This window comes from Poromitra crassiceps (genome assembly GCF_964638095.1).
Source record: "Poromitra crassiceps genome assembly, chromosome: 6".
Classification (NCBI taxonomy): Eukaryota; Metazoa; Chordata; class Actinopteri; order Beryciformes; family Melamphaidae; genus Poromitra; species Poromitra crassiceps.
Genome location: NC_139627.1, coordinates 17,289,334 through 17,360,958, shown reverse-complemented (window position 1 = coordinate 17,360,958; position 71,625 = coordinate 17,289,334). Strand labels below are relative to the sequence as shown.

At 43.8% G+C, this 71,625-nt stretch overlaps 5 protein-coding genes across 5 annotated transcripts in view; 3 read left to right on the top strand and 2 right to left on the bottom strand.

Annotated features, from left to right (window-relative positions):
- The first annotated feature begins 280 nt into the window (after positions 1–280).
- Positions 281–17,871, top strand: LOC310778499 (BRCA1-associated protein-like). Its single transcript, XM_083638943.1, has 13 exons — positions 281–588; positions 999–1,160; positions 1,304–1,535; positions 3,163–3,352; positions 3,518–3,631; positions 4,317–4,465; positions 5,210–5,285; positions 5,491–5,629; positions 6,079–6,194; positions 6,288–6,377; positions 6,503–6,606; positions 8,500–8,639; positions 15,133–17,871. Exons 1-13 carry the CDS (start codon positions 510–512, stop codon positions 15,342–15,344), a joined length of 1,803 nt encoding a protein of 600 aa, XP_083495069.1. The 5' UTR covers positions 281–509; the 3' UTR covers positions 15,345–17,871.
- Positions 17,872–20,882: 3,011 nt separating this feature from the next.
- tor4aa (torsin family 4, member Aa) lies at positions 20,883–31,450 on the top strand. Its single transcript, XM_083638944.1, has 4 exons — positions 20,883–21,011; positions 26,756–27,079; positions 28,264–28,398; positions 29,642–31,450. The coding sequence occupies exons 2-4, from the start codon at positions 26,756–26,758 to the stop codon at positions 30,497–30,499; spliced, it is 1,317 nt and encodes a 438-aa protein (XP_083495070.1). The 5' UTR covers positions 20,883–21,011; the 3' UTR covers positions 30,500–31,450.
- Positions 31,451–31,581: 131 nt separating this feature from the next.
- Positions 31,582–43,525, bottom strand: LOC310778952 (non-selective voltage-gated ion channel VDAC2). Its single transcript, XM_083639424.1, has 9 exons — positions 43,445–43,525; positions 42,114–42,184; positions 41,119–41,168; positions 38,572–38,724; positions 38,377–38,429; positions 36,962–37,183; positions 35,924–36,074; positions 34,869–34,926; positions 31,582–33,381 (listed from the first exon to the last, which is right to left on the bottom strand). The coding sequence occupies exons 2-9, from the start codon at positions 42,178–42,180 to the stop codon at positions 33,290–33,292; spliced, it is 846 nt and encodes a 281-aa protein (XP_083495550.1). The 5' UTR covers positions 42,181–42,184; positions 43,445–43,525; the 3' UTR covers positions 31,582–33,289.
- A 7,485-nt stretch (positions 43,526–51,010) lies between these two features.
- Positions 51,011–53,333, bottom strand: LOC310778450 (uncharacterized protein). Its single transcript, XM_083638884.1, has 3 exons — positions 52,607–53,333; positions 52,203–52,317; positions 51,011–51,571 (listed from the first exon to the last, which is right to left on the bottom strand). Exons 1-3 carry the CDS (start codon positions 53,329–53,331, stop codon positions 51,050–51,052), a joined length of 1,362 nt encoding a protein of 453 aa, XP_083495010.1. The 5' UTR covers positions 53,332–53,333; the 3' UTR covers positions 51,011–51,049.
- Positions 53,334–55,257: 1,924 nt separating this feature from the next.
- The window catches only part of slc25a1b (slc25a1 solute carrier family 25 member 1b), a 21,688-nt gene continuing 5,320 nt past the window's right edge, over positions 55,258–71,625 (top strand). Inside the window, exons 1-6 of the mRNA XM_083638001.1 lie at positions 55,258–55,594; positions 64,429–64,536; positions 66,074–66,173; positions 67,779–67,917; positions 68,790–68,874; positions 68,981–69,085. Coding sequence (XP_083494127.1) covers positions 55,480–55,594; positions 64,429–64,536; positions 66,074–66,173; positions 67,779–67,917; positions 68,790–68,874; positions 68,981–69,085 — 652 coding nt within the window. The 5' untranslated portion in view covers positions 55,258–55,479. The remainder of the gene's footprint in view (positions 55,595–64,428; positions 64,537–66,073; positions 66,174–67,778; positions 67,918–68,789; positions 68,875–68,980; positions 69,086–71,625) is intronic.

The following is a 71,625-nucleotide window of genomic DNA, read 5'->3' as shown; positions in this document are numbered from 1 at the left end:
CAGAAGAAAAAGACTGATGACAGAGGAGACCAGAGGGACAGAATGTAGGGAAACAGTGGCTGGATGAGTCCAGAAGGAGGCGGTAATGCAACATAAAGGATGCCAACTGCCATAAACCATCACAGAAGAAGAATATTATTTTCCTGTAGGGGGCAGCAACATGCTTGAGATGGATTTTTTTGGTCTAAAATTGTATATGAAGAAGAGAGCACATCCTATAAACAGCTGGGAATAATAACGTTACAGACGGGAACCAAATCATAGCTGATCAAACCACAGATAATATCAACATAGAAATGTAGATAATTGTTACGGACGGCGACGTAACTTCAAGGCATCGCCTGCCTTCTTTGGCTATCTTGCTAGGTAGAGTTAGGATCTGAATGTGGATGCTAACTAACGTTAGCTTGCCAGGCTTCTGACTAGCTAACGGTATAGCTACGTGCTGGTGGCTGGCTGTCATCGTTTGTTTTGTTTTCTCCAAAAAATTGTCGTTTGCTTCATAACACATGAGTGTGTCTCTGGTCGTTATCCGTTTGGAATTAGCCGACCAGTCTCCTTCTCCACAAGCTTTCCAGTACTCAGCTGGTGAGTTTATATCGCAGCACTAGTAACGTTGCATTCACTGGTGTTTAGGTGAAGACCATGCTATAGCCTACCGTTGTTGTGACAGAAACTTGCTCCAGTGACTCAGCAGTGTCGCAGTAGTAACACCGTTTTGTGGATAGCTTGTGCTTTGTGCAAATGCTCTCAAACAATTGACCCTGTCAGTCAGTTCATCGCTTCAGTGGATGTTGTTTTTGAACAACTAGAACAACATTATATTGTGGTGATTGTGTATGAATGCCCATCGTGTGTGTGTGTGTGTGTGTGTGTGTGTGAGAGAGAGAGAGATGGTGGGGGGGGGGGGGGGGGGGGGGTGAGGTGTGTGTAGCCCAGTTTGTCCAATGAAGCCCATAGAAACTGAGGCCTGTCGCTGCATCTCTTCTCCCCTGCAGTTGAAGGCATGTCAGAGGAGGAACTGCAGGAGAAGGCTCTGGGCTTGGCCAAGCTCTCCCTGGCCGGAAAGACGGAGCTGGAGCGAACAGCTGTCCTGCACCAGCACATTGGTAGCAGAGCCATGGGAGACATGGTCATTGAGACCTTTGAACCTAATCCAGGTAAGCACGTCCCTTGCATTCACATTCACACACATGACAAAAATGCTCTTAAACCTAGACGTTTGAAATGAACAGAACCGTGTCGGGCCTCTACTGAGTCTTTCTTTTTTACGATTGAGTTTCCTCCATTTTGACTGCTCTAGATAAAGGAGGGGGTGAAGACACTGGAGACACAGGAGATGGGGACAGTGAGTCTCAGGCTGCAAAGAGCGACTCGGACAGTAAGGAGGGCAGCGAGAGTTCACAGGACGTGACTGCAGACGCAGGCACGTCTCCGGACTCGCCCTCCAAGCAGCTGCCAGACGAGATCTCTTTCTTCAGCGGGAACCCCTCCGTGGAGATCGTCCACGGTATCATGCACCTCTACAAGACCAAGTGAGTCACGCCTCGTATGTATTCATTGGCTGCTTTAAAACAGCTATGATGGACTTTCATTTTGTGTTGATTGTAGCGGCCCCTGTGTACAAAAGCGGTACTGTTCGCCCCGGAAGGAAAACTGCATTTCCTGAACGCCGAGGCTCCTCCCGCTGTCTCCAGCGGGCTGTCTGAGCCGTGACAGGCTGTGCAGGGCTTCTCCCTGTCAGCAAGCCTCCCCTGCTGTTTGATTTACTGCATAAGGTTAACGTCACTGCTTCATCCTGCTGTTTGATTTACTGCATAAGGTTAACACATCACTGCTTCATCCGACGGCAGGGACAACAATTATAACCAGTTTCACACAAACGTGACATGTGACATGTCATGTGACATGTCATGTGACGGACACTATGTCCGGTCATGTGACGGACACTATGTCCGGTCAGCGCACAGGATTTAGAAAAATGATATAGGACTCGCTGATGGTCTCATTTGCTGTTGTAGGTATAGGTAAGATGTGAGGCGTCACTATTACATTTAGACTGTTATATAACCAGTTAAAAGTTTCTCGTAACCGCTTTAATCGAGTATCTATGCTATTTCAACCAGTGGTGTAGTCTACCTTTTTTCAGAAGGTATACTGACTCTGACACCGTCTTCGGCCGGAAGTGGGCGGACATTCGACCAATTTTTTGTTGTTGTTGTTCCTCCCCAAATTTACAGAATAGCTTCAGCTAGTGTCCTCTAGAGAGAGAGTGCCGTCCGTCAGCGGAGGTCGGAGGACCAAAATGCGAGACTCATTAGCCAATGAACAGCCAGGAATGGGTCTCGCGCTACTTTTGCATGCTAAAATCAAGCTGATAATGTACAATTTGATTCAAGGGATGAAAAACCCTTTCAAAGTACAACACAAACCGTCTTATTTTGCTGCAACTCGACAGTGCTGCTTTTTTTACTCAAGAGTTCCAGGACCTTACTTCCTGGAAAAAAACTGATCCATTGGAGGGAATGGAGTTGTCGGAACTCTTCTATTATACGGCTCTGGCTTCAGCTATCAGCTTCATCTTGCTTCTTCGGTCGCTATTCTCTCTCCTGAAGATGTGTTTACCGACGGGGAGAAAGCCCCACGTGATAGGCACCCGTCAATCTCTCTCTCTCTGCTCAACGCTGTAACACCATTTTATTTTGAAATTCAGTTGACTTTGCCATTTCCCACGGATATTGTCGCGTTTTTCTTTCATGGCTTGACAGAAAAAGTCTGCCTTCACGCGCCTAGTCGGCTTGAAAATAGAACTCACGTAAAAATCGGCGCAGCTCAGGCGAGGCGTGGGTACACGGAAGGTTCACGTTGAGGCGCCCTGTGTACACAGCCTCATTGACTAAAAAGGACGCCTATTTAAAAGCGTGGGTAAAGGCAAGGCTTGGGTGCTGTGTGTGAACGTAGGGTAACACACAGAGCGCACAGGGTGAATTTTATGAATGGAAATTGAAAACGATACGTATCATAGCGCATTTCCCAGTGCGCATACGCAAATCTGAGTCATTTCGCAGTGTGTATACTGTATACTGCGTATACCTGCGTATCACGTAGACAACACCACTGATTTCAACATGATATGATGATTTATTATACTTTCTTTCGCAGCAAAATGACATCACTGACTGAAGATGTGAGACGTAGCGCCATGCTGTGCATTCTGACTGTCCCTGCTACCATGACCAGCCACGACCTCATGAAGCTCGTGGCGCCCTTTAATGATGTCATGGAGCATATGAAGATCATACGGGACTCCACCCCCAACCAATACATGGTTCTGATTAAATTCAGTACACAGGTAAGGTCGCAGCGTCAATGCTCCTGGAGTGGTACCTCCGCCGATGAAGACCCACGTCTGCCTGTTTGTCTGTTGAAGGATCAGTTGATTAGATTTTGGTAATGATCTGGATCTGGGATGTCTGCCATTCAACCCTGATCGTTTCTTCTCCGTGTCTCTGGACAGGCAGACGCAGACAGTTTCTACACAGCGTGTAACGGCAACCAGTTCAACTCCATAGAGGAAGCAGTGTGCCAGCTGGTCTATGTGGAGCGGGCCGAGGTCATCAAGTCTGAGCAGGTGTTTATTTACCCAAGATGAGATTTCTTACTCATCACTCTATATTATTCTATATTTTAGAAATGGATTCTCCAGATTATTCTCATTTTTCTCATTTGTTTTATTGCATACAGTACATCTTGATACTCAGTTATTGTTTTTATTTTAATACTGTCCTTATTTTCTTTCTTCTTTCCATTTTTACTTTGTCTCAAGATGTTCTACTAGAGTTTTGCTCACCCTACAGTCTGTGATTGATATTTTAATACTAGTAGTTCATACTGTATATTCCTGCCTAATACTGTATGTTCTTGTGTTGTTATTGTCAGTTGCACTATGGTTAAATACCCCCATTTGCCCTATTGTTGTTTTATTCTATTGTCTTTGCTGTGTCCTCATGTTTTTCAATGCCATCTGATCTTGTAGACACAATATGAATGGCAGATTCAGACCCCCCGTCATCCAAATTGTGCTCTAAACTTCTTTTGCGATTGTTCTTTTTCTATTTGTCCATTGCACAGTTGGCCATGGCTGTCCATCCCTGATCTATTGTACTGCACGTTCTCTCTCGCTCTCCCTCTCTCCCTGTCTCTCTCTCTGTGTGTCTCTCTCTCTCTCTGTCTCTCTCTCTGTGTGTCTCTCTCTCCCTTTCTGTATTCCCGTCCGCCCCCTCTCACCCACTCGTTCGTTGCTCCGCCCTCCTCAGGGAGCCAGTCTGCCGGTGATGGAGTTGACCGAGCTGCCTAAGTGCACCGTGTGCCTGGAGAGAATGGACGAGTCGGTTAACGGCGTTCTCACCACTTTGTGCAACCACAGCTTCCATAGCCAGTGTCTCCAGCGCTGGGAAGACGCCTCGTGAGTAACACACGCACACGCACACGCACACACACACACACACACACACACACACACACACACACACACACACACACGCACACGCACACGCACACACACACACACACACACAGCACAACAATACCCCTAGGAATGACCATATTATCATGTCAGTTCCTCACATAATGTTAATTTGCGATCAACGCTGACATCGCATGTAGATACAAAACTAATAAAGCAATGAAATGAAGGGAGCCTTTCCACCACTGACAGAATCACATGCTTTGAGCTTTTCAGCAGACTCTCCTGGTGTCCAGTGGTTATTTCTCCATGCTTCATGTCACTCATGCCTTTTGTGTTCGGCCTCCGCTTTGCTCCATTCTTCTCTGGGACAAAAGGAAAGACCGTTGACCACGGTTGTGACAATAGAGGCGTTTTGCAGCGGCCGGTGGTCCTGGTGTGTGTATCTGCTCTGTTCTTCTTCAGGTGTACTGGTGTGTGTATCCATGAATATCTGCTCTGTTCTTCTTCAGGTGTCCTGGTGTGTGTATCTGCTCTGTTCTTCTTCAGGTGTCCTGGTGTGTGTATCTGCTCTGTTCTTCTTCAGGTGTCCTGGTGTGTGTATCTGCTCTGTTCTTCTTCAGGTGTCCTGGTGTGTGTATCTGCTCTGTTCTTCTTCAGGTGTCCTGGTGTGTGTATCTGCTCTGTTCTTCTTCAGGTGTCCTGGTGTGTGTATCCATGAATATCTGCTCTGTTCTTCTTCAGGTGTCCTGTATGTCGGTACTGTCAGACACCAGAACCCGTCGAGGAGAACAAGTGCTTTGAGTGTGGCGTGCAGGAGGTAACTACTAGCACTTACATCTATTCCCGTCTCGACCGGGTGTTGATTTTAAGCCACTTCACCGTTTTGTATTTAATTGAATCCTTTCTTGTCACGCGCTGCTGTTTGGTCTCCCCCCCGTAGAACCTGTGGATTTTTCTGATCTGTTTGGTCTCCCCCCGTAGAACCTGTGGATTTTTCTGATCTGTTTGGTCTCCCCCCGTAGAACCTGTGGATTTGTCTGATCTGCGGACACATCGGTTGTGGTCGCTATGTCAGTCGCCACGCCTACAAGCACTTTGAGGAAACGCAGCATACTTACGCCATGCAGCTCACCAACCACCGTGTCTGGGACTACGCAGGAGGTACACAGTGTGTGTGTGTGTGTGTGTGTGTGTGTGTGTGTGTGTGTTGGTATGGCCCACAAATGTATAGCTATTAAGTCTACTGTACTTTAGACTAATAAAACTACTTTTGAGGGGAGAGGTTTAAAAAGATCTTTCTCCCTATCCCCTAGGGCTAATTTTATTATTAAGTCTGTATGTGGAATATACAGCTACACCACTTCCCCCGGCAACCTGGATATAATGAGTTCACACAGGTCCTTGACATCCTTGAAAAAAATCAAGCCCTTAAAAAGTTTTTGAAAATAGACATACCCTAAATAGACATGGGTCATTGAAAGTGCCTGAATTTATATATTTTGCGCAAGGATAGAAATCGAAGTTGTGGGAACCCTGTAATGTACAGTAGGTATGTGTGTGGCACCATGGCAGTACATTGACCGCCCAGCCCATGGTGACCTGTGTTGTAGATAACTATGTGCATCGGCTTGTGGCCAGCAAGACCGATGGGAAGATGGTGCAATTTGAATGTGAGGGACAGGGAGACATCTGCCATGCGGAGAAGATAGACGCTCTACAGCTAGAGGTAAGTGAGAAGATAGAATAGATGTGTTTTTGGTTTGCTCTCTTTGTTAGACCAACACTCAGAAATGCCCTAACGCTCCTTCGTTGTCTGCAGTACTCCTACCTGCTGACGAGTCAACTGGAGTCTCAGAGGATCTACTGGGAGAATAAGATCGTTCATCTGGAGAAAGAAACCGCTGAGGAGGTACTGAGAGCTAAGCTTAACGTCAAGCTTTGATACCACTCTCAAGTCTTTGAGCAAGTTTAGTTGAGTGCAATAGCTGATCTCGAAGACTCAAACTCCTGTGTTTGTGTGTGTGTGTGTTTCAGATCAACAACATGAAGGCTAAGTTTAAGGAGACCATAGAGCGCTGCGATAACCTGGAGCGAAAGCTAGGGGAGCTATCCAAGGATAAACAGGGCATGGATAAAATGTGAGTGACACTGTCAGTCTACACTCAGATGGATAAGACTGGAAAGATGACTGGTGTGTCCGTCTGACACACCAGTCATCTTTCCAGTTTGATCCATCAATGTTTTGTTCCTGTGGTTACATTCAACATCTTCACACTGTCTCCTCTTCTTCTGATCAGTCATAATAGTCATAATCCAGCCATACCAAGGCAAGGCGTTTGTATAGGACATTTCATACACACAGGCAATTCATAGTGCTTGACATGAAATGGATCAAAAGAAAATAGCAGCGTGTTACAAGGTAAACTACAAGACCCAAAAGGCCACAGTGCATATTTTTACTTTGTGAGTGAATTCATATGCATACTTAGATCTTAAATTATGCACTAACTGCTCAGATCTGAATAAACTCAAAGTATATAGTCTCACTGCACAATATTTAGTGAACCATTTTCTGTTTTAGTCGAACTCTTAATAACAATTGGAATTCCTATCTGATAGACACACGGTAATGACTTCCTACTATCTGATAGACACACCGGTAATAATAACTTCCTACCAGATAAGTGGCAATTTTGCTGTGCAAGTAAGAGCCTGTAGTCAGCTCTGCTAATTAGAGGTGTGTTCACCTGCGAGCCAATCCCAACTCTGTGCTTTACACACACACACACACACACACACACACACACACACACACACACACACACACGCACACAATGGAAACTTTGCTTCAAAGACACAATCCCTCCTGATCTCCTGAGTGTATCACACACCAGTTGAACAGTCTACATCTCTGCCTTCAGGTGTAGCCAGTTGAACAGTCTATATCTCTGCCTTCAGGTGTAGCCAGTTGAACAGTCTATATCTCTGCCTTCAGGTGTAGCCAGTTGAACAGTCTATATCTCTGCCTTCAGGTGTAGCCAGTTGAACAGTCTATATCTCTGCCTTCAGGTGTAGCCAGTTGAACAGTCTACACCTCTGCCTTCAGGTGTAGCCAGTTGAACAGTCTACACCTCTGCCTTCAGGTGTAGCCAGTTGAACAGTCTACATCTCTGCGTTCAGGTGTAGCCAGTTGAACAGTCTACATCTCTGCCTTCAGGTGTAGCCAGTTGAACAGTCTACATCTCTGCCTTCAGGTGTAGCCAGTTGAACGGTCTATATCTCTGCCTTCAGGTGTAGCCAGTTGAACGGTCTACATCTCTGCCTTCAGGTGTAGCCAGTTGAACAGTCTATATCTCTGCCTTCAGGTGTAGCCAGTTGAACAGTCTATATCTCTGCCTTCAGGTGTAGCCAGTTGAACAGTCTATATCTCTGCCTTCAGGTGTAGCCAGTTGAACAGTCTATATCTCTGCCTTCAGGTGTAGCCAGTTGAACAGTCTACATCTCTGCCTTCAGGTGTAGCCAGTTGAACAGTCTACATCTCTGCCTTCAGGTGTAGCCAGTTGAACGGTCTACATCTCTGCCTTCAGGTGTAGCCAGTTGAACAGTCTACATCTCTGCCTTCAGGTGTAGCCAGTTGAACAGTCTACATCTCTGCCTTCAGGTGTAGCCAGTTGAACAGTCTATATCTCTGCCTTCAGGTGTAGCCAGTTGAACAGTCTATATCTCTGCCTTCAGGTGTAGCCAGTTGAACAGTCTACATCTCTGCCTTCAGGTGTAGCCAGTTGAACAGTCTATATCTCTGCCTTCAGGTGTAGCCAGTTGAACAGTCTATATCTCTGCCTTCAGGTGTAGCCAGTTGAACAGTCTACATCTCTGCCTTCAGGTGTAGCCAGTTGAACAGTCTATATCTCTGCCTTCAGGTGTAGCCAGTTGAACAGTCTATATCTCTGCCTTCAGGTGTAGCCAGTTGAACAGTCTATATCTCTGCCTTCAGGTGTAGCCAGTTGAACAGTCTACATCTCTGCCTTCAGGTGTAGTCAGTTGAACACTCGCGTGGGGAAGCTCAGCCAGGAGCTGAAGGACGAGCAGGAGATGAACCGCTGTATGAGATCCAATCAGCTCGAGCTCCAGGCCCAGCTGGCAGAGGAGGAACGCAAAGCGAGAGAGAGTGGTGAGTACCAGGTCAAAATACAAACACACCCTTCAAAGGACTTTTTCCAAGTCATGATGACACCTTACGGGATTTCCAGGTGTCCAAGAGGCTCGTCTCTAGAAGACGCTGGTCAACATTTTCTTCATAAAATATGAAAAAAACCTTGCTACTAGCTGAAGCAGACAGTGAATGGTCATCAGGTCATGTTTATTGTCCCCTCCCTGAGGCAGAGGTACTCACTGTCACCGGCTTCGTACATCATGGCCCAATCCAATCCCCGGACTTCACCGCACCTGCAGACTCACCTGCAGACTCACCTGCAGACTCACCTGCAGACTCACCTCCAGACTCACCTGCAGACTCACCTGCAGACTCGCATACTTTGCGGTCGCCTTCCCGGGGCTCCAAATATACACTTCATCCAGTCCACAAGGGGGCTCAAGCGGGCTTTCTGCAGACTTCCAGACAGAGAGTCCTCTTGGGGTGCAGACTTTGCCAGACCAGACTTCACTGATTTAATTACCCACAATTCATTGCAGTACGCATGTGACGACGTAGGTTTTCCACTTGCCAAACAAAATGAACTTATTATGAATGTGTAAAACAATTGCCTACCACATCATCATGACACAGAAATATGTAGAAGCACAGGCCATCGAGCGAATCAAAATGAATTGTGTTATTGTAGTCTTTAGGCCTGTCTATTTTTTTTTACCTTTATTTATACAGGGGGAGTCTCACTGAGAGCAATGCTCTCTTTTTCAGGAGTGCTCTGTTCACATCCACACACACATTCATACCTGGAAGCTGACCAGTACAACCACAGTCTGATCTGCTGGCCACTGAGCAGCTCCACTATCAGCGGCTTAGTTGTAGCCCTGTCTCTGACACAGACATCATGACGTTGATCAGCCATGGCACGTGATCATGGCACGTGATCATGGCACGTGATCATGGCACGTGCGACTGAAGACTCGCGAGGGCTCAGTCCACAGGTCTGTGCGCTGGACGTTTGGATTGGGTCCATCGTTCTGGCTTTGTTCAGCCACTACTGCCATTGCATCATGTTTCACCACGTGCCAGCAGCTTCACCAAATCTAGCATCTCCATCTCCGATGCTGTATCTCACTGCTCCTTCTACAGCCTGAGCAGCACAGGAAATGTATGTTCAATTTTGAGTCAGCCAGCTGCCTGGTCGTCTGTCAGCTCAGCTTGCTACCATCTACTACTGCTAGCATCCAACCAATCAGTCAATATAATGCCAGGCTCAAGAAATATATCCAGTATAGCAGGTCGGGAAGGAGGGGTGCCAGGAATGCTCGGTTGGAATGTTTCGTTTGGCTACACCCGTTTACCCTTTGCACCGCCTGTTGTTTTTATTCATTTGTTTTTTTACATTTAGACTGACATCTTAGGAATTGTCTTAACACTTATCTAGATCGACTTGTAATGAATGAGCAGGTCGGGGTTTGGTTCTTTTTCTCAAGGACACTTCAACTAGCCTGGTAAACCAGCCGGTCACGTGGACTCACATTTCATTTCGTTCTGCGGCACCGTCTGGCCTCAAGCTCTGGGAGGGCTTTAAGCAGAAGCTGCAAAGTGGATGAGCCAATCAGCGACTGCGCTCAGTGCCCTGTGATTGACAGCGCAAGTTGGCCAATCAGGAACGACACTAGCACTGCACTAACAAAACAATAATGGCCGCCTCCCTGCCTGTCCGTCTCTGTCCGTCTTTTATTGTCACACGAACACCACAATACATGCATGCGGCCACAACACACTCATGCTGACGGTGGCCGGTGAAAAGTGTCCTCTGCATTTAACCCATCCAGGCATGTCCTTTCCTCCGGGGGGCCGGCCAGGAGCAGTGGTCGCTTTCTCGTACAGCGCCCGGGGACCAACTTCGGATGTTGTCGTCACTGGTCGGATGACGATGACGATCTGATCTTCTGCATGTTTTTGGTGGGGGGGTTATATACGGAGGAACCCCCTGGGGGAGCACGGGGAGAACATGCAAACTCCACACAGAGAGAAAGGCCCTTACGACGAGATACCCCACCTGGGCAGTAGGCACTGAAGATATGGGGGGGAACACAACCACAGCGCCCACAGTGTCCCAGGCGAGAATCGAACTCAGGACCTTCTGACTGTGAGGCGACAGCTCTACCACTGAGCAATGTCAATGTTCGTCTAGTTTAAACGGCCATAAAGTGCAGTTATTGCAGAAATAAACTCGATAACAGCAATTAAACAAGTACAGGAGTATCGCCGCAACCGCAGAGTTTCTCGGCGGAAAAATATGTTTTTGCCATTCTCCCGAGTGGATTTGGGTTTGACAAAATGCTCAAACAAAGTATTGACAATTTCCCCCATCATTATTCTTTCAGTCACTTGAGAAAACGCAAGAAGCCACCCAGTGCCTTAGTGCGTCACCAGGAGAGAGTAGTGATTAGTGATTCACCACCATGCATTTTATCTGTCACCATTGACCCTCCATTGATTCCACACAACCCTTGCAGAATGGCAGCAAGGCCATAGAGACGGGCGGGGTCATATGAGCCTGAAGCTGAAGGCTTGTACTTGTGCAGGCATCTCCAACAGCAGAGAAAACTTCCTCATTCGTTGAGTATCATTTGCAAATCATAAACAAATTATAGTTTGGCAGCAAGCCATGTCTGTAGCTCAGTCTGTTTGTCACATTCTTATCATGGTGGCTGTTCAGCAGACTTTAAACGTGCGCCAACAATTCGTTCAAAGTCACCGACATCTCTTCTTCAAGTCAAGATCGGCGAAAATAAAGGCGACCGTCTGCCCGCAGCTGCTTCTCCAGCACTGAACTGCCTGGACTCACAGGATGACACTGTTGCTCATGTCTGTGCAGCTGTGCCTATGATGACCACTGTCCAGGTCTCTGTTGCTCATGTCTGTGCAGCTGTGCCTATGATGATCACTGTCCAGGTCTCTGTTGCTCATGTCTGTGCAGCTGTGCCTATGATGCTCACTGTCCAGGTCTCTGTTGCTCATGTCTGTGCAGCTGTGCCTATGATGACCACTGTCCAGGTCTCTGTTGCTCATGTCTGTGCAGCTGTGCCTATGATGATCACTGTCCAGGTCTCTGTTGCTCATGTCTGTGCAGCTGTGCCTATGATGCTCACTGTCCAGGTCTCTGTTGCTCATGTCTGTGCAGCTGTGCCTATGATGATCACTGTCCAGGTCTCTGTTGCTCATGTCTGTGCAGCTGTGCCTATGATGATCACTGTCCAGGTCTCTGTTGCTCATGTCTGTGCAGCTGTGCCTATGATGACTAGGGGTGTCAAAAATAATCGATTATAAGATGCATCGCGATGCGGACGTGCACGATTCTGCATCAATTAACAAATATCAAAAATCGATTATTATTATTTTTATCAAATAAAATAGAATGTAAGTACATGCAGTTGTTTATTTTAATTATGGATCATAATACAATGCAATTCCAAATGCACTTTTATTTTAAAAGTAGCCACACAGTGAGAAAAAAGAAAGGGAGAAAAAATAAATCATGTATTGCGGAAAAAGTGATGCATCGATTTAAGATGCATCGCGATGCATCGTGATGCATCGTTTAATCGAATCGAATCGAATCGTTGACAGATGAATCGTAATCTAATCGAATCGTGAGGCCAGTGAAGATTCACAGCCCTAATGATGACCACTGTCCAGGTCTCTGTTGCTCATGTCTGTGCAGCTGTGCCTATGATGACCACTGTCCAGGTCTCTGTTGCTCATGTCTGTGCAGCTGTGCCTATGATGATCACTGTCCAGGTCTCTGTTGCTCATGTCTGTGCAGCTGTGCCTATGATGACCACTGTCCAGGTGTGATGGTAGTTTGGAGTAAATGCTTATTGACCTAAGTGCATTCTTTCTCCATCAGTCAGCTCTGCTCAAGATGATTGTTTAAAACCAATGTTGTCCAGTTCTTTGTTGACGTGGAAACTTTGGGTTCCACGTATTTGTGTATTTTGATGAGGGATTTGGTCAGGCTTACTCACCAAAGATGATGAGGGATTTGGTCAGGCTTACTCACCAAACATGATGAGGGATTTGGTCAGGCTTACTCACCAAACATGATGAGGGATTTGGTCAGGCTTACTCACCAAAGGAAGACGCTCTCTCATTCAGTGCTTTGGTGCTTGATGCGTTTTGCATACCAGGCCTTTGCTGAAGCATAAACACCATAACAACCATATATATGGTTGGAAGACCACACTGAGTAGTTAGTGGAAGACCAGCAACTCGATATTATTTCAGTTTGCTTTTCATACTTACCAATCATGCCGGCTTGACATCTTTGTGAGTTATTGAGTGCTCTTCTTTTTTCTGGCAATTGTTTTGCTTCTGGAACAGCCAGCCACACAACAAAAGCTGCCCGTGGTGTTTAGCCATGTGGACAGCAGTAAATCGGACTAGGCAGCGCTGGGGTTCCGTGGTGGTCTTCCAACATGGTTGCTGCTCCGCCCTGTGATGTCTGAGAGCTTCCTCCACCTGCAGTGTTTCAACCAAGCCCCCAGGAATAGCGCTGGGCTGTGATGCCATTTGAACATGGTGGCGAAGCTCTCTATTGCAAGTCACGTGACGCCATGCAGCCCAGAAAGGAAAATTCCCATCCACTTGCATGGGGACCCCGGCAGCTGTTAAACCCAGGGGGATTTTTTTCCGGGTGTCACTCAAAGTATAAAACGACTCTTTTAATTATCAAATAATTTTTTATGGGGCATTTTTTCTTCAGAAGCCACTAAGAGCCGTATACGGCAGGTGTATTTTCTTCTTTTAATACATCCATGGGTGGGAGGGGTGGGAGACGTCATGGAATACGTCATGGCACACATGCGCACTTCGCCTTAGGCCGCATGGTCAGGAAGTAGAACCAGGAAGAAAAACCCCCCATGATGACTTCATGCGCCAATGAGCAACCTCCGTCCGAATGCATGGCTGGGCGTGGCTCGTCCCCTATCCAGTGCTTTTAATACATGCATGGTTTCAACATCCTGGGTGATGTTAGTACAGGCTGTGTGCAGCTGCTTCTCAGTCTCTACATCACACACACATTGGTCAGGTTTTACAAGTCAGGTTTTATTTCCCTACAGGAAGGCCACACAGCACTGTTGTGACATTGTGGCTTGCCTACATTCTATAGCTTAGTAAGAATTTGCATTAGAAAATAAGTCAAACTAAAGGTTTGTGCTAATGTCTTTATTTACAAATGAAGGGATGTTGTACGTGTTTGTATTGTTGTATGTGAGTGCCAACAAGGCCACATGTGTCACTGTAATGACACACACAGGCACGCCAGCTTGGATTATAGCCTACTACACAACACATCTACACAACTACTACACACAACCCATCTACACAACTACTACACACAACACATCTACACAACTACTACACACAACACATCTTGGCCCGATGGTCGTTCACTGCAGGCTTCACCATGGTGGGACTTGGGTGGTTTCTAATGTTTTATACAGTAATAAATAGGGCTGGGTTAAAAAAAAATCGATTCTCCGATTTTTAATCTATTTTTATTTTTATCCTTTGATATCGATTCATATGTCCAGAGATCGATTTTTTTATTTTAATAAACATAGGCTATAATATTATAGGCTGTGTGTGGTAGTTGAAACATATTTTCAAGTTGACGTTTATTTATGTTTGTAGTTTAAACAAAAACATAAATACTGCTACATAAATGGAAATGTTTGATCATTAATATCTACTTTTAGAAATTATATAGGTTGAAATCAAATCACTGTGCATAATTGTGAAAGTGTCTTTATTGACAGATGAAAAGGCTGTTATTTACCCTTTGTCACCACCTGGTGAGTAAATATATGTGTAACTAAAACCATTAAAATTGACAACCAGTCCGCAACTTTTTTCCCCCTTGTATCTACCGGTAAAAAGTTTGGGAACCCCTGTGTTACATAACTGGACAGTCATGTAATTCAGGTTACAGCTCAAAAAACTCGATATTGAAATTAATCGAATCGGAATCGAATCGGGATTAATCAATTCGGAACCTTGTGAATCGGAATCGGAATCGAATCGATTCTTGAAATTTGAACCAATACCCAGCCCTAGTAATAAATGGTTCAGTGCTGCTCCTGTCTCACTCTTCACTCGTGAAACCTGGGTTGTAGTATAACACATTTGTTTCCATGGTGGTTAAAGCAACACTCCACCAATTTTCAACCAGCTTTGTTTGTATCATAACAAAATCAGTAGAATATCCGAAAACTGTAAACAATTTTGCAAGCATTCGTTTAGTTTGACAGTTGAGAGTTGATTTGAGGTAAGTTGTGCACCACTGATGTAATTTGTGCATGAATGACACCGCAGGTCCACAAATGAACTCGAATCAACTCTCAATAACTGTCAAACTAAATGAATGCCTGCAAAAAGCTGTTTACAGTTTTGGGATATAGGCGAGTGTACGGACTGTCTCTCTGACTGACTGCTGTCTTGGCAGGAGAGTGTAAGGACGGGAGGATAGCGGAGCTGCAGGAGCAGCTGAGAGACGTGATGTTTTATCTGGACTCCCAGCAGCAGATCGAAAGCCTGCCTCCGGAGGCCCGCAACGAAATCCAAGAAGGACAAATCAACATCCCGGACAGCCCCTCGGAGAACGCCGGCCCCTCCTCCGCCAGAGGAAGGAGAGGCCGGCTCAGGAGGAGGAAGTAGGCGGGCGACCAAAAAACATTGCGGAACAGAAATGACACTGAGACAACATGGACGTGTGTGTAAGTAAGGCAGAGGTCTAAATGGGATGAGACTAATTCAGTACAACACAACACGCTCATCTTGTGGAAGAAAGAGTCAATCGTTCAAATATTGACCTCTGCCCACTTCAACCTGGATTGATGTAGCGTATACCAGGAGGAAAGTGATGAACATGGCCTGGGATGTGTGGGATGGCTCACTGATGGCAAACACAACAAGTTAAAGGAGCACGCCAACATTATGGGAGATTCACCTATTTGACATCTTCCCAATGGTAAGAAAAGAAGATATAGACTCCCTTCTCTGTGCATGCATTAGAAAAGTAGCAAATGCTAGTTAGCTTAGCACAATGAATGTTAATCAATGGTACGGCTAGCCTACCCCTGTTAACATGAGCAAAAATGTGCACCGTAGCCAGGTGCTCGACGAAGAATAAGAAGTGGACGTCCAGCTGCTGCACATGGTTGTATTTCAGCTAGAAACTGGGTGTAAAAGATTATGTCTTTTCAAGTCAACTTGGCATCTGAGGGCTTGTGGAGACTTGGATTACACCAGTTGAGCAGTATGGAAGCATTTTATGTTTTATGTTTTTTTTTTTTTTTTTATGTTTTTCTCATTGTAACAGGGGTAGGCTAGCCATACTATTGACTACCATTCATTGTGCTAAGCTAACTAGTGCTCGCTATTTTTCTACTACACGCACAGAGAAGAGAAGGGACTCTATCTTCTTGTCTTACTATTGGTAAGATGTCAAATCGAATCTCCCAAAATGTTGACATGTTTCTTACCTCTCGTAGTTATAAATGCTGGCTTTACCATATACAAAAAGTTTCTATTTGTGTTCTAAGTATTTGTTTGATCAGAGTTATGTCCATTCTGTCTCTTAAGCGTCCTACTGTTACCAGGTTAAGACCATGTTCATTGTCTTTATCAATTTCAGCAACCAGTGTTAGTTTGGCAGCAATATGTGAAAGGCTTTTCGGGGACGAGAGATGCTGAGAAGAATGTGACTTTAGGTTTGCTTTCTGTAAACAACAGGAAAAACATGACCAAATTTCTGCCTTTTTTTCCTCTGCAAAATACAAGATCATTTTGGGCTTGTTTTTTTAAAGTTCACGTTGTCTAGTTTTGTTTGATCCTATATCTAAAATGCCTATTGATTAAAAGAAAATCATAATTTTGGTCATAAAGTTATCGTGAGACTACTGATGCTGCTTTGGCTTCTCTTATCCCTTCTGATCAGTGTAGTTGGTTGTATGAAAGGAACAGGAAGCACATGTACCCCTTGGTAACATCCTGCTCATGTTTTCTTACCTCTGCTCGGCTGAGGTATGCGCCTGGAAAACTATCCCATGTACAAACCACTGACCACAGCCACAGAACATATTCTCAAACTATTTGATTTGATAGAGATGCACCGATCCACTTTTTTCTGTTAATCCGATTCCGATACCTGAATTTGGATATCTGCCGATACCGATTGTGATACCAGAGCTCTTGGCAACTCTCCCACAGAGCTGCAGCCTCCATCTTTACATAGTAGCTGACTCCTACTGTGACATTTAGATTTGATTTGGTAATCAATGATCTCATAGCATTAGTTACCTGGTTCATAATATTCCACAATATTAAATTCAACAATTAATAAGGTCATTAGATATTTCCAAAACAATTGATCCACTCAAAATTATTAAATTAACATTTCTACAAACTGACAAACACCCCTGGGAAACCCCCCAAATAAGTTGGCTAACTGCTAACATTACTAGCTCTACTACTACTACTTTCTAGCACTAGCAGCAATTACCGGTATAATATTCCCACTCTTTATCCTTATTCTTCTGCAGTTTTCGGCACTTATCTCGTCCTTCATACTTTGAGTTAGAAGCTCTGTTCAAATTTTAAAATGTTCAGCTTGTTGAGGAATCTATTGCTTGTATTAAACCTTTTGAAATGTTTTGTACTTTTGGCAATCGCCGTTTAAACACTATATTTTCACAATGCAAATCAATGGGTGGAATCTTCAAACTGCACTTTCATACTCATTCATACTTCTTGCTAGAAACTTCATTCAAACTTCACACTTCAGTGTTCACACAGATACACACAGGGGACAGGTGTGTGTGTGCACACACACATTTTCAGCAGAAAATGCAAATTAGTTTAAGTCCTGGGGTCTAGACAGGACTTACATCTGTTTTAACAGTTGGCTCAAAACTCTATATGAACGTACATAGAAAGAAAGTCACTTCTATGCTCAACTTTTCCTTTGTGAGGTTTTGCACTTCCTACCAAACTCAGAGTGAGGAGGCAACAGCAGAGCTAGTTTTGTTCATATCATATGTGCCAGCCCAGAGAGCAATCATCGCTTTAACCTCAACTTGGTTTTCTATTTGTGGTGTTGGTAAAAAAAAAAATGTTTGCACAATTTCAGTCCTCACAAAATAGTAAATGTGAATACATTTTCTCATATGATTGAATCTCAGTTTCAGTTCACTGTTTTGTATCCATGTACCAACAGTGAATAAATGGTTGCCATTTGTTTTTTGTTTTGTTTTTAAAGTTGTCCAGATTGTTGTAAAAGGATGATGTGTAAAAGTGAAACAGAAGCTTGTCAAATGACCACTACATAATAGAAGCACCAGGGAAGTTGCACTAACACCATATGCATACTGGAAGACAGCTGGCCCCAGTGGCTTCTCTGCTATAGAATCTGTAGCATATGGCAGTGCTCCCCAAACTGGGGTACATGTACCCTTAGGCCCTAGGGGTACATGGAGGTACTACAGGGGGTACTTGAGAGAAAGTGGGTAATGGAAAACGGTAAGAATAAATCACGGAAATAAATGAAACGTTAAAATAAATCTGCTCAGGAGGCACTCATTGTAACTCTTTCATTTCATGTTTTGTAATGTTATATTCTTCAAAAGGTGGGTTATCATTCATTGCATCATAATGCTATAGTTTTCTCTTGCCGTTTTCTAAGCAAAATGTTGTAGTCGGGTAAAGGGGGTACTTTGATTCAGGGAGAGGGGGTCCTGAAGCCAAAAGGGTTTGAGAACCACATGGTATTCTAATAATAAGGTAGTGTAGCAGCCAGCTGCACTGATATGAAACCCACTGTAATGTACCATCTTATTACAACATGACTGTTTACTTGCAGCAGCTAAGTTGCACAAAGTAAATTGTATACAGAGAGCGGGCCGAGCTACCACCTTCACTTCCAGAGGATGGAGTGACGGCTTCCGTTCTCCCCAATAACTCTCTTGACACACTGAAGGTTAAACAATAAATGAGCTTCCAATTTTAAGTAAATAGTGACTGGAGCAACACAATAGAAATATTTCTAATGGAAAAATTAGTCATAAGGAAGAATTTGTCCACCTACATTCAATACACACTTTTGCATGATCTATCTGTTGCACACTGGGATGTTAAAGTGTATTATAGCCTACTGCAACCTTGCACTCCACACTTAGCTGCCAGTTAACAGAATGACTGTACATATCTGTGATTGCATAGTGCAGTAGCCCCTTACAACCTACCATAGACACACACCCAGAGTGTATAATGTCCATCTAAAAGGATTTGATGGCAGTATCAGACGCTGACCTCTCCCCCGATATCTGTACATGTCATCGGTTTCATGTTTAGTCTTAGGCAAATCATACACATAGTATGCAAACACTTGCCACACCTCTCTGTTTTCTATTTGAAGTCCGGAGTGCGCTCTGTGACTGTTACTCCATGCAACATGCATGAACTGGATCAGAATGAATCATGAGAGATAGTGACTCCATGCCTTTTAGTTTTTCTTAAAGGAACAGTTCACCCAAAAATGGAAATTCTGTCATCTACTCAGCCTCATGCCAGCTGAAACACAGGTGAGGTTAGCTCCTCCCCCTCATGCCAGCTGAAAGACAGGTGAAGTTTGTCCTTAACACACAGGGAGGTTGCTATAGCACAACTCCATAGCAGCCTTGTCAAAAACAACTGAAGTCAGTGGGGACCTGTTCTTCAGTGTTCCAAAAAGTCCTATATTTATTTGACAGCATCATTTAGTGCAAGATTGATTTGCAACAAATACTGGTGTACTGTATAGGTTTTTTACAGTGTGATTGTTTATACTGGTGTACTGTATAGGTTTTTTACATTGTGATTGTTTATACTGGTGTATTGTATAGGTTTTTTACATTGTGATTGTTTATACTGGTGTATTGTATAGGTTTTTTACATTGTGATTGTTTATACTGGTGTATTGTATAGGTTTTTTACATTGTGATTGTTTATACTGGTGTATTGTATAGGTTTTTTACATTGTGATTGTTTATACTGGTGTACTGTGTAGGTTTTTTACATTGTGATTGTTTATACTGGTGTACTGTGTAGGTTTTTTACAGTGTGATTGGTTTTTTTTTGGAACGCTAAAGAACAGGTTCCCATTGCCTTCAGATACAAAGTTTTCCTGGCACCCATGTGTTATATGGACTAACACATTTCACCTGTGTTTCTTTTGTCATGAGGGTGGTGAGGAGATGATGACAGCGTTTTCATTTTTGGGTTGAATTATCCTTTAATTGATTCAACACTTCTCCATCTGGTCTATGTGTCACAACAGGTAACAGCCCTTGATCATTTTGCAAAACTAATACAAAACTACAGAACAAAACTCTCCAAAAGTCCTTTGTTTTAGTTACGCGTTGCACTTTTAACTAGTACAGTAATAATCTAATTTGACCTTTTCATTTTTTTCCACACAAATAACAAAATGACATGCTTTGGCCTGACAGAAATGAAAGGAGGAATGGAATCGGTGGAAAAAAATAACTTCTTGATTGATTGCATCCATCAATACTTCTAACTCCTTACTAAATAATAATAATAATAATAATAATAATAATAATAATAATAATAATAATAATAATTGATTTGATTTATATAGCATCTTTCTAGACACTCAAAGCGCTTGAATGAGACACACACACATATATGTGAAACTGAAATATTAGTCAACACATTACTGTACAGTCTTTCCAGAAGTGTGAGGAACAGACATTTTGCAGAAGTTGAAGAGTTCAAGAGGTTTTCTATGGGTGTTCTTGTCATATGCACAGCAAAAACACAGGGCTCTTGATATAAGAAATAGCAGTTTGTAAGAGCTAAAAATGAGTTTTAAATGTACTTGATATTGTTGGAGCAAAAAAAAAAAAACATTCTAAGTATAGTGCAATAATAACAATTAGAAGCACACATTGTCCATCTAGAAGTCCTCCTCTTCAAGAATATTACTTTAAAATGCAAACAAGAAAAAAGTTTGTATACATTTGAATGGATCTAAAAAGTTGCATAAGGACTAACCCTTAATGAATGACCCTTTTTCGAAAGTGTTACCAAAAACAGTAACAACTGAAGATAGAGTGAAAGAAAAGAGGAAGAGAGAGGAGGAGCCTGCAGACGACCAAGAACAGGATTGGGGAGGTGAAACGGAGAGATAGAGGAGGTTCCTTCCTGAGTTACAGCACTCAATGTTCTGTGGGGCTCTGTCTTCTCTCTGCCCTCCACTCCAGAGCCATGGTGGACCACATCTGACTTCTTTCTTCCAAAGTTAAATTGAATCCGTGTCTAAAGGTAAGCAGACTGGTTCTCCTGCATGTCCTTTTATTTCCCTCTCTTTGCTTCTCCTGACTCACTCACCTAGAGCTCTCCTCGCTTTGCTTATACAGTCTGCAGGCTGAACTATGTGCAGCTGCTGGTTCAGGCCTCTGGCCAACTCCACTGTCTCCAATCTCTCTCTGTGTGTGTGTGTGTGTGTGTGTGTGTGTGTGTGTGTGTGTGTGTGTGTGTGTGTGTGTGTGTGTGTGTGTGTGTGTGTGTGTGTGTGTGTGTGTGTGTGTGTGTGTGTGTGTGTGTGTGTGTGTGTGAGAGAGAGAGAAGCTTCATGTGAGAGACCACAACTAGACAAGTCTGCAAATGTGAGAAAATAACAGACAGTTCCTGTATCTGTGTTTTTATAGACACCTGTTTCTTCCCATTTATATCATCTTTGTGAAGTAGGTTATCATTAAATGAACTATGTGCTTAATAAAAGCACAATGGAGTCGAGTAAAATAGTCGTAGCCTATGTTCTATGCAAGAACTGGGGTCTATGTAAACTCTGTGTGTGTGTGTGTGTGTGTGTGTGTGTGTGTGTGTGTGTGTGTGTGTGTGTGTGTGTGTGTGTGTGTGTGTGCGTGTGCGTGTGTGTGTGTGTGTGTGCGCGTGTGCGCGTGCGTGCGTGTGCGCGCGCGTGTGTGTGTGTGTGTGTGTGTGTGTGTGTGGGTGGCTATTTGCAGCCACACATTCAGGAATATTCAGCATGATAAGAGTCCGCTCCCATAGACACAGAAAGTGTCTTGAAAAAGTGGCTGTAAAGAGAAGAGTGTGTAAAATGCTTGGAATGCCGCTGGAACCTTTCAGGCCAGTACACGTGAAACACACACACACACACACACACACACACACACACACACACTCCAGTACATGTGAAAAGTGAACAGAGAGGCAGATAAAAGCGGTGATATCAGCTTACCCCCGGCCGGCCCCACCACCCCTGGGTGCTTTTGTGAATTCTTCGGCCCCATGGGAGAGGCTTCTAGTGAGCCAGGTGAAGGATTGCTATGTCCTTCCCAGAAATAAAACTATAACTTAATTCATGTGCTTTTTCATTTTTAATTGAATCGCTTGCTGCCATTCTTGTTTCCACCTGTCTACCAGGAATAGAACTTTAACATTCGCCGCCGGTCAAATGAGTCATTGATTTGATTATGAATGGTGAGAAGTTCAGAGTTGGCTGAAAGCCATTGGGGAACAGATCTAGGCCATTTTCAGTATGAGGGGGAAGACGTGTTGCCTTGACCTCAAGTCAGCTGCAGGTCCCTGCTGCCCCTATGTGTGCAGCAGAGAACTCCTCCCTCTGAGCAGGGTTTACACAACGGAAACGTCCCCATATGTGCTGCAACCCCCGGAGGCTAAGATAAATAAATGTACCAGCAGCAGCAGCCAGTATATGACTCTACTGACCGTCTGCCAGAAGGATACGAGGCACTCAACAAGACACCAGCTTTGACATGATGTCCTCCTCACTGTTTATGATTGTCTCCATGTAGTCAGATATTGAGGGAAAGTCCTTTGATCGGAGTCCTGCATGAAGGCAAAACTGAGTGGATTTTACCTGGGAATGTTTCCCATTGTGACCTATTGTATCTCTATGGACAAAATCATTTGCACAGGCAAAATGATCATGACTCATGGAAGGTGAGTGCAGGGACGGCACTTCCTCCTTTCAGCTGGAATTTCCAGAGTACTGTATTTTTCAGTTTTCAGGCTTGAATAATAGCCACTGTTTAATAAAGTTGAAAAAGGTTGTGCCGCCCGTGTGCAAATCTACAATATCAACCACTGAGCACTGTATGTAAACAGTTGTCAATTGCGTTCTTCTTCTACTTTCTTCAGATAGTGCAGGGAGATGTTAGCCTACATCTTGGGTATGATGAAGCAGACTAATGGATCAACTGCTGCTAGTGAGTCACAGAGGTGTTGAGATATCTTATCAGGCCTCTGTTTAGACACTGGGTTTGGCTGGAGTCTATGGGCAAGCCGTTCAATAGCCAAGTTTGACTCACCGGTATTAACATGACACATATCAACAACATCATATTGACTAGTCATAATTACTTTGTGACTAATCAGAATTTTCATTCAAGATATCTATAACATTATTCTTCCCAGTCAAAAATAACATCCGATATCTTATTATACTGTCATTCTTAGGACAAATGATGCCACTTTGGCCATTCATGTGTCTGGGGTTTCTCATTACAGATATCTACAACTCAGATATCTATCTGCAACTGGTCCAGTTAAAGATATCTACAACTCATTCTGATTTCATTTAAGATATCTCCTGTAATGAGAAACCCCATACACACCAATGGCAAAAGTGATGTCATTTGGAAATGGAGCTTGTGTTTCCTGTTATTTTGGTGATATTTCACTCTGTCTGCAGCACTGCTCCTTCTTATCAGCTGCAGCACTGCTCCCTCCTATCAGCTGCAGCACTGCTCCTTCTTATCAGCTGCAGCACTGCTCCCTCCTATCAGCTGCAGCACTGCTCCCTCCTATCAGCTGCAGCACTGCTCCTTCTTATCAGCTGCAGCACTGCTCCCTCCTATCAGCTGCAGCACTGCTCCCTCCTATCAGCTGCAGCACTGCTCCCTCCTATCAGCTGCAGCACTGCTCCTTCTTATCAGCTGCAGCACTGCTCCCTCCTATCAGCTGCAGCACTGCTCCTTCTTATCAGCTGCAGCGCTGCTCCCTCCTATCAGCTGCAGCACTGCTCCCTCCTATCAGCTGCAGCACTGCTCCCTCCTATCAGCTGCAGCACTGCTCCCTCCTATCAGCTGCAGCACTGCTCCCTCCTATCAGCTGCAGCACTGCTCCCTCCTATCAGCTGCAGCACTGCTCCTTCTTATCAGCTGCAGCACTGCTCCTTCTTATCAGCTGCAGCACTGCTCCCTCCTATCAGCTGCAGCACTGCTCCTTCTTATCAGCTGCAGCACTGCTCCTTCTTATCAGCTGCAGCACTGCTCCCTCCTATCAGCTGCAGCACTGCTCCTTCTTATCAGCTGCAGCACTGCTCCCTCCTATCAGCTGCAGCACTGCTCCTTCTTATCAGCTGCAGCGCTGCTCCCTCCTATCAGCTGCAGCACTGCTCCATCCTATCAGCTGCAGCACTGCTCCCTCCTATCAGCTGCAGCACTGCTCCCTCCTATCAGCTGCAGCACTGCTCCATCCTATCAGCTGCAGCACTGCTCCCTCCTATCAGCTGCAGCACTGCTCCTTCTTATCAGCTGCAGCGCTGCTCCTTCTTATCAGCTGCAGCACTGCTCCTTCTTATCAGCTGCAGCGCTGCTCCTTCTTATCAGCTGCAGCGCTGCTCCTTCTTATCAGCTGCAGCACTGCTCCTTCTTATCAGCTGCAGCACTGCTCCTTCTTATCAGCTGCAGCACTGCTCCATCCTATCAGCTGCAGCACTGCTCCCTCCTATCAGCTGCAGCACTGCTCCCTCCTATCAGCTGCAGCACTGCTCCATCCTATCAGCTGCAGCACTGCTCCCTCCTATCAGCTGCAGCACTGCTCCCTCCTATCAGCTGCAGCACTGCTCCTTCTTATCAGCTGCAGCACTGCTCCCTCCTATCAGCTGCAGCACTGCTCCCTCTTATCAGCTGCAGCACTGCTCCCTCCTATCAGCTGCAGCACTGCTCCCTCCTATCAGCTGCAGCACTGCTCCTTCTTATCAGCTGCAGCACTGCTCCCTCCTATCAGCTGCAGCACTGCTCCCTCTTATCAGCTGCAGCACTGCTCCCTCTTATCAGCTGCAGCACTGCTCCCTCTTATCAGCTGCAGCACTGCTCCCTCTTATCAGCTGCAGCACTGCTCCCTCTTATCAGCTGCAGCACTGCTCCCTCCTATCAGCTGCAGCACTGCTCCCTCCTATCAGCTGCAGCACTGCTCCTTCTTATCAGCTGCAGCACTGCTCCCTCCTATCAGCTGCAGCACTGCTCCCTCCTATCAGCTGCAGCGCTGCTCCCTCCTATCAGCTGCAGCGCTGCTCCCTCTTATCAGCTGCAGCGCTGCTCCCTCTTATCAGCTGCAGCACTGCTCCTTCTTATCAGCTGCAGCACTGGTCCCTCCTATCAGCTGCAGCGCTGCTCCCTCCTATCAGATGAGAGGAAGTGGCTGAGGTTCCATAACGTGCACATATTTCAATATCCTGGCAGACTGCCAGGCTTTGTATAGCTGCATACTGGCAGTTATATTAAGTATGTTTTATTTTATTTACATGCCACTTATCACAGGTCTCACCTTCGAGTGTGAAGTAACTACTCCCATCCTTCTCGGCACAGGTCTCTATGTACAAAGAAACTTCTGGTTAGAGAACAGAGAAGGCATCAAATTATTCTTAGAAGTTCAAACAGGAAGTTTGTGGCAAATGGCGTGTTCTGTCCTAACTATAGACTGTGAGGTCATAACCAGGGTTCCCACACCTTCTTAAACATCAAACTCAAGGACTTTTCCAGTCCCAATTCCCTCAAATTCAAGGTGGCATAGTTTGAGACACGGATGAAATTACTGTCACAACACTGAGAATTGTTATAATGAGAACTAGCAGGCTTTACGGAGGCTCACAGACAACAACTCAAAAGAGGAAGAGGCTTGAATGTGTCAACACTTCTCAACCGTGTTTTTCCCCCCAATATTGTATTTTCATTTCTTATAGAACAATATACGAACAAGACAAACAGGCTCAGACACAGGAAAAGAAAGAAGAAAAAAAGACAAAAAACATACTTTATCGACATTCAACATTAAAACATGGTGCGATCAGCCGCATAAGGTGCTTATGTGTTTGTATGAGATGATGTGCATGGGATCCCTCACAAGGGGTCCATGAGATACCAGCCGGGCGAACCGCCAACCTCAGTCACTTGTCATTCTTAACCTCATCAAAGTAGGCCAAAAACGGGCCCCCGATAGTTGAGAACCTTTTAATCGAGTTGGTTCTCGGGGACCTGAGTCTCTCCATCTGTATAACAGAGATCATGTCCATCAGCCACACCTGAAAAGAGGGTGAAGAGGAGGACTTCCATTCCTTCAGAATGAGTCTTTTGGCGACAGACAGTGTCAGAGACTGTTGCACAGCTGTAGGGAAATTCAGAGAGGACTCCGAGCAGCTGAAGATGGCTCAACTGTGTTGTTAAACATATTTACTGTTAAAAGTTAAAGGATACGTTCATCCAAAAATGAAGATTCAGTCATTATCTACGTGACGTTTTTATTCCACAAAACCTTTGTGGAGCTTCGCAGCAAAACACAGATACAGCATTCTCCTCAACAATTGAAGTGGATGGTGACCCACTTTCAAATGTAAAAAAAGGTCTCCAGAAGCCCTGAGATGCCATAATGTCATAATAGTTTTTAGCTGAAATCAGACCCCCTTCTTATTGGAGCACTTGGCTACAGTGACGATTCCAGCTAAAACCAGGATGTAAAATGGTATATTTTCAAGGCAACTTGGGGCTTCTGAGACTTGGATTATGCCACGGAAACTCCACGAATGTTTTGTGGACTAAAAAACTACACCCGTCCATTCAAGCACTTTTTCAATGACCCGTGTCTATTCGTGCCTAATTTCAAAAACTTCCAAGGCCTTGGTTTTTCTCTCTCTCAAATTAACACACTTTTAAAGATTTCAAGGCCCCGTGGGAACCCTGCATAGAACCCTGCATAGAACCCTAGAACACACCATGACAGTCCTCTCTCTCTCTCTGCAGATGAGTGAGATGAGTGACCAGGACAGCAGTGCCAGCGAGCTGTCCCAGCTGTCTGGCTCTCACACAGACGGGGAGATGGAGGGAGAGAGGGTGACCCCCAGCATCACCAGCTTCTCGTCCCTTCGCGCCGTGATCCGGATCAAGCAGAAGTACCATGCCATGAAGAAGCGTCGCCTGGAGCTGGGCCTGGCTGGACCGGGAGCGGCCGGCGGCCCCGTTGGGGCCCCCGTTCGCACCAGCCCCAAGATCTTCACCTTCGACGGGCTCACACCCTCCTCCTCCACCTTCCCCCCCAGTGCCAGCTCCTTTCTCCAGAGGACAGAGGTGGGTAGTACTCACGTATATTTACTCAGTTACATATACTTGATATTTTTTAAATAAATTGTATTTCTAAAAGTATTTTTTGCAGAATACCTTTTACTCTTACTCAAGTAGATTAGAAAATATATGTATTTTACGGGGTTACATTATACTATTAATAGGTAGAGTAGCAAGAAGTGTGTAGCCTACAGAATACTACACGGCACGGCCTCAACTATGTAACTTGACAGCTGCCCACCTCAGAGGCCCCTCCCCTTCCCTTGACTGTCCCTTGACGCATGGCCCCCATCTATCCCAGCATTGCCATAGCATGTGTGAAAAGGCACAAGATGGAAATGTCCCTTACTGTATGTGTGAATGGTGAAAATCACTAGTAGTCCCTGAAAGGTTATCCCAGTAATTTACTGGGAACTGTGTTTGAAAAGGGCTTAATATTGGTGAGGCTATGAGGCCATCTACACCTGGCATTAACATGCGTTTTCTGTCATCAGATTGCAATCAGATAGTGCTTGACCACATTAGCCCGATTTCATTTACACCTGGTCTTAGCATGCGTTTTGGGTGATCAGATTGCAAAATGGCTGTCCTCTCAATCTGCATACAGTTGCTGTATCCAGATTGAGACACACATTGCATTTACACCTGTGTTCAATGTGTACACAATGCGTCCCTGACCACCTCCGGAGGTGGTTTGGCCAATCAGATTGCAATCCGTCTCCAATGTGTCTTGGGGGCATTTACACCTGTACTTTGGTGGTCAAGCACAATCTGATTGCAATCTGATGACAGAAAACGCATGTTAATGCCAGGTGTAAATGGCCTCTATGAGCACGAACTATGAAGCAAGTTAATGTTAACTATAATGACGGAGGGTCCTATATAGAGACCGTTCTATAGACGCCTTTAACTTGACAACATAAACATTCTAAATTGAACCCCAGCTCACTTCCTGTTGCAGTGTTTGCTAGTACAGTAGGATAGGACTGACAGGACTGCTAGTCAGGACTGACAATTCCGTGAAAACCGTAAACATTGCCGTAATAAATCGCATCTAGTTACTAGTTACTACTTGAGTAGTTTTTTTTTTACAAGTTACTTTTTTTTTTACTCTTACTAAAGTAGAGATTATGAAGTAGCTGTACTTTGACTTGAGTACTGTTTTTGTTGACTCTACCCACCACTGCCAGAGGAAAAAGAAAAGGAGGAAGAGACGTGTGAGGGTGATGTTTCCCACCGGAGGGGGCTGCAGAGCCCCGCCCAAACCTGAGCCCAGCCGCGCCAAGTACTGCCTGTACCTGCTGTTTGCCATCGTCTTCCTGCAGGTACGCTGGAGCTCATGATTACAGCAAACACCAGGGAAATTGACATTACAATCAGGGGCGTAAGTGCGTTATGTTCGTGTTTTCATGAAGATGTTGTACACCTGGTGGCCGCATGCTAGAAAATTTGTTCTCACAAAATCATTTCAATGTCAGTAAAGGTTCAGCTCTCTGTGGTTCCCTCCCTCATAATCCCCTACTACTCATATCTCTGTGGAGGTGGGGGTGGTGGAGGTGGAGGTGGGGGGTGGTGGAGGTGGGGGGTGGTGGAGCGGGAATCAGCTCCTCTCTGAGCACTTTTCTCTCCTTCCTCTGGCTGTCACCATTCAAAACTGACTGAGCTTCAGTCAGAGCTTTTCTGACTTCTTCAAGTTCTTCAAAGTCCAAGCTTTCACTGAGGCTTAAACCCAAAAGCTCCAAATTGCGGTGTGGCCATAGGTGTCCCACCACTTTTCAATACAAAGTGACACCCTTGTGGACTCAGATGTGGTCTGACAGAAAAGCTGTGGAAACGTATGGAATTTTGAAATGGAAAATGTGTAGGAACCCTGTACACTGAGCTGCAGCAGTCTTACTACAAGAGCTCATCTTGACCAGTTCACACTCCTAACATTATGAGATAACATTTTGAATCTATAGTATTTCATTGGAATATTCACATATTCACATTAATCTAATATTGACATAGAAGATTAATTAGGATATGAATAGGATACAAAAAAATTATGTGATCATTCAGTCAGCACCATGCATTTTGATTTGAACTACCGGTAAGTGCTATTAGAATCCTATCTTCACAAGTAAACAATGGACTGACACGGACATGTCTGCCTCGTCCAAAACAATATATATTTTAGATTATATTTTGGGGCATTTTTGCCAGTTTCTTCGATAGGACAGTACATACAGACAGGAAACAGGGAGAGGGAGGGAAGGACATGCAGCAAATGACCACAGTTCGGACTTGAACCTGGGTCGCTGCAGGAAGGACTAATGGCTCTACCATGCAGGTGAGGCACCGGGACGCCCCCCAAAACAAATTCTGATCCTGCTTGTGGTCCAGTGCTCATCTGATCCTGCTTGTGGTCCAGTGCTCATCTGATCCTGCTTGTGGTCCAGTGCTCATCTGATCCTGCTTGTGGTCCAGTGCTCACCAAACCAAACACTTGTTTCCAGGGAAAGATGAGTGTGTCATTGACACTGTCTACTGACATCCATCCTGTCTCCCTGTCACCTCTGTCTCCAGGTGTACAATGCCATAGAGAACCTGGACGACCACGTGCTGAGATATGACCTGGAGGGGCTGGAGAAGACGCTGAGGAGGGAGGTGTTCGGCCAACAGGGGGCGGTGGAGGATCTGCTGGCCCACCTGAGGGACTACCTGTCCACCTACGTCCACAACAAGCCCCTGGTCCTGTCCCTGCACGGCCCCAGCGGCGTGGGCAAGAGCCACCTGGGGCGCATCCTGGCCGGGCACTTCCGCTCGGTGGTGGGGGAGACCCTGGTGCTCCAGTACTACGTCCTCCACCACTGTCCCCTGGAGGCGGAGGCTTGGCACTGCGCCCGGGCCCTGTCCGTCATCGTGTCGCAGGCGGTGGCACGCGCCGAGGAAGAGGAGAAGATCCCCCTCTTCATCTTCGACGAGGCCGAGCACATGCACGGCGAGATACTGGATGCTCTGAGGGAGCTCGTGGTCTCCAAGCGCTCCAACGAATACTTAAACGCTATTTACCTGTTCCTGAGCAACCTGGGCCACGCCCACATCACCAAGCACCTGCTGCACAACTCCTCCAGCATCTCTATGGCCGTAACGGCATCCGGGCGTCATAGTAACCTGGTGAAGGAGCTGACTCCCATACTGCGCAACACTCTGGAGAAGCTGCACCCGCTCTGGACAGAGGCCGACATCTTACCTCTGGGCCTTTTGGAAAAGAGTCATGTGATGGAATGCTTCCTGGATGAGATGACACGGGAGGGCTTCTACCCGGATCACATCAACATAGAGCGTCTGGCGGGCGAGATAGAGTACTACCCCGCTGTAGGGGGGCGAGAATACGCCCGGACAGGCTGCAAGACAGTGGTGGCGAAGGTCAACCAGCTGTGAAATCCTCTCAAGGAAAACGTTTGGAGGTGCTAGACTCAGTCTTTTAACCGTGAGACACGGTTCATGGGAAGCACACCGAAGGAATATTATGGACACAAAACTTGAATGACATAAAGACAGAGCCACTTACCTGACGCTGCCAGACGGGTGTTGTGTTCACTTTGTGAAAACAATACCGCCGCCATCTGGCAGTGTCAGGTTACAGAGCCACCACTGCATGTAAGAACATGTGTCTAGCAGTGGCAGGAGTCTTTCTTAGTCAGACGCCGGTGAGGACTCTGTTGTAGGAATGGTGGCCCGCGTCCTTTGCAGAGGTTTGGAGGTGGTTGTCCAGTCTAACAAACGAGCCTTAACCCTTCCTCTGAGGCAAAGCATTATCTGACAACAACTATGAGGCAGCTCAACCAGCTCAAGCTGATGGAAAGAGTGGAGATCTTTTTCACTGGTCATTCTGGCACGGAAACAATGAACTCCATGGATATGACACATAGCAGGAGATGTGTGAGTGCAATGTTCATTATAATTATTGTTTTTTTTAATACAACTTAAAGGAAAAGTTCAGATATTTAGAAGAAACGTGCATCTATTGATGACTTTTATTACCAATGCTAGTGCAAGTTTGTTGATTCTGCTGACATTGTTTTGTAAGAAGACTGTAAGAATAGGTGAGATATTTGATTGCAAAGACCTGTATGCAAATGTCAGAGATGAATATAAACTCTAATGACTATCATGCTAACAAGAACTTTTTTATTTTCAAAATAATACCAGTAATGATCTAATCAATAACAAGTCCTTAAGAGTTTTTGCAGGTGATAAATACGTTTAATGTCCTGGTAACTCCCTTAATTTTGCTGTATTGCACATCAACCAGGTATCTCCCTGTCAACCCCCCCCCCCCCCCCCCCCCCTAAGATTGAGGTTTACATGTACAGTAAGTGCCTTGCAATTAAAGACTCCATTTAAACAATGTTTGAGAGTTTTTGATCAATATCAACCTCACTGAAGGTCTTCAATATTCCCATAGCTTGCAGCAATATATTTCAATGAGAAAAGAATCACAACTTTCAGAGATTGTGTTTTTATTATTAGAATTACCTTAACAGACGTTGGAAAAATGAGGTATGCGTGTCGATATGACAAAGAAACAAAGGGAATGACCCTCAATGACAACACAATCTGATGGAAAAACACATTTTCGTTGTATGGTTTATTACCAAAAGGAAGAAAAGGATAGTCATGTGGAACACAACAAGCTCTTAGATTATCAAGTGTGTTTGAACTGGAATCGCTGGGAGGTTGATGAACTGTATTTTCTGTACAATGGGAAGTGGCCAGAAGAAGAGTGTAGATGGTTTGGAGAAAAGTTGACAGCAATCAGCGCAGTTCCTGTGCAACATGAGCAAACAACTTTCCATCAAATAAAACGCCTGACGCCACGACACCTAAAGCAAAGTACAAGCCAATGCGAAATATTCTCATGTTCACATCCATTCATTTGTGACTCCTGTGCTGAAATAGACAGATGAAAACAATAGTGTAGAAATGCCAACTAACTACAGCACATATACATAACCTACCGGAAGATTCCACTATATTGATTTCACCTATGAGTAGTCGCACATGATTCAAAGAGTTGACCATTCAGGCCTACTTGAACAGATTTCCAATACTCTTCTAAAAAACGATCTATGCCGACGGTAACGATAGAACTGAACCCTCCGCAGGCGCAGACCTGAACTCAATCTTCGCCCATACTGAAACTCACAATCCTTCATAACTTTGAAAAAAATAACTTTGACCCCCCCCAGCAATTCAACAACATAAACGGCTCATAAAACATTTATATTGATTAAATGGTCCACAACAAAACCAAAAATGTTCCGGCTCAAACCGATACGAGCAAACAAACGTCCTGTTCTGCATCCATGTTTTCATTCAGACATGCTTGAAGGTAGGCGGGAACAACGCAGGCTTCAAGGAGCTACACACCAAGGACTACTTCAGCCAAGACCTACAGGGAGATAAATAGTGCCACTTCATTCAATATAAGGGGGACATGAACCTGCAGTCTTAACTAAAAGGCTCAATGAAACACACCGTCTCCATTGCCGTTACCCCTCTCACGTCTGTATAAACATCATGGTGCAGAGACCTGCCTATTACTGCCAAGAATGCTCACTGAATGTGTGTAAGGGGGACTGCATGTACAGGTGTGTGAGTGAGAGAGGGGGGGGACCAGTAAGGGGGGTCGCTGCATGTACAGGTGTGTGTGATAGAGAGATGGGGGGGGGCAGTAAGGGGGGGTCGCTGCATGTACAGGTGTGTGTGATAGAGAGAGGGGGGGGCAGTAAGGGGGGGTCGCTGCATGTACAGGTGTGTGTGATAGAGAGATGGGGGGGGGCAGTAAGGGGGGGTCGCTGCATGTACAGGTGTGTGTGATAGAGAGAGGGGGGGGGCAGTAAGGGGGGGCCGCTGCATGTACAGGTGTGTGTGATAGAGAGAGGGGGGGGGGGGGCAGTAAGGGGGGGGTCGCTGAATGTACATGTGTGTGATAGAGAGAGGGGTGGGGCAGTAAGGCGGGGTCGCTGCATGTACAGGTGTGTGTGATAGAGAGAGGGGGGGGGGGCGCTGAATGTACAGGTGTGTGTGATAGAGAGGGGTGGGGGGGACCAGAGAGCCGGAGCTACTTGATGGTGGAGGCGGTGGACTGTGTGTCTGTGGACCGGAGGAGTGTGTGGCGATTGGTTCTGGACTCTTCTTCGTTGGTGGTGTCTCACGCTCTCCCCCTTATGCCTCCAGCTCAAAGCCCATGCCGACTTTGTGTCCGCCGGCGTTAAAGTTCTTCCCGTCGATCAGGGCTGAGAGGGTGACCTTGACCCCTGCAAAAGGCACAAGGAACATTTTAGGAACGGAAAAACAAAACAATCTGCGGCGCACTAACGGCATGAATCACATTTTCTTTGCGTAAGAATTCATCATTTCAAACAACACAGAATGTTAGTTAATTAAGAAGTCATGATGATGATAAACATCAAGGACAAGGCAGGTAAGGTGGGGAGTGTGGACAACTACCGACCTATTGCACTGGCCAGTGTACTTTCTAAAGTTTTAGAGAGAATTTTATTAGATCATTTAAGTTCCTTTTTAGTCACGTCTGACAATCAATTTGGATTCAAAGCCAAGCATGGCACTGACCTCTGTATCTATGCATTGAAAGAGGTTATTGATATGTATAAAGGTAAGCATTCCTCTGTTTTAGTGGGGTTTATTGATGCCTCTAAGGCATTCGACCGAGTCAACCACCAGAAACTATTTTTAAAACTGAGGGAGAGGGGCGTGCCTGATAGCATTATTAGAATCCTGGCATTCTGGTATGCTAACCAGACCATGTAGGTAAGGTGGGGTAATACGGTCTCTGCTCCTTTTGGTGTCGGCAATGGCGTCCGTCAGGGGGGGCTTCTTTCCCCCGCCCTGTTCAATTTATATATGAATTAACTCTCTGTACAGCTCAGCAGCTGCCGAACGGGATATGTGATTGGTAACACCACTGTAAATCACTTTATGTATGCCGATGATTTGGTTATCCTGTCTCCAAGCAGTACTGGTTTCCAACAGTTGCTGAATATCTGTTCTGACTATGGAGGTCGTTTTGATGTGAAATATAATGCTAAAAAGAGTGTCACTATGATATGCAGAACAAGAGATGATAAGGATCTCTCCTTTCCTTCTTTTTATCTGTCTGGGCAGGTGCTGGCAGTTTGCTGTCGAACTAAATATTTGGGTCATATTATAACTGATCAAATGAGTGATGATGATGACATGTACAGACAGAGGCGTGCACTGTATGCTCAAGCTAACATGCTGAGGAAGAAGTTTTATTTTTGCTCAGATGATGTAAAGGTTAACCTGTTTAGAGCCTACTGTACTCCTCTGTATACTGCCCCCCTGTGGGTCAAGTATAAGCAGGCTAGCATTAAAAAGCTCCAGGTTGCTTATAATGACTGCCTGAGGATCCTTCTTAGGAAGCTAAGGTGTAGTAGCGCCAGTGAAATGTTTTGTGGAGCAGGAGTGAGCACCTTTCATGCCCTGTTGAGAAACCTGATGTATAGGTTTATCTGTCGTCTGAATATGTCTCAGAATATGCTCATTATGTTGCTGTCTCAACCCAATCTCAGTGACACTAGATACCTGTCTTCCATCTGGAAACATTGGTACAGTGCCTTATTGTAGTATTGTTGATTTGCTAGTGTTCTTATTGTGTTGTTTACCTTGTTCTACATGTATTGTGTGTTTTTTTATTGGACCTTGTGTCTGACAATAAAGTGATGATGATGATGATAAGAGAGAGCTGGGGCTCAAGACATACCTGGCCGGAGGCTCTGGGTGTAGCCTACTCCGATCAGACTGGCATTGTTCACTTTGGCCTGAAGGGTTCAAGAAGTTAAGCCATGAGAACATCAAGAGGTTAAGCCATGAGACATCATGATATTGTTTTTGTGAGCACCATAATAGATCAGAATATGAAACAACAATGTAAATCAGTGGTTCTCAAAGTTTTGATGACTGAGGACCAATTTAGGGATCCAATACTGGATTGAGGGTTAGGGCTGTCAAAGAATATTCTATATTCAAATATATATTTGAATATTAAAATTAAAAGAATACTGATATTTGAATATGAAAATTAATATTCAATTTTATATTATTATTTACATTTAACCAGGTAAAAAAAATTGCCAAGAGGGCAACATAAAAACATGCATCATTTGCCTGGTTATTTAAAAACATTACAAAAGTGTAGGCTACTACTGTACTAGTACTGACTGAATTAAAAAGAAGAATTATGTTGTAAACAAAAACAAAAATGTTTATGTTCAAATAAATATACCAAGTAGTTACATAAGCTCTCTGGTTGTATTGGCTTGCCTTACCACGCACGCAAAACAAAAAGAAAAAAAAGTATTTGAATTTATTCGAACGAATGTTTTGTTTAGAGGGAAGATTCTACTATAATTTGGGGCGAATTTTGACAGCCCTATTGAGGCCAAGAAAAAACCCGAACCCAAGATCTCATTCTAAAACAAATCTTTTCTTTAATAGCCTATTCTCGAATTGTGCCAGAATCCCATTTGTCCATTGTAGATGTGTATACACACACACACACACACACACACACACACACACACACACACACACAACCAACATGATTAGGCTATTCATTTAGCAAGCTAGCATGACATGGTTGGTACCAATGGCTGCCTTGTCTTTAGTTTTATACGATACCGGAAACTGAGCCTGCTACAGCCTCTGAAAGACAGTTGAGAATCGGACCAAATAGCATCATGTCACCTAATTGATTACGGGCCAGCAGAAAGGTTCTGTGAGAACCTCTGGTGTAAATGGATGGACAGCTGCACTCACAGACAGGGAGGCGTCTTGGTCCAGCTTGTATTTGGCGGCGATGCCAAAGCGAGTGTTGTTGCTGCCGGCTGTCCAGGCCAAAGTGACCGCCGTCTCCAGCTCGTCGTTCACCTTCTGGTAGATGGACCCACCAAACTCAGTGCCGTCGTTACTGAGAGACAGGAGACAGGACAGTTATTAAGAGAAAGAACATATTAAACCTGCTTTCAGCAACAATACAACTGAACATTTAGTCCACATCGTAGAAAATTCCCAGATATATATTGTGTATCGCTATTCAGCCTAAAAATACTGAAATATGATTTTTTTTGGGTCCACATGGCACAGCCCTACCTCTAGTGTCATAAAGATACCAGTGGCGTCTGAGGAATCGTGTGTGTTTTACATTTTGACCTTTAATTTGAATGTCCCCATTACGCCAATCAGTAGAATTTGTAAGGATTGCTGAAACAGTGCGAAGACGCATCAAATCTAGAGCCCAACTGATATATCGGTCCACCGATATTATCGGCCGATAACCAATATATCGCTATCGGACAATAAGTTGGCTGATATTGCCGATATTTTTTTATTTCGTATTTTTTAACAGCATGTTGTGCATATTTGACCTTTTTTATATATAGATATTTTATTTTCAATTTCTATTTGACCTTTTATCTTAACTCAAGTTATATTTTACATTTGTTCTATTGGTGTTTTTGTACTTCTAGTTATTTATAAAAAATTTAATTCTCAGTGAAGTTTACTGTTTCATTGCATTGATGTCATTTTTGGACAATACCATTTAGTGATAAGCTATAAAATATCCTGCCTACATTACATATCTCAAGTCATGTCAAGTCATATCTTTGTCAAAGGTTTGATATTTGAGGGATCATTGCAAAGAAAAAGTGTAGTATAATGTGTATAATATCAGTCGATATATCGTTATCAGAATTTCTTTACTCCCTAATATCGGTATGGGCATCTGCCTCAAAACTCCAGTATCAGTCGAGCTCTAAAAATCAGACTAGTGGGGTCTGGTACTCGACTACTCACACATTGGTGTGCAGCTGGAAGTCCCCGGCCTTGTATCCAAGGGCAAAGTTGTTCTGGGCCAGTTTGGACTTGGCGGTGTCGAAGGCCATTTGGTAGCCGGCCAGCCAGCCCTCGTAGCCCAGCACGGCAGCGGCGTGGATGATGGGACCCTCAAAGTCGATGTCGCAGCCCAGGTTGACGTAGTCACGCTTGTAGCCCGTCTTCAGCTTGCCGCTCTTCTTCCTGGATAGATCGATAAGAGTACTTTATTTATCCCCGGAAAGGAACATACAATGGACTATAGATATTGGTCCATTCTCACTTCACTGTCTAGATGGAGGACTCTGTTTGTGGTGATAGGCCAGTGGAAAATAAAATACGTTTAGCTAAAATACAAATAAAAAGGAAGGGATTATTAAAAGAAAACATTTTTAATTTCAGTCACCTTTATTTAACCAGGAATATTCCCATTGAGATTCAGAATCTCTTATACAAGGGAGTACTGGCCTATTTTACAGCAGCATAACAAGTTTCATATAAGCATAACAAAAGATTCACATAAAAGGACAAGACAGCAAATTACATCAGACAATTAGCAGTGTTCAGTGTTCATTAACTCTACCCCAATCAAAAAGTGACGAAAAATGAAACTTGACGCGAAGGAAAAGACTATGCAGGGGTTTTCAAAGTGGGAGGCGGGCCTCGCCAGGGGGGCTCCAAACAGTTTCAGGGGAGGCTCCGTGAATGGAAGTGAAAAAATATGACATTAGTTATCAAAAGGAGATCACATAGAATAGCCTAAATGTGTGATTTTGTTAAAGAGATCATTTTACGGTTTTCCCCACTTTCCCAGAGTCAGAAGCTAATAAATGCTTTCAGACAGACATTTTTATTCGTATTTGGTGTAGTCCTAACTAAGTATGTCAACAGCAATGTCAGGCTATCTTGGCTCAATCGCTGAGTGGCATTGGGATCAAATAACATAATCATGATGGGGGGAGGGGGGCTTTGTCCAAGCGTCAGCGTCTGAGGGGAGGCGCACAGTCTCAGACTTTGAAAAGCACTGGACTATATAGGCCTATAATGTGCCAAGCATGTAGGAGGAGCATCAAGATAGCAGCTAATCACAAAAAGATGGAACGACAAGCAGGGTGTGCTAGTCGGGGGCGGGGCTTCCCCCACTGTGATGTGCTAGTCGGGGGCGGGGCTTCCCCCACTGTGATGTGCTAGTCGGGGGCGGGGCTTCCCCCACTGTGATGTGCTAGTCGGGGGCGGGGCTTCCCCCACTGTGATGTGCTACCATGTGGGAGGGGCCACCTCCATTTGAATTTTGAATTTTCTTTATTTTTAATACAGGGACAGTGTACAAGAACATTAACCCTATAAAATAGGGAGAGATGCATTGTATTCATTCATGCAAATGAATTAAGACTCACCCTGTATTCGGTACAAAAGACGTATCCAAGGCAACCTTCAGTCCTTGAGTCAGCTGTAGACAAAGTAACGTTGCAGTTTTTTAGCCTTTTTAAAAACGTCAAACATACCAGTGAGAAGACCCGCAATGCAAGTCAATCGGTTATTTCAACAAAATGTCATCACTCACTCTCTGAGCACATGCACCTCTACTGTACCTGGTCCTCCACGGTGACCTCAGTAGCGAGCGTGTTGTCTGTGTTCCACTTCTGGTTGAAGCTGAGGCCCAGCTCCTTCATTTTGTACTTGGTCTCCAGGCTCCCTGCGGCTCTGCCTGTGTCTGTGTTGCTGGAGCCGGATGTGTTGAACTCCTGACAGGAGGAGGACGACATTAGTGTGTCTGGGTCGATCAAGAAAGGCCAAATATAAACTGACTGACAAAAAGTGTGAAAATAATCAAACCGACTAATACAGAGTGTGTGTTTATAGAATATCCAAAGCATGATATTACATTACAGAGGGAAAAACGAGGGGGGGGAAATGACAACTGAGGCCAAACGTAAAGATTTATGAAGTACGTGAGCAGAAACTGTAAAGAAGTCAAGAGAAACCGTATTAGAGTGTGAGAGATGGGATGATGACCAACATGTTACATTGACGACATCACTAACATAAAAGCAAGACAACAACAGTGAGAAAAGCCTGAACAGTAATAATGCTAGTCCATGCAAGACATCAGGACTGGGTGAGATGGACAAAAAACCAATGACAAAAACACACCAAGCATTTCGATAAATATCTCACTACTGCGGTGCGCGGCACACGCTAGAAACGAGCGCTCGTTGCAATTGGGATTTGCAATATCTCAAACTTCAAAGTTAAAAATCCTGGAAATGAGAAGTTACTTTAACCATCACAACTTCTTGTATTCAAACAAATTGACACAATGTTACAATAATGCTTTCTTCTTCGCAGTTCATTTGCATGGGTGCATTATATAATAAAGCACAATACTGTATAATCAGTGTATGTATGTAATATGTCACAGTATAACATGTTTTCAAATGTTCAGTTCCTAACATTAACAAGCAAACCAAATTGCCAAACATCTCTGTACAAGAGACTAAAGCTGATGATCAACTCACTCAGGAGCCAGAGAGCTGAGATCTAAATGAATGTATGGTAGTGAATTAAACATAGATGTCATCGACAGAAATGCATCATGGGAAACGACACAATTTGTACATGAAATACGGTTATAAGTAAGGGAATTAAATGACAGATGTTCGTAGTTATGCAGATCATAATAACCAAATATATTATCCTACCAGTATGAAAATATATAATTTAGGCTGTAGCCTATTTTCAAAAGTTGATCCACCATAACTGACCGAAATACATTACCCACTGTGCAATACTGTATACCTAACATTTTCATTCATTCCATTAACATTTGTCAACATTTTTATTTCTTCCTCCTCTTCTTTCAGTGCCCAACTGGCCACTCACACTCCTCTCTACCTATTCTATTTGGCAGCCTCTGGTGACTGACTGGTTTCTGATCAGCAACTGGCCAGGGAGGTTCACTCAACATCTGCTGAAAAGGTGTAGTGCAATCAGATGCAGATATGTATCTAACAAGCTTGTTTAATTGAGAGAGTGTACAATGGAAAATGTATATCTTTTAACAATTGGAGCCTTTTGTATCTTATAATATATAATTTTAGATGTTCATATAGCCATTGCAATCATGCAACCCTATATCAGAATCAGAATCAGAATCAGAAAGACTTTAATGATCCCCGGGGGGAAATTGGGATTGGGAATATGGGATATGATACCAATAAAGTTCGAAAATCATGACAAGATATAATGTGAAAATGCAGAGTAATGGAGTAATGGAATTAATTTGAGTATATATTTTAACTAAAACTGCCGGCTGTGTTTTTTATGTGTTTTTTATATGTGCATTGCTTTGCTGCTTGTTTTTTCGATTCTTTTTTTGTAAAGCACCTTGAATTGCCTTTGTGTATGAAAGGTGCTATATAAATAAAATTTGACTTGACTTGACTTGACTTGAAAAGGATGACGATGAAAAGACGTTCCGACTGAGTACAGCCAAACACATGGCTGTACAAAGACTCATGACAGACAGTGAGAAATGACTGATGGTGGTGTAATAAAATGTACAGGAAACACAAAAGCTACAAATGACAGATTTTCATCACAATTAAATGATTTCCATTAAGAATGATGATAACAACAACAACAACGATGGAAAAACATCCATGACTGAATAACAGGACAGAAACCCATTGAAAACAAGCACATTTCCAAGCACACAGACAGTCGGAGGCGTTAGCTCTGGAACCAGGTCTTACCATCTACATTAGAACAGTCCAGCAGAGGGCAGCAGCAGCATGGAGACAGAGCATGGTTAGCATTAGGGTTAGATATGAAGGCATACCACCTGGTCGTGTTTCCCTCTCTAGAATAAAGCACAGATTAAGGCAAGCACAGCAGTGTCACTCCGGGCCACTCGTCAACCTGTAAAACTTAAAGCTCAAAGGGAGTTCACTTAGAGTTACAAAAGCATGGATTCTAAAGTGTTTCTCTATTGGTGATGATGTCAGTGGGAGTAGAGAGACCGCATAAATGATGCCGAGTGAAGGCAGGACAAGGCAGAGGGGGTGGGGTAATGTATTAGGCACAAAGCATCCAGAGGGGAAGAGAAGGTAAAGACAGACAGGGGGAAGTCTCCTCACCACTCCACTTTGCGACTTGGTCTTCAGGTCCAGCTTCACGACACCGAAGCCTGGTGGAGTTCAAATTAAAAGGTGGAGATTTGTTGTAAGCCGTCAACAGAAGCTCAAAAAACAAAGCAAATTAATCTGAATCACATCAAATACAACAAATCAGACTGGACATTACTTCAAAAGTAATGTGGATATGAAGTTTAAAGTAGGGATGAAATTACATCGAGCTCATGGTTTGGTTCGATAAACAATATTGGGTTCACGGTTCAATATTACTCCATATATATACTATATTTTTTTTCTTTGCAACGTTACTACTACTGGTTTCTGTAAGTTACATTTAACTTTCCAAGACCTTTGTAATAAATCCAAATAACCTTCGGCACCAATTTCATCTCTAAAGCGTTACACACCCTAATGTTCATACAAAGCAAAAGAGAAAAGACCATTTTGAATGTCATTTCTTATATCAGACCGCAACAGAAATTGCAAAAAAGTTCAACGTCACAATGCATATCGTGGTTATCATATGTTTGTGTTTATGTTTCTGTGCTTGTCATGTGACTTTGCTTGTGTGGATTTATTTGCCAGAGTTACTTCCTGCTGCATTCACAACTGATGATGGTGTTTGGATGAACACCGAAACGTCTTGTTTTCCAACATTTAGTCCAACGTTTTTAAAAATACATTCTTTTTAAAACTTCTATGACCTGGATGTCCGAGAAATTAACTTACATAGACATATCGTGGTTATATTTTTAGATTGCCGAATTTCATGTCCCCGAACTTTTGTTATGTGTCGTTTAAAGCCAACAGATGTATTTTCATGTGTGAAAGAGAGCTTTGTTTTGCAAATTGCCTCACTGCCACCAAGATCAAATTTACATTTCCATGGACCTCTCTATCTTGCACATCCACACATCAGACATGGGTCTCACAGCCTGGACACCCTGTAACTCCAGGTTTGAACAGGTGGTAGTAGTATGGTTGTTAAGAGTACTCACCATAGCCCTTGCTGAATATGTCCTTGGCAGATTTGCCCAGGTCTGAGTATGAAGGAGGGACAGCCATTATGCTAGATCAAATGAAAAGAGACAGTCAAATGATGAGAGTGACTCTTTAATCCACTCTAATAACAACAACAACCTACAATTTTAATGTAATTGTACAAATCAGACAGACAGCATGTTAAACCCAGTTTAGACACTATTCCACAGGCATTCCTCTGCAAGTCAATAATCATTCAGTAAGGGATGAATGTTACATTTGAGTCTTCAGTGATGGTGCACCACTAGCAACAGCTCCCGAATTAAAGTGACAGCACAGGGCAACCAGCACCACTGAGCAGTGTATCAATCATCAACAAGCAAGTGACTAGTTCCCCAGTGAGCTCCAGCTGAAAGGAACATATTGTTCCTTTAGAGCCAGGCCCATTACATGGACGGAAACAAGCTAGGTCTGCATCCCAGCTGAACCATGGATGCTGCCTGTGCACTGAGCAAGAACCACCCCCTTCCTCACACACATTCAATCTGACTCCAACTAAAATACTTCAAATAGAAATATATGAAACAGGTATAGATGCTGATGTTTGAGCATTAGAAGAATACGATCATTTGAATTGTGATCAACATGCCCCAAGGTTGTAAAGGGCATTATAACGTTACCTCGTCCTCGGCATATACTGTACACGCTCAAATGCACACGATTTATGAATAACGTAGCTATATCCCCAATATAACGTTATCCGTTTTTGAAAGTTGATGTTACTTATGAAGAGAAAAGTGCATCACAGATATTTTGTCATCAACAAAAAAGTTAGTGCTGCCATTGTTCTTATTTGGGACAAAGGACAGCAGATGGGTCAGTGAAAGAGGTGTGGGGGTTACTTGCTGGAGCTGCAGTAACGTTAGCCTCTGTAGCTAGAAAGGGATTCACCAGGCATAGTGCCCGAACACACACACACACACACACACACCCCTCCGCAGCCAGCTAACAGCTAGCTAGCTAGCCACCATAATGTTAAAGTTGCTAACTTGGGTAGCTAACGTTACAATTGTGAATCTCAACAAAAACACAAAGACAAACCTATCATCCGATGATTAAAATGTGCATTACAAGGATAAACATCATTATATATCAGAGCTAACCTTAGCTGAATAGCTCAACATGCTAGCTAACTGGCTAACCTTGGATAGAGTAACGTTATCTTGCCTTGGAGATAACGTTAGCTAAATGCAACGCAAACATTAGCTCATAACAGCTAGATAGTCAAACGGTTATTATTGGCTCAATGCTACAACTAAAATGCTTGAGTAGCGGAAATATCTCATACCAGTGCAAATTGTTTTTGCAAGTAACCTAGATGCCCTGATGCTGCTCAGTGGACTGACAGCTAGCCTAGCTTTAGCGATAGGGTACAATGAAGGAGACAAATGGAGCATGCGCGGTATCATCTGGACTGCACTTGAGTCTAGAGTCTTTCTCGCCGAGAAGAGCCTGGTGACGCGAGGTTAGTCTAGATACTCTACAACACAGTCACTGTTTTACTGTTTTACAAGCAATAACTAGGCCTACTCTATCCTATAAAACCCCAAACAACACTATAATATAATATAATATAATATAATATAATATAATATAATATAATATAATATAATATAATATAATATAATATAATATAATATAATATATAATATAATATAATATAATATAATATAATATAATATAATATAATATAATATAAATGTAAGACAAGGCAAGAATAAAACATTAAAATACAAAAAGAATAAAATAACTACATGCAAAATCCATGAAACGTTTTATGAGGTGAGTTTAACCCTGCAAGACCCGATGTTGCAGAATTACATCATTTGATCTAAAACAGGTACAAATGTTTCTCTCCCCCCTTCCCCCCACATAAACATAGTCATTGGGTCCTATTGTTCAGTCTCACAATGGATAGGACATTTGTATATAAGTCCCACCCAACAAGGTCATGATGATCTATCACAACTTCCAGAACTTGGCTGAGCAACCACACTTTGTTTCATTGGACTGGGTTGATCAAATCTAAGTAAGTAAAATGCCTTTAATATTTTTTTTGTGATCATTAAAATGACTAGAACATGTAGGCTACATATGTTGTTATTGTGAAATACATTCCCCAAATATAAATTAGAGCATGTTTTATATCTGTATTTCTACAACACTGGGAGAGTGTGGCAGCAAATAGCCATGTTGTAAGTTTACATACTGGATAAGTGTAGTCTAAATAGACATGTTTTGTCAGGGATCTACTAGTTTTCACAATATCTTTTAAATTACACACATTTTCTACACATTCCATACAATATTATATATATATATATCTATATATATCTATATATATATATATATATATATATATATATATATATATATATATATATATATATATATATATATAGTATAATGCTTATCTATTTTTACTTTAATTTATAATCCAATAATACTTGTAACCCATTGTACTAGAAGATGAATTCCAAACGTATATGCAATAGCATATCACTTTTCACTGCAGTTTCTCCTTCTGTTTGTGCATATCTGCCCATTATTTTTGCTCAATCCATAGTAAAAGCAGTTAGTTCTGGGAAGATGCTGGTAGATGCCTGTTGCAATTTGGTAGAACATGTTCAGAAATGCAGGGTGTGGTCCTAAGTGGGGGGCTGCATGCATTCCTTTTACGATGATAATCAGAGCACAATAGGTTGGTCAGACAGTATTGTGTGACTTGTGAAATGTGTGAATAGGTTACTTGTGGAAACACTTTGCCCCACCACCCATACTAGAGCTAATCCCATTTTATTTTTTTCATTTCAGAATGTCAAGGAGACAGCATCGCTACAGTGTGCAGGATGTGATTGATGCTGTCCGGAATGGAGAGAGTGATGTGGACATACAATTTGAGGATGAAACTGATGAAGAGTCAGATGGAGAAGCCTGTGGAGAATTGGACAACGAAAACCAACCACCCACTGACTGCCCAGCCGATGCAGACATTGAGCCCCGCCCGGCCAAACATGCCAAGCCCCGTGACAGATCTCGCTGGCAGAAAAAAGATTTCACCAGACCTAATACTGATTTTTCTGGTCCATCAGAAGATGTGATTTCCATACACACACCACTGGAATACTTCCGACAGCTTGTGTCCAAAGACATGATTCAGTCTCTGACGACAAACACAAATGAATACAGCCTTCAAACAAAAGGAACATCTGTAAACACCAATACAAAGGAAATAGAGAAAATGGTGGGCATGTATCTGAAGATGGGCCTAGTACAAATGGCTGGAAGTCGAATGTACTGGGAGACAGACACGCGATACCCCCCTGTTGCTGATGTGATGCCCCGTAACAGATTCCAGTCGTTGTTGACTTCCTTACATTTAGTCAACAACTTGACGGTGTCAGAGACGGAAAAGAAGGACAAACTCTGGAAAATCAGACCATGGCTTGATTCATTCAGAGAGAAGTGCCTACAGGTGGTACCAGAAGAGCACAACTCTGCACCACTCTGTGACAACAGGGCGGTCACAGGAACAGAACCTGTGCAGAAGGTTCAACGCTGGGACAAAGCCAACAAGACCTACATTGAAGTTGAAAGGCCTTACACCGTGGGTAACTACAACCAATACATGGAAGGTGTGGATTTATTGGACTCATTCACAGCCAGATACAAGTTCCCCCTGAAATCCCACCGCTGGTACATGTACATCTTCTGGCACACCATCACCCTTGCTGTGGTCAAAGCCTGGCTCCTCTACAAGCGGGACTGCCAAGCTCTCAAGGAGAAAGAGACACTGAACTTGAGACAGTTCCAGGGGCAGCTAGCATCCTCTCTCATTCTGGTAAGAATCAATTTCTGTCATTTATTATTTGTCATACTTTTTAATATTTCAATGTTTGCAATATCTCAGACTTGTATCTTAATGTATCTTTGACATGTATATTAATAGATTCTATTCTAATCAGGTGGACACAGTCAGAACTCCAAAGAGTGGACGGCCATCTTCAGGCAATGGAAGCCCAGTGACACAGGCCGTGGCGACAAGCAGCGCTCTGAATGCTCGGAAGAGACCATCCTCGGGTGATGGGAGTCCAAACAGCGTCCCACCCAAGAGATCATGTGGACACCTGCCACTGGATGTGCGCAAGGACCAGACTGGACATTTCCCAATGAAGACACAGAGAGGGCGCTGCAGACATTGCCCTGGAGGGTACACCAACACACAATGCCGCAAGTGTGACGCTCGTCTTTGCTTTTCAGAGGCCAGGAACTGTTTCTGGGACTATCACTGCAAATGAACAAGTAGTGGTGTGAAATGATGTCATATCAAAGTCATATGCAAAGCCACTTGCACTACTTCTGTAGCCTACCCTGGGAAGATGCTGAAGATGCATGTTTTTAATTTCATATTATATACTGTTCTCGGGCTATATGATAAGCAATCAACAATGCAAATGAACCCTTTAGTTGTTTTACTGAAGTACAAACCTTCACCCAACGTTGTAAAATTCCAATAAAACCTTACAAAAACAAAAACTTTGCAAACACTTCATTATCATCTCCGAAGGCCTCCTCCAACACCATCTGAAAGGTTGCATTTTTTTTTAAACGTTTTACCTTAGTCTGGGTTTTACAGAGATGACACTCAGTTCTCTCCTCTCCTGCCTTTGTCTCTTTCTTCCTCCTTGTGTGTGTGATAGGGAAATAAAAATAGCAGCAGTTCAGTTAGCAATCTCTTGGACAGAAACCAAAATGATCATAGATTCTGTATAATCTAGAACAGTGATTCTCAACGTAATGACCCTAAATTAATCCATATATTAATATGACTTATTATTATTAACCCGTATGGCCACAGAATCCATTTGATGAGATGTTGTCTCTGCCGTCAAAGTGAATCAATGTCTATTGCCCACATTTGAACCATTACAGAGACAAAGACAGAGACACATAGCTACACACAAGACCCCCCAAACCGATCAAATCCAAATGTATATATATATTTTTGCATTACATTTTGAGCAATATTTATATGGATTAAGTTACACAGTAATTAAACTGCCTTATATATTGAGAAGGGAGCAAAAATATCCAGCGATAGGACACACAAAACACACAAGGATCTCACTTACACCCTGGAAATTCATACAAAAATACCCAGCAGAGTGTGAGCATAATACTTTAGGATTATCATGTATCTGTACTTTACTGATTATTTATTTTTCTGACAATTTTTTACTTTTACTCCCTACATTTTAACACAAATATCTGTACTTTCTACTCCTTACATTTGCGAAACAGGCTAGTTACTTTACCCTGTTGATGTAACGTCTGTCTCTCTCGTCTCGCACTCCCAGCTTTCACGGAATTCACGCATTATGTGAGCCTTTTTTGTGGGAAAACCATATCTCAATTATTAATCAAAGTATAGTCTTTAATGTGTTTGGAGGGGATCTGTTTAATAGTCTTCAAATCCTACCACTATAATTGGAGGCATGTCTGTCTATGTATTTCTCTCCGGAGTTGCAAGACGTGTGCCGTTGCTCCGATCTCCTCCGAAATTTGCCAAAACACTTTTCAGGGATGTGGCAGGGATGTGGCATGACATCATCAGTGATGTCACAATGTCATAAATCACTGATGATGTCACCTGATGATGTCACAGTGATGAGGTCATAAATCACTAGTACAGTTCGCTCTCCGTGTGGCATGAATTTCTCACTCGCTTCACTGCAGAAACAGGCATGTATCTCGGCTTCCTGTTCAGAGACTGGTGCTTTTGGTGAAAACAACCTACATTCAAGTGTTGATAACTAAAGAATGGAAGAATGTCACATGATGTCACTCGACCAATTGTGATGTCATCAGTGATGTCACTCGAGCAATTGTGATGTCATCAGTGATGTCACCTGAGCGATAGTGATGTCATCAGAGAGTGATGTCATCAGTGATGTCACTCGAGCAATTGTGATGTCATCAAACTGTCCCTTCATAAAGTTTGAGATGCAGCGTGAGCGTACACAGCTCAGGGAGCCCCAGCAGCCTGCGGTTGCCCAGCAGATGCCACGCGAGCAGCCTGCAGTTCGACAGCAGATGCAGCCCCAGCAGATGCCCGTAGGTGCCCAGCAGATGCCTGCATGGTGGCCCCCACGCCGTGCCCTGCAGCCACACAGTTCCTGGGATCAGGAAGAGCAGTACTGCCCCGAGTACACACAACTGGACTAATCTGGACAATGTATAATGCACACAATGCACACTACCTCAAACAACCTCAGTTTTGGGGCACACTCTATATATTTGTTTTCCCCCTGTGCTGCTTGTTGTTTAATTGTACCTTTTATTTAACGGTTTTGGGGGGTCTATTGCTTGCGATGCAGATGTACAGTTTTTATGCCTCTGCCGGCGATAGCCAGGCCGGAGGCATTATGGATCCGGGTTGTCCGTCCGTACGTCCATCCGTACATCCATCCGTCCGATGTTTGTTAACGCGATATCTGAGGAACGCCTTGACGGAATTTCATCAAATTTGCCTCAAACATCGACTTGGACCCAAGGATGAACTGATTAGATTTTGGTGGCCAAAGGTCAAAGGTCAAGGTCACTGTGACCTCTCGATCACCATTTTCAAGCTTGTTAGTGCAACATCTCAGAAATGCCTTGACGGAGTTTAATCAAATTTGCCTCAAACATCGACTTGGACAAGGATGAACCCATTCGATTTTCGTGGTCAAAGGTCAAGGTCACTGTGACCTCACGAATGCCATTCCCAAGTTTGTTAAAGCGATATCTCAAGAACGGCTTGATGGAATTTCTGCCAATTTGGCTCAAACGTCGACTTGGGCGCAAGGATGAAAGGATTACATTTTGGTGATCAAAGGTCAAGGTCACTGTGACCTCTCCAACGCCATTTTCAAGCTTGTTAACGCCATATCTCAGGAATGCCTTGACGGAATTTCATCAAATTTGCCTCAAACATTAACTTGGCCTCAAGGATGAACTGATTACATTTTGGTGGTCAAACTTCAAGGTCACTGTGACCTCACGAACGCCATTCCCAAGTTGGTTAACGCAACATCTCAAGAACGGCTTGATAGAATTTCTTCTGATTTGGCTCAAACATCCACTTGGACTCAAGGATGAACTGATTACATTTTGGTGGTCAAAGTTCAAGGTCACTGTGACCTCACACACCCAATTTCCAAGCTCTGTAACGCAACATCTCAGTAGCGCATTGACGGAAGTTCTACCAATTTGCCTCAAATGGCGATTTGGACTCAAGAATTAACTAATGGCGGAAGCATAAGTCCGCGTTGCGGTCGTTCTAGTTTTTTCACAGTTCTGTGCTGCATATACTGTACATCAATGTGCAATGCTTGTTCCAAGTGCTTGTTGTGTCTCTTGTTTTCCTGCACCCATATGCCCTGTTATTTTGTACTATGTTGTAAACGGAGTCCACAGCACAAGAATTTCACACGTGATACTTGTACTACGGAGTGACAAGAAAAAATCTTGAATCTTGTGATCCACATGCCATTTGAAAGTGACGTTTCATGTTAATTATCCTCTTTGTGTCACAATACCCTGGTGGTGGCTGTTTTTGTGCACAACGTATTGGTGATCAGCCATTGAGACACAGATGTCCAGGACAAAAAGATTAGAATTGCCCTGTACATGGTGGTTAATTATCCTCTTTATAATCACAATACCCTGGTGGTGGCTGTTTTTGTGCACAACGTATTGAGCCATGGGCCAATGGGTGATCACTGATCAGCCATTGAGACACAGATGTCCAGGACAAAAAGATTAGAATTGCCCTGTACATGGTGGTTAATTATCCTCTTTATAATCACAATACCCTGATGGCTGTTTTAGCAGAGAACCAGTCATTGGCCATCAACAACATTGAGACACAGACGTCCAGAACAAAAAAGATGAAAATTGCCTTCTTTAAAATCACAATACCTTGATGGCTGTTTTTTTCAGAGAACCTATTATGGGCCATCAGCTACACTGAGACAGACGTCCAGGACAAATAGATGAAAATTGCCCTGTACATGGCGGTTAATTATCCTCTTTATAATCACAATACCCTGATGGCTGTTTATGCAGAGAACCAGTCATTGGCCATCAGGCACATCTAGAATGCTCACTCCCTCCGTTCATTGTGATTTAGATCTTAGAGATGGATTAGCATCTTTGCATTGCATCAAGTTGAAATACTCAGAAAACATGACTTGACTAAACAGGTTAGGTGTGGATGTGATATGCTGTGATTGAAGTAAATGGCTATCTACACAGTCACATTTGTGCAGCACTGCGACCTTCGATGTCACCATTTATTTTAGCAGCTGTTCATATGAGCTTTTATTGTATGCTTTGATCATGATTATTTAATGCTTGCAAATTTCCAGAGTAACAGATCAACTTTATCTATCTATTCTATCCTTCTTTAGTCTGTGATTATTTCTAAAGTTACATTATTCATATTATTATTATCCTAAACTTGGAAACATGTCTAAAATCAAGCATTTTCTAAACTTTCAATATTGTACACAGGTATAGACTGGTATAAATATGAACACATTTTTAAGGGATTTTCACACAGTTGTGTATAAAGAAGACAAAAGTGGATTGATTATTTGAATTTTATTTAGCCAGGTAGAATCACAGACCAGAGGATTTACACGGTTTCTGACCTGACCAAAAAGGATATGAAAAGCAAGCAAACAAGAAAAAAAAAATCCAAACTCAAAACTTTGGACGGCCCCTGATCAAGAACTAAAGAAATACAAACAATATCAATTAACATGTGAACTGTTAGCTGTCACATGCCACACGGAAGGTGAATAAAACACAGGCTGTGTGTGGATGAGCAACACTTTGGAAATTGTCTTTAATTTTGGACCCTGCGCGGTGGAACAATGGTCATCATAGCCTCTCTGATCCGCTGTGTGCTACCTGCCTGGGGCGGACGCAGCGCTGGTTCAGGCTGTTGGACCCTGCGCGGTGGGACAATGGTCATCATAGCCTCTCTGATCCGCTGTGTGCTACCTGCCTGGGGCGGACGCAGCTCTGGTTCAGGCTGTTCTGGGAGGTCAGGGTTCCACTCTGCCAGAAAACTGTCTTTCTGGATCTCGCACACATTGTGCAGAATGCAGCAGGCTCCAACAATGTCTGGCACGAGTGAAATGAGCACATCATTGCGCTTTGCAAGGCACCTCCAACGACCCTTCAAACGCCCAAACGCATTTTCAACCACCATTCGCGCTGAGCTCAAACGGAAGTTGAAGTTGTCCTGTTCGGGAGTCAGGTGATGGTGACGTGTGAAGCCTTTCATCAGCCACTTCTTCAGAGGGTACGCACCGTCTCCAATGAGATGTACGGGTACCTCCACACCGTTCACATCCATGGATTTCTGTGCAGAAACATATATTAAAATTAGAAAAATATATAGAGTTTACACTTGTGCTAGGCTTGATTGTTACCTACTAGTACTACACTGGGCTGCTGGGAACATAGTAGCCTCAACGCGAGACTCATCAGTCGTTCTTCCTCGGAGTCTCGGATGCACTGTCCCTACAGCCACCACAACGCCCGCTAAGTGGCTGCACGTGATATACACGCTATCAATCACAATAAAACTGTACCCACCTCATGATGTGGGTGCCCTGGCACTCCCAAATAGTGCATACTTTCCAATACCGAGCCCTTTTTCACATGCAGTGCCGAAGTTTGTGTGGTTGGGAGGGTGTAGTGCAGTTTACAATTTTGAGCATCGGCTCTGCCATGTGAAAAAGTGCCCGGTATTGGAAAGTATGCACTATTTGGGAGTGCCAGGGTACCCATCACATGGGTAACAACATTGTCTCGGAGGTGGGTACAGTTTTATTGTGGTTGATAGCGTCTATATCGTGCAGCCACTTAGCCGGCGTTGCAGTGGCTGTAGGGACCGTGCATCCGACTCTGAAGGAAGAATGGCTGATGAGTCTCGCGTTGAGGCTAGGAACATGTGGAAAAAAATAGTCAAAGTCATAGGTCCTACATACCTCCCGGGGGAACAAGTGACCATCATTTCCTTCTGCCATATTGAAGATAGGGGAGTTGGCAAGCACTCTTGCATCGTGTGTTCGTCCAGGCCAACCCACGTATATATCTGTGAAGCTGAACACAAAACAACCAGCATGAGCAAAACGGACCACATTGCACCTGTTAATACTCAATTGACTGTTGTAACACAGATGTGTAAAATTACTCCTGGCACCTCCTCATTGCAGCTAAAAGACTAAAAGAGGCCTTGCAATAGAATAACAGGCTATGTAATAAGTATATTACATACTATCTACCTATGCTGTTATTATGTAACAGAGTATGTACTATCGCTGTGTGTGTGTGTGTAATGATCAGACAGGAGCTAATAATTAATACGTATTATATGAATAGAGCAGCTTACCAGAAATTGTGGTCTACAACCCCTTGCAGTACAATGGAATGCCAGCCTTTCCGATTGTAGTAAGAAGTTGGATCCTCCCTCGGAGCTATAACGGGAATGTCGCTTCTATCGATTGCCCCCGCACACATTGGATAACCTCGGTGTGCAAATCCATCTAGGGTCTTCTGTAGCTGTTCCCCCTTCGGTAGGCAAATGAAACGGCTGTGATGGTTCCTTAGAGCAGATGTGACTTCCCGCACCAGGTAGCCCACAGTAGACAGTCCTACACCAAAGACACGGCTGATCGTTCTGTACTCGCTTTCGCTTGGTGAAGCATACCACCAAAGCACAATTGCCAGTCGCAAACGTGCTTTTAGTGGTTGCCCGATCTTGCGTGTTAGTGCGGGTCCCACCAGACTCAGCACATACTCGAATGTACACCGGGACATGCGAAAATGACACTTCCAGTCCGCGTCGTCAAAGTTCTTTAGAACATCTGCCCAGAATAACTGCCCGCCTTGCCGCCCTCGCTTCCACATGGCTCTCTCACGCTGGAGCCCAAGCGACGCACACAGTGAAACAACCTTTGTGTGGTGGAATATCTGTGCACGTCGTCTAGCCGCTGTGTATCTTCTTCTGCTCAGAATTAGGTCCCTTTTCAGTCTCTTAATTACTTTTCTGCGTTGCCGAGTACGCGCGAGCTGATATTTCAGAAGCAACATCAACACAACAACACGCGGCTCCATCTTTGCTGTTTACTTTTTCGACTTCCTGACTCGCGGGCTCGCCTCCGCAGCACAATTTATGCGTCATGCCCCACCCATGGATGTATTGGCCCCACCCCACTCCACCCCTCTCCACCCCACTCCTCGCCTCCCCCCGCCCCCGCGCTCACCCCGCCCCGCGCTCTACATTACATCTACAAGTGCCTCAAAGCATATGCTCTACCAAAACTGACTTGAAGGACTGTCAGTTTATTCATTTTAATTTCCTATATTCCTTCAGTGACTGCGTTTCAAACAAATCCAGGACCAGAGATTAAATACCATCAGCATACACCACTGGTAGCCAATCCTACTGCTATAACTGGAGAGCTGTGTGTGTCTGTGTGAGCTCGGTTCATTGTTTCCAGAGTCCCCACCCTAGCATTGAGCTCGCATAGCGTGCAAAAATTCAAGTTATCTTAATATGACGTGAGGTTCAGTTAGCTTTGCACAGAAGCAGCCGGTAGAAATACTTTTTACTTTTATACTTGATTACATTTCAGAGCCTGTATTTTTTTTTTTTTTTTACTTTTACTTGAGTAAACAAGTTGAATCAGTACTTCTACCAGTCTTTTTCTTACACAAAGTACTGTAGCCTACTTCTACTAAGAATGTGTACTTTTCCCATCTCTGCCTACCATAGGCTACAGATGTGAAATTCAATTGACATTATGCACAAATATGTCTCTTAAAACTCTTAAAACAGAGTCTGCAAATGTGTGCTCAAATAATAAAAGCAAGCATCATGCTCGTAAAATAAGATAAAGTGGGTACAAAAGCAAGTATAAATGCTTTTTAAAGAAATGGTTTAAAACAGTGTTTCTCAACCACTTGGCCGAGGGCCTCAGAGCGCCATCTAGCGGGCCGCGGAGCACCTCTCACATCAATATATCAGAATGATAGCCTAATTTTGGAAGGTGGTACTCGGAAATGTTTTTAACAATCAGAAGTGGGCCTTGAATTACAAAAGGTTGAGCTCCCCTGGTTTAAAGATAGCCGATAGCACTGATTCTGCTAGACTAGCTCCCCCATGCTTGTTCCCGAGCCAAAGGGGCCTGATTGCAAAAGCCCACCTTTGGACCTCGGAACGAGGATGCACACTAGCTCATATGGGTTAAAATGTCTGTGATATAACTGGGAGCCAGGCCTATCCATGCTTTAATTCTATTAGTTGAATCCTTAATCTGCTGCATTCTGTAGGCTACATGCTTGAGATGAGACTGAGATTGATGCCAGCCAGTCTATGAGGAGACAAAGGCATAGATGACTTTCTCTAGGTTACTAAATTATACCGATTTTTAATATGGCTCAGTCTCAACGGAAAGAAGCAAGACTGCACCACTCTATTCACCTGCTGAACATTAAATTAATTCAGCATTAAACATTAGGCTACTCCAATTTCTGACTGCTGGCTTCACTTTGGCTGGCAGGGCTATTTCCCTTTTCCACATCCAGTCATTAACCACATTTCAAACTCACAGGTCCATATTTTTGGGAAACTATTGAAAAAATATCCCCTTCCCTATCTTTTTCACCCTCACTCCACAATGTCCTGGCAGTTCTGATATGGCCAGTGTTTAGGGGCACACCATTCCGCTCCTTACTGGTTGGTTGTAATGTTTTTGTGATGGGATTGAAACATAATGTATTCTATTATTGCACTAATAGTAGATGTGATTGATAGGCTATTGATCATAGGCCCTCAAAATGCATGGGCTCCCCCTTTGTGTTTCTGGCTTATGATAATGATAATAATTAACCCTAGTTGAGACCCAATTAACACCCTTATTATCATTATTCCGGTCCTCCTTAAATCTTGTGATGGCGTTTTCCGTGATGGGGGAAAGTGTCGCGCGCCCCGCCCTGCGCGCGCACACGCCACTATCAGCATCTGGGCCGCCAGCCGCCGGGGCGCGAGAGGGAACTTGACTGTCAAAAGTACACAGACATTATCAGCTTCAATCAGTACCAACTAAGTCCAATGGTCCACCCTGCCTGGCCTCTTGTATGTGACCACACGGCGACCACAGCACCAGAGTGCGCACGGCTTGAAGGCTGGCTTGGTCTGCGGCATAGCTCGAGCTCGACCGTGTGTGACTCAATAATAAGTTCGGCTAGGCTACCGCGAGCATGTCGGGAGCCCCTCCGTTTGTGAGCCCGTTCCGCAGACCGCAGTGTCTGGCCGCTGCTGCAGCCCCGGCGGGGAAAGCCAAGCTAACGCACCCCGGCAAAGCTATTCTGGCAGGTAAGCAAGATTTCCCAGTACTAGCACCACTTGTTTCGGTGAGACCATGCAGGAGAGAGGGGTGTTTGTATTTGTTTACAAGTTAGAAGACTAACGTTCGACGCGTGTCAAACGCCTGGAGAGGTGTGTGGTAGCCACTCTACAACAATAACACTATTCTCTGAAAGCCTGCGGTCTTTCATCCATAGGAGCCGAGGAGAGGTTTTTGTTGTTAGCATAATAACTTTGCAGGAGGGGGATGTTGCCAGATCTCGTGAGAGAGAAGACCGCTTGTTTCTCTCACGAGATCTGGCAACACGGCTGACAGACAGTTCGCCCTCCTACACGGCAAAGCTTCATCATCCTGGAAAACACCTAGGGGTTAAAGTAGGAACTAGAGGGCAAATGCCTGTTTTTGAACCACAGCCACAGCTGTAATTTTAGACCGGTGGTACTCAACCTTGCCCTACTCAGGAGCCACACTGACAAAAAGACCCCCCCCCCCCCCCCAAAAAAAAAGCTTCGCAAAAAAAGTCAATTTCCTCCCATTATTTTTATTAGATTTTAATTTCTTTATTTCTTTATTTATCTATTTATTTCTTTATTTCTTTATTTCTTTATTTCTTTATTTCTTTATTTTAAGTAGTAATTAAAAGAGCCACAACTACCCATAAAGGAGCGACATGTAGCTAGAGCCTCGGGTTGAGTAGGCCTATCACTGTTTTAGACCAAGCTTAGGGCAGAATATTAGCAACTACACTGTGTGTGAGCTAAAGTGATGTGTCATAGACTATTTGAATGTTGGTACACCTAAAATCAACATTCGGAGAAAATCGCTCTCAAAGTTCTTGACGTTTTGTCCACTCCTCTCACCAGTAACGTTAATGGGTGGAAACCTGTTAACTCCACCCCCAACCACTCTCCCACGAGACTATATATATTCATTCATTCATATTCATTGAAACAGCTGCAGGTCTATATTACTGATGTAAGATGTATGTATTGTGTGACATACAGAACACGTTTTTTAGTCTCCAAACACTGCCATACATGTATGATGAACATGCACATATTGAGATACACATGCTCAGATTAACCCCTCAGATCCGACACTAAAATTCACACACACAACAGGCCAGGCCTATTTACACATGAACTGAACGATAAACATCCAGTCCACAACCAAAACACATCCTGCCACAAGTCTAAATCAACATCATCATTATATGAAGTCAACACCATGGTCAGCACTTGTCTTAGGACCACACACACACACACACACACACACACACACACACACACACACACACAGACAGACAGACAGACAGACAGACAGACAGACAGACAGACAGACGGACAGACAGACACACACTGAGACAAGCGCAGCTGCACAGTGAAATTAAAACTAACTGAACACACCATAGCCCAGCCACACCATGATGACTGACAGTAAGAATATGTAGGTTCTGTAGGTTATACAGCAGTTCTGTAGGTTCTGCAGCACTCATTGAACAGTGGTGGGTCCATCACTTTTAGGCTGTTTGCTTTTGAAGAATTCAGATATTTGAAAATATATATCAGGCTAGTCTAATGCCCCGCCGTTTAGCCGACTATTTTTGTTTAACAAACTCTTGCGACTCACTGCACGCACGCAGACGACGTCCAAATATTACATTGAACTCCCTCTTGTTTTGGTCACTGGGGATATTGCTGCTGACCCGTCTTCTCGTTAATCAATCAGTGACAGATGTTGAAACATTTCACATAAGAACTTGCAAGGCAAGCATTTACTACAAGCCAATTACTGGCATGTGGCAACATTGTGACATCAATACGATGCAACAAAGGATATATGTCATTATTTCTTTCATTAAACGCTAATCTTCAAAGAAAAGTTTTTTATATATATATATATATATATATATATATATATATATATATATACAGATCCTTTCCAAAAAATTAGAATATCATGGAAATACCATGGATGACCGTGGGCTTCAGCGGATTGTCGAGCGAAGACGATTAAAAAATTTGGCGGAGATTCAGATGGAGTGAACTGAGGCTGAAGTCAGTCATAACTGAGAAGTAACTGCTGATTTTCTTCACACTATTCTAATTTCTTGAAATACTGTTTTGGGGGTTTTCTGGAGCTGTAGGCCAAAATTATGAAAAATGAAACAAATAAAGGCTAGAAATATTTCACTTTGTGTGTAATGAATCTATAATCTATGAAAGTTTCACGTTTTGAAAGGACTTATGGAAAAAAAGAACTTTTCCATGATATTCAAATTTTTGGGAAAGGATCTGTATATGTTGGTGTTTTCCAGTGACCACCCAGTGCCCTTAATGCATGCTCCGAAGGGTCTCTCTTTCTGTTCATTTCCATGAGCCATGATGACAAAGCACATTGCTCAGTCAGCTACAGTACACGCTGCACACATTCACCTCTGGGTTACAACACACCTGCCTGTCCCCACTGCCCCTAGCTCCCCCCACGACCTCTTTATACAGGGGCACATGACCAAGATAGTATTCCAGGCTACTTTTGATTTGATCGTAGAAAAATCTCTATGAAATGTGGTATAGAGAAGTAGTAGGTAGGATATAGAGATTGGTAAGCATGAGATGTATGGGCAAATTCTATTCTATAAGCACAACATCATTGTTGATGTCTACCTTGATAGAAATGCCGTCTAACAGGGAAGACTAGGCAAAGGTAAAGTCCCACTATGTGTGAAATTTGTTCTCAGCATTTGACCCATCCCCTGGGGGAGCGGTGAGCGGCAGCGTGCGCCGCGCTCGGGAATCATATGGTGATCTAACCCCCCAATTCCAACCCTTTGATGCTGAGTGCCAAGCAGGGAGGCAAATGGGTCCCATTTTTATAGTCTTTGGTATGACTCGGCCGGGGATCGAACTCACAACCTCCCAGTCTCAGGGCGGACACTCAGACCACAAGGCCACTGAGCTGGCACAAGTTGTCATGCAGTGGTTGCAAAAGAATGACACCATCAGCCACATGCCAAGGTCTTATAAAAATAACTATTAGCTCCCCTGAAACAGCACCTGACATGCTATTTTCCCACTGATAGCACCCTGAAACAGGATCTGACATGCTATTTTCCCACTGATATCACCCTGAAACAGGATCTGACATGCTATTTTCCCACTGATATCACCCTGAAACAGGATCTGACATGCTATTTTCCCACTGATAGCACCCTGAAACAGCATCTGACATGCTATTTTCCCACTGATAGCACCCTGAAACAGGATCTGACATGCTATTTTCCCCACTGATAGCACCCTGAAACAGCATCTGACATGCTATTTTCCCACTGATATCACCCTGAAACAGGATCTGACATGCTATTTTCCCACTGATATCACCCTGAAACAGCATCTGACATGCTATTTTCCCACTGATATCACCCTGAAACAGGATCTGACATGCTATTTTCCCACTGATATCACCCTGAAACAGGATCTGACATGCTATTTTCCCACTGATAGCACCCTGAAACAGCATCTGACATGCTATTTTCCCACTGATATCACCCTGAAACAGCATCTGACATGCTATTTTCCCACTGATATCACCCTGAAACAGCATCTGACATGCTATTTTCCCACTGATAGCACCCTGAAACAGGATCTGACATGCTATTTTCCCACTGATATCACCCTGAAACAGGATCTGACATGCTATTTTCCCACTGATATCACCCTGAAACAGGATCTGACATGCTATTTTCCCACTGATATCACCCTGAAACAGGATCTGACATGCTATTTTCCCACTGATAGCACCCTGAAACGGGATCTGACATGCTATTTTCCCACTGATAGCACCCTGAAACAGCATCTGACATGCTATTTTCCCACTGATATCACCCTGAAACAGGATCTGACATGCTATTTTCCCACTGATATCACCCTGAAACAGAATCTGACATGCTATTTTCCCACTGATATCACCCTGAAACAGCATCTGACATGCTATTTTCCCACTGATATCACCCTGAAACAGAATCTGACATGCTATTTTCCCACTGATATCACCCTGAAACAGCATCTGACATGCTATTTTCCCACTGATATCACCCTGAAACAGGATCTGACATGCTATTTTCCCACTGATATCACCCTGAAACAGGATCTGACATGCTATTTTCCCACTGATATCACCCTGAAACAGGATCTGACATGCTATTTTCCCACTGATAGCACCCTGAAACAGGATCTGACATGCTATTTTCCCACTGATATCACCCTGAAACAGGATCTGACATGCTATTTTCCCACTGATAGCACCCTGAAACAGCATCTGACATGCTATTTTCCCACTGATATCACCCTGAAACAGCATCTGACATGCTATTTTCCCACTGATATCACCCTGAAACAGAATCTGACATGCTATTTTCCCACTGATATCACCCTGAAACAGCATCTGACATGCTATTTTCCCACTGATATCACCCTGAAACAGAATCTGACATGCTATTTTCCCACTGATATCACCCTGAAACAGCATCTGACATGCTATTTTCCCACTGATATCACCCTGAAACAGGATCTGACATGCTATTTTCCCACTGATATCACCCTGAAACAGGATCTGACATGCTATTTTCCCACTGATATCACCCTGAAACAGGATCTGACATGCTATTTTCCCACTGATAGCACCCTGAAACAGGATCTGACATGCTATTTTCCCACTGATAGCACCCTGAAACAGCATCTGACATGCTATTTTCCCACTGATATCACCCTGAAACAGGATCTGACATGCTATTTTCCCACTGATATCACCCTGAAACAGGATCTGACATGCTATTTTCCCACTGATATCACCCTGAAACAGGATCTGACATGCTATTTTCCCACTGATAGCACCCTGAAACAGAATCTGACATGCTATTTTCCCACTGATAGCACCCTGAAACAGGATCTGACATGCTATTTTCCCACTGATAGCACCCTGAAACAGAATCTGACATGCTATTTTCCCACTGATAGCACCCTGAAACAGGATCTGACATGCTATTTTCCCACTGATAGCACCCTGAAACAGAATCTGACATGCTATTTTCCCACTGATAGCACCCTGAAACAGGATCTGACATGCTATTTTCCCACTGATAGCACCCTGAAACAGCATCTGACATGCTATTTTCCCACTGATATCACCCTGAAACAGGATCTGACATGCTATTTTCCCACTGATATCACCCTGAAACAGGATCTGACATGCTATTTTCCCACTGATAGCACCCTGAAACAGAATCTGACATGCTATTTTCCCACTGATATCACCCTGAAACAGCATCTGACATGCTATTTTCCCACTGATAGCACCCTGAAACAGGATCTGACATGCTATTTTCCCACTGATAGCACCCTGAAACAGCATCTGACATGCTATTTTCCCACTGATAGCACCCTGAAACAGGATCTGACATGCTATTTTCCCACTGATATCACCCTGAAACAGCATCTGACATGCTATTTTCCCACTGATAGCACCCTGAAACAGGATCTGACATGCTATTTTCCCACTGATAGCACCCTGAAACAGGATCTGACATGCTATTTTCCCACTGATATCACCCTGAAACAGGATCTGACATGCTATTTTCCCACTGATATCACCCTGAAACAGCATCTGACATGCTATTTTCCCACTGATAGCACCCTGAAACAGGATCTGACATGCTATTTTCCCACTGATAGCACCCTGAAACAGCACCTGACATGCTATTTTCCCACTGATAGCACCCTGAAACAGGATCTGACATGCTATTTTCCCACTGATATCACCCTGAAACAGGATCTGACATGCTATTTTCCCACTGATAGCACCCTGAAACAGGATCTGACATGCTATTTTCCCACTGATATCACCCTGAAACAGGATCTGACATGCTATTTTCCCACTGATAGCACCCTGAAACAGGATCTGACATGCTATTTTCCCACTGATATCACCCTGAAACAGGATCTGACATGCTATTTTCCCACTGATATCACCCTGAAACAGGATCTGACATGCTATTTTCCCACTGATATCACCCTGAAACAGGATCTGACATGCTATTTTCCCACTGATAGCACCCTGAAACAGGATCTGACATGCTATTTTCCCACTGATAGCACCCTGAAACAGGATCTGACATGCTATTTTCCCACTGATAGCACCCTGAAACAGGATCTGACATGCTATTTTCCCACTGATAGCACCCTGAAACAGCATCTGACATGCTATTTTCCCACTGATAGCACCCTGAAACAGGATCTGACATGCTATTTTCCCACTGATATCACAAAGGTGGAAGTGCCCGGATGTTCATTCAAAAACATGTTAGCAGTGAAGGAATGATTACAGGTAGAACACTTTAGGAAATGAGCAGGACAAAAGCATTGAGAAAAGAAGTGAACACTATTACAGTGTGGGGTAAAGACAGTACTTATCGAAATCGTTATGAATATGCTTTCATCATTCTGTCCAAAACCATGCATTGTTCTGCCTCAGTATGAACAAAATTCACATACAGTATTGTTTAAATGGGGTGAGTGGGCAAAAAATAGATGGGCCCACTTTTACAAAGAGATCCTATTGAATCATGACCAACATTAACAACTTTAATCTTAAGAATCGTCCACTACTTTCATTTAAATTAGAATTATTGCGAAAAGCAATTATGTCTCAGACTCAGAGTAATAGTTGATGAGCCTGAGCACACACTCATACAACTCATTAGCCAAGTGTCCATACATGTTAGACTTGATAAACTGGCTGCATTTCTTCCTTCCAGCGTGAATACCAGGACATTTAAGACACTCAGGTACTGAATGAAGGCTTGAGGTTGAGGGTGATGATGTGGATTGGTTGAGTGATGTGTACTTGATGTGTAGGTACAACTCTAAAGCTATTTTCTAATGAAAGGCATGCTGGTGTGTGTCCAAACCAGCACTGTTATATAACTTTTATAGCTCCTATAGAGAGCCAAAGTGAACGTCCCTTCCTGCCTTTCTCCCTGTACCAGCGTCAGAAAAAATACGATGGTGAACGGAGACAGACGTTACTTTTTTGATCCTGTTTGAATTGTGCCACGGGGGTACACATGTTACATTTTGTCAATTTAAAAGATAACTATGCATGTCAAGAAAGTGGCAGTTTGTCCTGAAACTGAAACGTAAGGTTTACTTTCGTCAATCGACTACGTCCTCGTGTCGCACATTATACGTCACACCATCAACGACGACATGGACTGGCGGGAGAGACGTCACTTACGCGACTGGTTGTGCGTAGTCTTTCTGATTTATAACTTATAGTGCCACAGTTTTACGACAAACTGCGATGTTCTTGACACGCACAGTTATCTTTTAAATTGACAAAATGTAACGTGTACCCCGTGGCACAATTCAAACGGGATCAAAAAAGTAACAGCCGTCTCCGTTCAGGTACAGAGAGATAGACAGGAAGTCACGTTCACTTTGGCTCTCTATTTGGTTAGTCTCTGGAGAAATGCTACGTGTCTGGGTGAATAAACTGGTTTGTCTAACTGCTATGAACAAGAATGCTAAACTGACCTGTAATTGTACATGCACTATGAGCCTGGCCTTGCACGTGTGAGCGTAGGCTGCAAACACTCGGGTTGGGAGCGCCCTGCATGACAGTGTGTGGTAGGTTACGGAGCATGGGAGCTTAATGACGAGGAGCCTAGCTGGTGTAAATAATATTTTTCCACCAGCCATCTCCTAGAACCAACTGATCTGTATTCAACGACTGTTCATATGGAAGTGTTCTCCTCTTCGGCCTTCAAAGTTTCACTTTGAATATTTACCACTACCATCAAAAGTAGGGCCGCTCGATTATGGCAAAAATCATAATCACGATTATTTTGACTGATATTGAGATTACGATTAGGTAGTAAACGCGTTTACTTTGGCAACATCCTGCATTTATTGAACTTGAAAAAACGTGTCTTTTTAATACCGAATTTCTTTTAAATTTTTAATACAATTTAACTGAAAAACAAAGAAAAAATCATAAATAGCCCAACTAAATTAAATAATATATAATAATTGTTTTTATCTCGATTATCTTGTTTTCGATTAACTGCACAGCCCTAATCAAAAGTAGTGGTAGGTTTGTCAAACTTCAAAAACTTTTGCATCTGGTGCGTACTGTACTTCTGATGCATTTCACATGGGCTTTGTGTAGTGGGAGCAGGATCTGTAGGCCTGTGTCACTGTGGGTGTTTTGAAAGCCACACACCCCCTGGGCTGGAGCAGGACCAAGGGGACTATCATGTGGGCAGAATCACACTAACATCAGCGCAGCCAATCAGCTGCCCTGTTTCTATTTGCTGTTGAACGCCAGATGTGTGACACCCTGGTTTTTTAAGGTGGAGCCAGCCTATATTGTAGATGGAAGTACAGAAATGCTGACTGGTAATAACATGTAAAAATACTTTCTTCAGTCAAATTGTGGAATTAAGTTATGAGCTATCACGATACAAATTTAGTTAGCAACTTGGCCTATGAAAACCACAAAATACAAAATGTCTTTGTTTAAAATAAACAGACATTTTCAGGTATTGGCTTTTTTCTGCTGAAGTCTACCAGACAGACCAGAATAGCAAATAGATTTTGAACTAGACTAAAGGAGAGACAGATAGTTTGTATAATCAGTCATTGATTCTAGATACAGTAGTTTCTAGCAGGGCTTGAAAATGCACTTGTGCAGTGTTGACAGAAAACTTTTCACTCAATGTTTCCTGGCACTTGCTCATGTGGCCAAGTGAGTGTGAGCTTGACCGGCTGTTCTTGTGATGTTCCAGGTGGGATTGCAGGAGGCATCGAGATCTGCATCACCTTCCCCACAGAGTACGTCAAAACACAGCTGCAGCTAGATGAGAAGGCCAACCCCCCCAAATACAGAGGCATCGGTGAGTCTTTTGGTTAACATCTGTCATATTAACTATGACTTATTTTGTAGTTATTATAATACTGATGACTATCAGAATGATGAATGGATTGGAGATCGTCTGATTGAGTTATCACCAGTACTATAGAGAGCCAAAGTGGAACGTCACTTCCTGCTTCAGCACTGTGCCAGAGATTTTCATCCGCCATTTATTTTCCCATAGACATTTGATAAAATGCTTATATAAATAGTTTTCCTTGTTCAAACCAAATGGTACAGATATATTTAGAAACAGGAGAGATCGCATAACATTTCACTCGGACCAAAACGTAAAAAAATGCGGGTTTAAAGAAAATATTTTTTCAATGTTTTTTTATTTTATTCAAGTTTTGGTCCGAGTGAAATGTTCTATGATCTCTCCAGATTCTAAATATAGCTGAACCATTGGGTTTGACTAAATACAACTATTTTTATAAGCATTTTACAAAATGTCTATGGGAAAATAAATTGCGTAAGAAAATCTCTGGTACAGTGCTGAAGCAGGAAGTGACGTTCACTTTGCCTCTCTATTGACTTCACTGTGTCAGGGCTCCCACAAGTTTGTGAATTTGAAAACGGACGGACAGTGGACTGTCACCTGTCACTCGCACAGCAAAACCACAACATTCTGATGGATCAACCAGAAAAATGCATTAAAAACAGTGTATGTATTATGATGGCTAGCGATTGTGATGGCGTAATTAATTTAATTTGAAATACACGTAAGAATTTTGAGTTGAGACCAGTGAAAATAGTGCATTCATGTCTTTTGCTGCTCTCAAGTTCCAAATGTTATCGGCTTTTGTGGACAAATCTGAGCGAACAAACAAAGTGTGAGTGTGTACTGCACCACAGAGTCACCACTTGCTTATAAACAGATGGTTGTATTGTTCATTATTAACCAGCAGTGTTGGGTAATTATTATTAGAGTCTAACTTACTGTAGTTTAGTTTGCATATGTCCACATGTGTTAATGAGTGATGAAAACGTTTGGAAATGAATGATGAAATTACAACAGCCTTGAATATAATTGGTGGTGTCTACAGGTCCTGGGGATCTGATTGGCGGTTGACTGACACTATAGAAGCCTTTAGATTACAGCAGTCGATCCGTTCTGCTTGAGTAACAGTCCCTACGTGCGGACACGTGCACAAGAGCAAACGTATAGCTTGAACGAGCCAATGTGTATTCAGGAAGTTCCTCCGTTGCTCTCACCTGTTTGATGAAAGCCGGTGAACTTTGGCATAGATTATGTTTGTCTGCTGTGAAGACCTGCGATTTGGGCTGCAAAAGAGAATACAGTACATACTGTACCGTAGATTAAAAAAATATAGATATATCAAATTTCCCAGCAGTACAGCTATTAATGAAGTTAATCTAGCAACAGCCTTTCTTGGAGCAGTGTAATATTCTTCTTTTTGACAGGAGCTAATGTTTTGTTCAGTTTGCCTCTTTTTCGTCTAACTGTTCTGTTCTTTTCATCTCATCTCATGTATTGTGTTTGTCTCCCTCTCCTACAGGTGACTGTGTGAAGCAGACAGTGGATGGTCATGGGGTGAGGGGTCTTTACAGGGGCCTCAGCTCACTTGTCTATGGCTCTGTCCCAAAAGCAGCTGTCAGGTACTCCCCGCAACACATACCTTACTCCCTCCCACCACATTTTCATGTTTGTCTTTATTGTAGATAGGAGAGAGAGAGAGAGAGAGAGAGAGAGAGAGAGAGAGAGAGAGAGAGAGAGGGGGGGGGTGACAACATGTAACAAAGGGACAAGGGTCAGATTCCAACCCAGCCACGGCGCTTTTACAATTGCATGTTATTCACTTTGATAATATAGAGGACTTTCCTCAAACTTACCTCATTCACTTTTACTTCTAACATAACTGACTTGACTTACACCCATATCACAACAATCTTTTTCAGGTATCCATCTTTTTCTTGCCCAGTTGTTATATGTATATATCCGTTACTTGTGCACAGCCAATTCTCTGTCCTCTATTATTATTTATTATTATTATTATTTTTTTTTTTCAGATTCTCCCCCATTATACTTGGACAATTTATCCCCATGCTGCCCTACAGCCATATGACCATACAGCCAATTGTGCCTGTATGATCGCCCGACCAAGCCGGAGGTAACACGTGGATACGAACCTGTGACCCTCGTGTTGGTAGGCAGGGAATCTACCGCTACACTCAGAGCCAGATTAACACCCCCAGGGGCCCCGGGGCACTGAAGCTCCCCGGGGCCCCCCTACCCATCGTCCGGATGTTTGGATGTTTTTTCGGCATATTTAGAGGAATATCTCATTTTAAATTAACATTAGTATTATACTGTTATGTTATTATTCCGTTTCTGAGATTTAGTTTCTCACTCACTCATAGGCGATTCTAGGCTTTGCAAAGAGGTAGCACCAGCAGGATAAAGATATTAGTCTGACTGGGGGGATTCTAGGGGGGGCTGTGACCCCCCTGGACAAAGAAATTTTGTACATTTTAAAGTAAAATGCATGAATCTGATGCACTCTGAGAGCAAAAGGAAGAGGCTAATCTTCACATTAATATCCTCTTCACTGTGCTGTGGCTTTACAATGATGAAAAGATAATTGACATTACATTTCCAATACAAAACAGCAGAGGGTGCCTCAGCACCACAAGCACCCCCACTTCCCGCGCCCCTGGTCACCACTTGCCCACAGGCATCCAATGAGACTAAATCATCAGACTTAATCTTCTTGGAAACACATTTTATTTTGTCCTGATTGGTCTTAGATTTGTGGCATAGTTCTGTGGAGCCCAACATGAGCCCGACCAAAAAAAAAAAAAAAATTGAGGGCCCCTTCACCCCGAGGGCCCCGGGGCACCTGCCCCGGTTGCCCTATGGTTAATCCGGCCTTGGCTACACTACCCGGACGCCCTCTGTCCTCTATTCTTAAACATGACATGAGTTGTCATGTTAACCCTCTTTTTTCTAAGTATCAAAATAGGACTTGCAACTCGCAACTCAATTTTCTGCTCCCAAAAAAGTAACATTTATTTAGACAGACAAGGTTTCGACCCTGAAGTCGATCTTCAGCGGGTCAACATGACGATGTGACCTGACGAAGATGCACTTCAGGATTAAAACGTTGTCTGTCCAAATAAATGTTACTTTTTCGGGAGCAGAAAATTGAGTTGCAAGCCCTTTTTCCCCCACTAACCATCTTTTTTCATCCATCTTTATCACAGATTTGGGGTTTTCGAGTTACTTAGTAACAAGATGCGTGATGAGAATGGCAGACTAGACAGCACACAAGGGCTCCTCTGTGGTCTTGGGGCTGGAGTGGCAGAGGCTGTGGTTGTGGTCTGTCCCATGGAGACTGTCAAGGTAAAGTCTGACTTGTCTATCATGTTCAAAATAGTTGTCCCTTACAAATGTCCCTTCAGCCACTCATCCGATAAATTGCTCGATTTTGCAGATGACTTTGTACAGATGAGAGGTCTTATCCCGCCACAGTCTCTGAACTCAAAACTCCTTTACTGTTAATTACCACACAAGTCAATTATTAAGTCATTCTGCACCAGAGCATGTGAGCGGAGCGGAGCGGTGATAATTACCGCTCCTCGCTCCCGGAGCGGCCCTGTCCACCCGCTCCAGCGCTCAAGGCCGCTCCCGGCCGCTCCACTCCAGACCGCTCCCCGCTCCATACAGATTTCACCCGCTTGCACTCACCGCTCCACTCCGCTCAAAAGAAGAGAAAAGAAAAAGAGGCCAGGGTGTTTTAATTTGTGTTTAAACGCCTGGGCAATGGGCATTGCTCACTACAAATAACATCAGCTCGGCTAGAGTCGGCTGCATGTTCGTTTCTCTTCCTTCTCGTCTCGCTGCAGCTGGCAAGAAAATAGTAGGCGTGCACATGGCCATGGACCGACGTATTCTGGTTCGAACATGTTGTGATCGAAACTGGAGCGGGACTGAGCGGGTGATCGGTGCCGCTCCAACTTTCGCTCCGGTACCGCTCTGGTCCTCGCTCACCGCTCAAGCCAGAATCCCCCCGCTCCGCTCCCCGCTCGATCCATGCTCCGCTCCGCTCACATGCTCTGTTCTGCACATTGCAGCGCAACTTTCAATGTCTTCACAACCCTGTGTACTTCAGATTTAAGGCTTTCTTTATGTCCTGGTTATCTGACAGCACGTTGTATTTTGGCATACAGCTACAGTTAAGTATGGTGTTTATTATTGTTATGATGCTGTTTTAGGTCAAATTCATCCATGACCAGACATCAGCAAACCCAAAGTACAAGGGATTCTTCCATGGGGTGAGGGAGATTGTTAGAACTCAAGGTAAGAAGGGCCGATCTCTTCATTTGTGCACAGTTTGTACTAGTATTGTAGTGCCACCTGCTGGTATTCTGAACTCTCTGACATGATATTGCTGATGTATCATCAGGACTGAAGGGGACTTACCAAGGCCTAACAGCCACAGTACTGAAACAAGGCTCCAACCAGGCTATCCGCTTCTATGTCATGACTTCCATGAGGAACTGGTACAAAGGTGTGTGATTGTATGTGTGTTTCCATGCTTTCTATTCAACAAACACCCACCAAGCACTTTATTAGGAAGGCTTTACTAATATGCGTAGGTATCAGGCATCAGCTTTCAGCTCAGTGTCAACCGGCTACCAAAGTGACATCTGCCTCCAGGTTGGACATGTTGCGCACTCTTAGATGCTTTCTGCTCACCACAGGTGTAAAGAGGTTATCTCAGGTCGCTTTCACATATAAGCTGTTTGGTCCGCTTTAACCGCGACAGAGTTCGTTTCCTCGGATAGTGCGCTTCGTTTGGGGTGGTGTGAAAGCGCAAACGAACTCTGTTGCGGAAACAAACGAGCGAACTCTGGTCCGCTTGAAAACTTGGGTCTCGGTTCGTTTGCAAGTGAACTCTAGTGCGGTTCGTTTGTGGTGTGAAAGCAAACCGAACCAAACACAAGTATAGGAAAGGCAGTGCATCATGAGTAGAAGGTGGTAGAAGGAAGCAAAACAAACACTGCGGCGCGCACACACACACACACACACACACACACACACACGGGTCGGTGCGCACCACGCTGCCTCCCTCGTCTCGTCTCATCTGCAGAATGATGTTGGACCCAACAGTTCGCTGCCTCAGTCATCTGCTGCTCATATTGGGCGCATTCTTGCAAAATATTTATTTGATAGTAACACCAAAGTAAAACCAGAAATCCCAAGATTGCATAAAGGTGGTGTTTCTCTATGGGTTGTGTTTCACAGATTCACTTGTGTTGTTCAGTCAGCCCTCAGCAGGCAAGGAGGCAGAAGAGGAGAGATTTCCCCTCTCTATTCTGTCCAATAGACGAGTGACCGTGTCGATGACATGACATCCCCCCGAATCGCACAGAGTCCACCAGCTTATATGTGAAAGCGACCTGAGTCACTACTGCATCCCCCCCAACCCAATTGCGTCTGCAGGAACGCCAAGCCGGAGGTAACGCGGAGCGCGAACCTGCCGCCGAGCGGTGACAGCGAGACTGTGCATACTCGTAACGTAACTCGTCCAAAACATTATCGTGTCTTTTACCAAGAACTTGCAATCATGTCAGTGGGGGGACATTTTATTGTCCCTCCATTTCAAAACTCATTCCGGTGAGCCTGCAGAAGGCTGAGGGACAAGCACTTTAAAGTGTAACTAAACCCCAAAACACTTTTTTTCAGCTTTTAACCAATATATATGACTTTGGGGGTGATGTGTGAAGAATTCTGGTCAAAATTTCCACATTTGACACCAAACTGTTGCCATTTTACCATTTGTATCATTTTTCAGCAGCATACCTGGCATAAGCGCCCTCTAAGGGTGGAACACTGCTTTTTTTTGGCCCTCAAATGAATGGGATATTTGACACGTCGTGACGTCACCATGAACCAAAGACTATGAGATTTCAAGATAGTTACTCCCCTACCCCCCCTGTACCCTTTCGGCTCCTCACAACTCCAAGCCTATTCCCATGATGTCACTTGACCTGTTAATTTATTACAATCGCCTGTTATTTTCCTACCAACTCCTATGTAACACAATACTATCAATAAACGCCACTATAATCATAAAAGGAAGGACATGGCATTGTGTTGCTGTAAAATCATTCCCAACCTTTTATAAATCTCCAAAACAGCAACTTTTCAGGAAGTTTGCTCTTAAAATACTGAACCAAACGTCGTCAAAGTTGGCACATGTCTTAATTATAGTTAGTTTCCTGCTGAATGTGTCATTACTTTATTAATATCTTACCTGGATAAGCTCAAGTGATGATGTTTATATTATCAGTCCGAGTTGGAAGCACTCTCTCGCGGCCAGTCAGGCGGGAGAGAGTCGTACTGTATCCTCATGCACGAGCCCCAAGCGGGGGCGCGCGCAGCAGCAGCAGTGCTCTGCCTCAAGTGGGGGCTTTTGCATGGGGATGAGAAGTTCAGTCTGACATTTCCGCAAACAAATCTCATCGCAGTTTAGCACACATGTAAAATATAACGCTATACTACGACGTGACAACGTGACAACGCTGCTCTAAACACATCGGCTACTAAAATATATTTCCCTGCATCTCCTACTGAGAGATTAGATCGGTATTGAGTTTGGACAGACTGAATGGGCTGACTGAGGAGGAGAAGAGCTCTGCACCTCTGCCCTGCGCTGCGCCCTGAGAGGAAAAATCAGAGGTGCTGTAGCTTTTAACAAGAATCACGAAAAGCCCCAAAACGCAAATTAAAAACGGATTTCATGGCACGGTTTATCGCTAGTTAGACGAGGGAATGACGTGGAGAAATCTCGCATTGTGTTACCCCAGAGCGGGGGGTTTGTCCTATTGTGCGGTGTGCTGCGGTAACGAGCCTCGCCTCACTTTGCTCAATAGCGATAGATACAGACGCCACATACACACACATCGAGAAAAATAATTAAATTTCTAGTTTGCCACTGAATTACCAAATTGATATAACTTTCAACCATTTTGAGCAACGCTCTTTCCATACAGGCCACCAGCGTTGGCTAGTTGTTGATATTTATAAAGATATTGCCCCTCTCAA

Bases quoted from the DNA above. Each gene is read 5' to 3' on its own strand.
- LOC310778499 (XM_083638943.1), top strand. From the start codon at position 510: ATGAGTGTGTCTCTGGTCGTTATCCGTTTGGAATTAGCCGACCAGTCT. The intron at 3,353-3,517 runs GTAAGGTCGCAG...GTCTCTGGACAG, and splicing joins TGATTAAATTCAGTACACAG to GCAGACGCAGACAGTTTCTA. The intron at 6,378-6,502 runs GTACTGAGAGCT...TGTGTGTTTCAG, and splicing joins AGAAAGAAACCGCTGAGGAG to ATCAACAACATGAAGGCTAA.
- tor4aa (XM_083638944.1), top strand. From the start codon at position 26,756: ATGAGTGAGATGAGTGACCAGGACAGCAGTGCCAGCGAGCTGTCCCAG. The intron at 27,080-28,263 runs GTGGGTAGTACT...CACCACTGCCAG, and splicing joins CCTTTCTCCAGAGGACAGAG to AGGAAAAAGAAAAGGAGGAA. The intron at 28,399-29,641 runs GTACGCTGGAGC...CTCTGTCTCCAG, and splicing joins TTGCCATCGTCTTCCTGCAG to GTGTACAATGCCATAGAGAA.
- LOC310778952 (XM_083639424.1), bottom strand. From the start codon at position 42,180: ATGGCTGTCCCTCCTTCATACTCAGACCTGGGCAAATCTGCCAAGGAC. The intron at 41,169-42,113 runs GTGAGTACTCTT...GAACTCCACCAG, and splicing joins CATATTCAGCAAGGGCTATG to GCTTCGGTGTCGTGAAGCTG. The intron at 34,927-35,923 runs GTGAGTGCAGCT...TGAACCCTTCAG, and splicing joins ACCAAGACGCCTCCCTGTCT to GCCAAAGTGAACAATGCCAG.
- LOC310778450 (XM_083638884.1), bottom strand. From the start codon at position 53,331: ATGGAGCCGCGTGTTGTTGTGTTGATGTTGCTTCTGAAATATCAGCTC. The intron at 52,318-52,606 runs GTAAGCTGCTCT...TTTTGTGTTCAG, and splicing joins GTTGTAGACCACAATTTCTG to CTTCACAGATATATACGTGG. The intron at 51,572-52,202 runs GTATGTAGGACC...GTTTCTGCACAG, and splicing joins GTCACTTGTTCCCCCGGGAG to AAATCCATGGATGTGAACGG.